Below are 59,675 nucleotides of genomic sequence, written 5' to 3' on the forward strand. Positions count from 1 at the left end.
TTACTGCAGGGGTGTTTCATAAATGTACGTTCCAGGCGATTAGAGATAAACATGAACTTTTCTAGTTCTATTTGGAATTATTACAAAATAATTTAATAAGCGAGACAATCTAGATATTTATTGCCAAAAAAATAGAGGAGATCCAAAAAACAGCTTTGACTTTTGCTCTAATTACATATGCCCGTTCTTCCCAAATAGCTAACTTTGTGTATTTAGTTAAATAAATTTTTATCTTATTTTAAAAGTCCATATTTTGGAACTTAAATCTAGTAAAACGTATTTGCATTTTTTTAGAGGATTTCAGCCAACGTAAATGTCGGTAGGTCAATTCTAATTTGGATTAAATTGTATCCTCCCTATTCTTGCTATTGTATAACTTCCTCCGTATTAAAAGATTTGTCTGTTTTCGTAAATACTGTGAAAATATGATGATAAGTATTTCTTCTCACCCCTACTAAAGATTAAATATTTTCACTCAGACACTTACCTACGTCTTACTCTTATATCATAGGCTTGGAATTTTTATGAATCAAATTATTACGTTTCTAACAATCATGTTTCTAACAATCATGTTTCTAACGATCATGTTTCTAACAATCACGTTTCTAACAATCATGTTTTTAACAATCATGTTTCTAACGATCATGTTTCTAACAATCATGTTTCTAACGATCATGTTTCTAACAATCACGTTTCTAACAATCATGTTTCTAACAATCATGTTTCTAACAATCATGTTTCGAGTATTCGTATCTGCAGCGCGAAAAGTCCATTATATTCTGTATATTGTCCATATGATGAACGATCTCTTTGAGTTGCCCAAGCATCATAATATAATTGTTTTAAACAATATTTTCGTCTTGATGATATTAATAGGAAATATCATAAAGTAAGAAAATCTAATTGTTTATTTTATTGCGTCATTGGCTTTCAACTAGTTAAATTGAGATTATACTTAATGTTCATCGATTACTCATACAGTGCCTTACGCACAACTAAGTTATTTTGCTTTGATTCTGAAAAAGTTTTCAGATTATAATTGTTTTTTAAAATTTTTTACTTACTTTTTATTTTGTCATGAAAAAAGGTAAAAATTGGAGTGGTTAAAATGTACAAATTAATTTTTAACAATTGATCTCGATATCCAATACAGGCACTTTTAAGGATAAATGCTTGATCCCTAGAAAAAAGTGTAAAACGGCCATTTTGTTGTACTGTTTCCATACTGCAGGTGTACTTCACATATTAATACTATATAACATGTTGGGCCCTGGAATATCATTATATAGAAAATCTAAAATTATTGTTAAAAAGAAAACCAAATTATGAAATAGGCTGGTTTCATAATTGACCAATGATCATTTTACATAGACTCTATGCCTTTCACTTTACAAATGATGATTTTCTGTTATAACTATAAATCAAATGATGTTTTTATTCACCTAATTCATGTAATATATTCTGTATCAAGTATAATGCTATCTATGTTATCTGTAAATATCTTAATTATCTGTATGTTGACCCTGCCGGGATAGCCCGGTCAGTTTATTCACCTGTATATAAATAAAGTTAGTTCAATAGAATTCTTTGATTTATACAGACGTATATAGAGCCTAGAGTTTGGCTGAGAATAGAGAGCCTTGAGTTTTGGCTAGAGATAGAAATAAGTGTGTTCTTTATTAGACTTTGAGTATAGTAATCGCGTCTAGATTTGTTACAAAAGTGGTGGCAGCGGTGGGATTAAATAGAATCCCGAATCTAGATGCCCGAGACCCCGAAATTATTTCGGAAGAAGAGTAAANTTCAGGTCAAGACTCCAGCCCCAATGGAGGTATCAAGTTCCTATAAACCCTCCGAAACCTTCACAACGTTGTACACCATGGAGAAGTTAAAAAACTGGGAGAACTATCAGCAACTTCCATCCTATGAAAAATCTCAACATCAGCGTCTGTTGAATGTGCTCTGCAGCGAAGAATCTTGTAGCTACAGAGGTCAGGGTGCGCTGTCCGGTATGAACCTCGAGGATTTCAAGAAACATATTCAAGAGGGAAGCGAGGCGATGCTCGCCTCCCTGAATCCTTTTGGTGCACTCGTGCGAGAGATTGAACACATGAAGACATTTTTGAATACCATGCTACTGATAGAGTACAGTGTTTTGACAGTATCTGTTGTGACAAGTACTTTCCTCTACGGAGCCACAGCAAAGTTAGGAGCTCTGATCACAAGGATGACCCTGAACTGGGCTTTGCTCAAAAGCCACAAGGTGCAGAGAGTTATAGATCCCATCCAAATGGAACGTTTAGTCTCAAATGTTGGAAACCTGTAAGTGTCTAAATATCATTGGATCAAGAACAAACGATAGTTTGCGACACTCCCCGCCGGGGGATTTTGTAATATATTCTGTATCAAGTATAATGCTATCTATGTTATCTGTAAATATCTTAATTATCTGTATGTTGACCCTGCCGGGATAGCCCGGTCAGTTTATTCACCTGTATATAAATAAAGTTAGTTCAATAGAATTCTTTGATTTATACAGACGTATATAGAGCCTAGAGTTTGACTGAAAATAGAGAGCCTTGAGTTTTGGCTAGAGATAGAAATAAGTGTGTTCTTTATTAGACTTTGAGTAGAGTAATCGCGTCTAGATTTGTTACATTCATTATAAAGTTTATTTAACAGTTTAAAAAATTCGAAATTGAAATGGATAGTCTAGGGAACATACTGTATTAATGTACTCTACTGCATATAATTTGTAAACATTTACATGATTTGTACACTTTGAACTCCCTTTCAGGCTGAAAGGGACTGAAAAAATTCATACCGAGAGATTCTTTTAATTCCTCTCTATATATTCTATTCTCTATGCCTGTATAAGATAATGATCAATGTTTTGATCTCAAGTTTTACAAAAGTTCTGGCTTCTGAGCTGGGAACTTTTGAACTGGATAATCCCAATCGATTAATCTCAATATCCAATGTGGACACTTTTGATTTCCTGCTTAATCCACTCTTTCTCAATCTTTTTATCTTTCCTTACCAGATTCCGACCCATGAGAGTTATCTCATTAAATGGTTCGTAACATTTTACACACTTTCCAGGATACAAAATAAAGATCAATAAAAAGAGGAAATCAATCATTCATCTCAATATCCACAATTCTAAAGTTTTCAGATCAGAAGTCTAAAATTTTTATGTATCTCTGTAAGGTATGACCACCATGGGATGTTCCAGAGAAATTCAATTAATCTTTAGAGCTGCACAAGATCAAAGCTTGAGCCCGAAATTCACAACTCAACCTCAATATGTGTATTTCAATATCAATAGTTCTCATTGAGATATATACTATAACTAAATACATATATTACATACATGTGAATATCTAGATAATAGTGTGAATACTTCTCTGTCAATTATAATTATGCTTCTGGGGTGTTAAAAAACAACCATTAAAATTAAGAATCTTAATTTAAATAGATATTTTAAGAAATTCTAAAAGAATGATACAAATTAATATCCCATTCACCCTTTTATACATAAATTCACTTTTGAGAACCTTGGTCCGTAGCTAGGAATAAATTTCTGAATTTTCTACTTAGGAATCAATTATTTTAAAAAACCTAATTTACAAAGCAAATAAATATTTGACAAACCCGTTCCTAGGATCCCTAGCTACCCTTATCTGCAGCTAGAGACTGGAGTCCCTAAAGGTTAAAAAATTAACAAAATTACGATTAGAAACGTGTAAAAGGGCCGCCTCACGGAAAACAAACAGAAATGGCATTTTATCTTTAAACAATATGAATAGCGGCACATCAACTGAAAAAACAATCAAACCTTTATATTTGAATTTATGTATTTCGTTGCTTATTGCATAGTTTTGATCGATGTATAATTGAAATATGTTTATCAACCCAATCTCAACGTAATGTAGAGGTTAATCTTACATAGATTTACTTTTGTAACCCATCTAGCTATCATTTAATTGATTGACTTCATTTAAAAATCTTACATTTCGATTTAGAAATAAATATTTATTCACTATTAGCAAGGATTACTTTACTAGGCCAGAATTTACTTTTCTATTTATTTTTGGTGCTTTCACGCTTGAAAAAGGAGAGAAAAATGCGGAAAAGGTAATTCTAATTGAAAATATGCAAAATAGAATTCACTTTGAACTTTAGTTGAATCTTGTATATTTAATATTTATATAAACCAGAGCGTCAAAATTGTCTTTGTGTATGTATGTTACAACGCCGGCCAAACCATAACTCAGAAACATGTAAGAAAAACACTATGATTTGCCCTCCTGGTCCCTTGGGTAACACGAGATAGATGCGCGCAGAATATCCATTTTTTATCCTTATGGTGCAAAAGCTCACTTTTTGTCTAGTGTTGGATGATTTTGAAATTATACGGGCAACGCCTCACCAGGTACTTCAGCTAGAGCTGACATAAGTCTATGTTTTTCTCATGTTTAAACTTTTTATGATAGTTTAAATCTTTATATCTCTTGCAAATCCCTAATACAATATCTTACTAAACCTTAGATAAACTAATATTTAATATTTGTGATAATACTTCGTAATAACGGTTCCCAGAAAATACTAATTAATTTATGTAAACATTACTTTGTGTAAACATGGATATTATTGTTTTTACAATCCCTGGGACTGAATCTAATGAATTTGAGCTACGTCGCTGAACCATCAACTGCCAGTTCAAATTTGAACCACCGATTCAAAGTTGAAGATTAAAGAAGGATTTGAATCGGCGGTGATTCAAATTTTAACCGTCGGTAGGCAGCTCAACGACTATGCAAATTCAGTAAATATGGTCACTGGTTGCATCAAGCCATGGTTTAAAAAGAAGATTTTTTAATTTTAATAATTGCTAACAACATCTTTATATTTCGGTCACTGTGAGTCAAAAAGCCCGATCTTCATTATTTATTTGAACTTGATCCGAGTACATGCCGGGATTGTCTTTAGAGCCCTATAGATAGGGTTGTTTGATTCGTTTAAAAAAAAAAACTTTTAATAAAATATTTCAAAACTTTTTTTCTGTGAGAGGTTTCCTTTCATTAAACTTTGCACTAAAGAAAAAACTATTTATTATCAATTAGGACAATTATGATGCTTTCACATGTAATTTGTGATGCTTTGTGTAACCTAACATAGCCCAAGCTGTGGAAAGCTCTAAAATATCATTAAGCTGTAGGAAAGCATCAAAAATGTTCCTTGTTGAAAATACTGAAGCATAAAAACTGTCACTTTAGGATATAATGGCCACAAAATCCAGATCAAGTTACTTTAAGTCCCAATTCTAACTCAAACCCATGTCTAGGTCATGGTAAGTCATATTTCAAATCACAGTTCTAGTCACGGTGACCTCAACGTCATACTTTTGAGACCAAATTATGTCAAAGACACTATCTAGTCACACATCTAAGTCAAAATTATGTCTAAAACACTTTCGAAGCCACAAACATGCATTAGACACATTTAAAACACTTTCTAAGTAACACTTGTTTCTGAGACACATTCTGAGGTTCAATTTTAACTCAAAACTAGGTCTAAATCATGTTTTTTAGGATTTATTGTGTTGAAGACCCATTCTAAGTCACATTCTAAGTGTTAATTATGTCTGAAACGCCGTTTCAATCACACTTATGTCTAATTCACAGTTGTCTAACTTAATTATATTCAAGGCCCATTTTAAGTCACAGTTCTAAGTCACAATCATTTCAAAGTCTTACTTTTCAGACCAATTTGTGACTAAGACACTTTCTAAGTCAAAATGCTAAGTCACAGCTTTGTCTAAGACACTTTCTGAGTCCCATTTTTGGCTTAATTATGTATAAGACACATTGTTTGTCACAGTTACCGCAATTACCTCACAGCCATACATTTCACGCCCAATAATGTCTAAGGCACTTTCAAAACTAAAACTCTTGAGACAAAACTATTCCTAAGTCATGTTTTGCAATGCTTAATTATGTCTAACACAAATTTTCAGTCACAAACAAAAGTCACAAATATGTCTAAACATGTTTTTTGGAGACAAAATTATGACTAAGACACTTTCTAAGTCTCAAATTAGAAGTCGCATTAAGTTCTAAATAACATTTTTCTTGTTCTATTTTGTTTAAGAGTTTGATAATGTTCAAGATAGATTCTAAGTCACGATGTTTGTTGCTTAGTCAAAAAAATGACAAAATAAGCATTCCTTATCAATGTTTTTTTTTGTGTTAAAAGTAAGATTTAAATTTCCGTCAATATTTTTTGTAGAACAGCCTTAGGAAAGTGACTTAGAGTCCATTAACTTCTAATTTGAGGCCAATTAACTATTTGCTTTTTCCAGCAAACTGTTCAGAAGTTTGGCAGTCTGTATATCCTGAGCCATTTTGTTCCAAAAATGATAGAGGGGGTGGGGGAGGGTAATGCATCTTCTTCCTCTCTTGCCAAACTTGCCCTTTCTAGGGTTTTTTCTGAAAAGCATCAAAAATGATTTTTAACCAGAGAATGAAGGATTTCTATCATCTTGTTTTACAGCCGAATGAGGAAATATTTGTGGTGTGTTAATAAATCTATCCGAAAAGTCTTAGTTCATTAAGTCATAATTTTACTGGAAAGTTAATATTTTCTCAAAAAAGAGTGAGTTCAGGGTCATACTAAATGTCGGCTTCCTTATTCTTCATTTTTAACTGATCACATGGTTTTTTTTATTAAATTTATGGAATTAGAAAAAGATCTCATATTCCACGATTAACATAGATCAGATAATTGTTAATAACGAGGATCTAAGATACCTAAAACACCTAAATACCTAAAACTCTAATTATTAATAAACCACGTCAATCATAGTGCGCTTAGTGGTTTATTTTCATAAAAAACCAGGTTTTTCGAGTATTATTTATTTCATATTTGGCGTTAAAGCTTGGAGATAATCTAATAGATATGAGACGCTCTGTATATATATATACTGTTCCTAGGGCGAACACTGGTGCACCCCCCACCCGCCCCCCTGCCCTTTCCGATTCCAAGTATTGAATAAATGACTGGAGGAGGGAGGATAAATGCAGAACTCCGATTATCCAAAAGAAAAATATTGTGAATACAAACCTTGCGAAGGATATGAGAGGGTTCATCTTGCTACCTCACTAAATAAGTAACATGATATAAACAAGTTAAAACTTAAACTTGTCATCAAATAGCAAATCCGTAACTAACTAGACTAGCTAGTTGGAAGCCAAATTTCGAAACTAACTTTTTGTGCATATATACACGTATATCCATCTACCTATCAACCTGTCTGATAAACTATCTATCTATGCATATTGTTTATGTGTATTGAATATATGTTTATCTTTCTATCAAGCTGTCTGATTATGTAACCATCTAACTAACCATGTATATTGTATATATTTTTATCTATCTATCAAACTGTCTGATTATATAACTATCTAACTAACCATGTATATTGCATATGTTTATATATCTTTCAAGCTGTCTGATTATGTAACTATCTAACTAACCATGTATATTGTATATATGTTTATCTATCTATCAACCTGTCTGATTATGTAACTATCTAACTAACCATGTATATTGTATATGTGTTTATCTATCTATCAACCTGTCTGATTATCTCTAATCCTGGACCTAATAAACACTCTATCCCGTGTATACTGTATACCCCCCCCCCCTCGTCATGCCCAATACTATTACATAAATAAATATTTCAACTACGTGAAGTTGAATAAACATAATTAAAGATAAATCTCTTCAAATTTAAATAGTTTTACTATTTGCTTTTACGCAGTACAGGGTAAAACTTAAGTGTATAGTTTGTTCAAATATTGTTTAAATTATCTGAAACTAAATGTGATAATATATATGTATATCTAAATACACCCATATTTACGGGAAAAACCATCAAATTAAATTGTTAACTCGTCAATCAATCAATCAATTATCTATTAGTATGCCCACGAAGTATTTATTAGATAAGTATTGAATATTAATGAATTGATATGAATATGCATGCATGAGTAAACACGTGTGAACCAAACCAAATAGATATTTTAACAAAAACATGAAAATTAACTCATCGTTATTTTCTAATCCTAGCAAGCTGCCACTTTCAATTCATAAAAATTGTACTTTTCTCTTTCTTTTTGATATTTATATGCAAATAGAAAATTTAAAGATTTTACTTAGATTACTAAGAACATTATTAAAAAGAACGGGCTGCAATACCCTTACTTCTTTCTGTTTCTCCATCAATTCTCCCCCCTCATCCCCCCTCATCCCCTACATATTCATTAAGTCATCAATCTTTATGCCTAATGTATCGGAGAGAGAGCTCTTAGTCTTACAGTAACTTAAAAACCAGGTAAATCATCAAGAAGAGATATTGAACCATTTACATTATACAATGTGTGCACTTTGTACATCCACTGTTGATTGTACATTGTACATATCAAACCGTAGTTACTGTTATAATCTCCTCCCTGTTGTAAAAAAAAATAGCCAAAAAGACGAAGTTTTACGCTCCTGCAAAGTATTACCAATGATGCAAGTTTTATATGTCTTTTATACCTGTCAAACAGAATTGGATTTTTTTATATTTTCTATATTATGTAAGTGGATACTTAAATTGAACATACACTTACATAGTGATGGTATATTCTTTCGTTCTGGAGGTTTTATTGAGTTTAAATAAAGGCACCATATAAGAATGTTGAAACATTTCAAAAATGCTTTCTGTAAAAGTTTGCTTTTATCAAAATAGAATTAAAAACAAATCAGAAACGAACCTATTAAAACTATCGTTTTTGGTATCTTTTAGCTTATATTTTCTCTCAGGGGGGGTTCAAACTGTGACTTAGTGAAAGAGGAGCAACTGTTTGAAATAAATAATTTTGAAATATGTAAAACTTCTCATATTATGATGGAACCTTTTGAAAGTCAAAAAAACTTTTCAAATGTTAAAACGAACCAAGTTATGTCCCATTACCACATACACACACTCTGTCACACGAACAACCTTCCTGACCGTAGACTCAATACTAGGTTTCTTCAAACTGTTTAACCCTGACCATCCTTTCCCTCTTTTTATACCATTCTTCTCGACATATTCTATTCTTGTTTTTATTGATGGATTGGTACACCATCGTCCCACCTCATTCATTCATAGATACATTCATGGCTTTCATACTTATATTCATTCATGGCTTTTATACTTATATTCATTCATGGCTTTCATACTTATATTCATTCGTGGCTTTCATACTTATATTCATTCATGGCTTTCATACTTATATTCATTCATGGATTTTATACTTATATTCATTCATGGCTTTCATACTTATATTCATCCATGGCTTTCATACCTATATTTATTCATGGTTTTTATACTAATATTCATCCATGGCTTTCATACTTATATTCATTCATGGTTTTTATACTAATATTCATTCGTGGCTTTCATACTTATATTCATTTCTGGCTTTCATACTTATATTCATTCATGGCTTTCATACTTATATTCATTCATGGCTTTCATACTTATATTCATTCATGGCTTTCATACTTATATTCATTCATGGCTTTCATACTTATTTTCATTCATGGTTTTTATACTTATATTCATTCATGGATTTTATACTTATATTCATTCCTGGCTTTTCATACTTTGATTCATTCATGTCTTTCATACTTTTATTCATTCATGGTTTTTATACTTATATTCATTCGTGGCTTTCATACTTATATTCATTCATGGCTTTCAGACTTATATTCATTCATGGCTTTCATACTTATATTCATTTATGGCTTTCATACTTATATTCATTCGTGGCTTTCATACTTATTTTCATTCATGGTTTTTATACTTATATTCATTCATGGATTTTATACTTATATTCATTCATGGCTTTCATACTTATATTCATTTCTGGCTTTTCATACTTATATTCATTCGTGGCTTTCATACTTATATTCATTCGTGGCTTTCATACGAATATTCATTCCTGGCTTTTCATGCTTATATTCATTCATGACTTTTATACTTATATTCATTCATGGCTTTTCATACCTATATTCATTCGTGGCTTTCATACTTATATTCATTCGTGGCTTTCATACTTATATTCATTCATGGTTTTTATACTTATATTCATTCGTGGTTTGTATACTTATATTCATTCATGGCTTTCATACTTATATTCATTCGTGGCTTTCATACTTATATTCAATAAACCCGGTCAATCACCGGTTTTTCAGTTTTCTAAAGAACCCTGAGAATATGAATATGAATAGCAGATCAAAATATATTTTACAGGATTCAAAAGATGAAAATAAATGACCACTAAAAGTTTCTGTAGAGCACATGCAAAATAGTAACGATCCAAAAGTCTACTCTTTCCCTTTTTACTTATGTGATTACTTAATTCAACTCAAATTTTTTTTGACGTTTTCGATAAAGAAACTTTTTATTGCTCCAAAGTCTGATTTTTAAATTTTGCAGCCATATGTCGACGATCTTTGATATTTGAAATTATGAATTCTGTTAGATCATAAAGTCTAGGTTTGAAATATTAAAGGTTAACACCAACAGGTTACCCAGATTTAGGGATTTCCTTTATCTCTTAAAATATCTATGAAAGTCGTTTTCCTTAAAAATTCACTTTAAAAACCTCTTTGAATGCGTATATAAAAATTCAATCCTAAATGACTTGGGAATACCAAACTTTAAATACATTTTAAAAAATATCCCTGCAGTATAAATATACACTATACAGTTTAAAACCCACCCCTGAAAATAAATGTCGCTCATTTTGTCGTGAATTGTTTTTTATCTATTCTATCCTACTGCACTACTCCTCCCTCTACCAACGATTTAGTAATAAAAGGGCGTTTCTTAATCAAGGATGTAGATTGTAGAATTGTAGACTAGAAACAAATTTATTGATTGGAAGAGGGAATGTACGGAAGGTGAGAGGGGGGTTAATCAGGTTGGGGAGGGGGAGGGGGGAAGGGAGGGCGTGAAAACGATGATTGTAAATCTAAAATATCTTCTTAATTAATCAATTAATTAAGACCAACAATACTTTTTATTTCAATTTAGACTAAAAATCGTAAAAATGTTAAACTTAAAAAGTTGTTTTAGCAATGATTTTTTATCAGTTAAAATAAAAACAGGGTTGGATTAAATTAATTTCAGATCAAATGATTTTGATCTATGATTCAATCCCTCGACTAAGTTTTGATTTAAACCTATTGGAAATAATAGAAAATATTAACAGGTAAGGAGAAATATTTTGTTAAAAAAACTAAACCTGGTTGCAGCAAAGCTCCACCCCCCACTCCCTAACTGAAGCCAGTGGTGGCTTAAGGGGGGAAAGTTTAGACGTCCCCTTCCCTGAAAAAATGGTGGGGTGTCGCAGGCACCTTCTAATCCTTTTGACTTTTAAGAATATATTCTTTCCCCCCTTCCACCCTTAGCTGGGCATGGTTTTCACATAAAAATGACCATATTCTCTGTAAAACAATTCCAGAGGAATAACACAAATTTCGGCGCGCTTCGTCCGCAATAATTCAGTTATCCAACCCCAACCCCGCCCCGCTGGAAAATATTGTGAGCCGCCCCTAACCGAAGCCCTTAATATGCGGCTATGAATTGAGCTTAAATAAACTTGGTATGACCAAGGTATCACCTGTTCTCTGAAGAGCAATATAAAGATATTGCTGACATCTAATATACCACTAACTTCGTGTTATATCTTAATACTGTCGCACATGGTTCCACATCTGCTGTTCTTCGGGTTCAATATCTGTAGTTTATTAAATTTTTTCTTGCTAACCAACCAAGTTGGGGGAGGAGGGGGGGGGAGGAAGATAGGGCCGGTTGGTTAAAAATGTGATGGGTAAAGTGGGTTTACAGAATCTTTTATTCGTTCCTGAATTCGAATACATTTTAAATATATATTTTTTCTCATTATTCTTTTCATTCTTTTGGTGATTAAGGGGACTGTAAGGGAAAAATGAAAGGGGGTATAGGCTGAAAGCTATTCAATTTAGCTCTTGATCGCGACCCATGAAAGTTATATCTGATGTTCATGTCTTGAGAAATTGATATAAAACTGAGTCAAATTTCTGCGAAAATTCATATATATACAATTTTGTAAAGAAATAGAAGGTTTAACCCGATCATATTCAGCAAATATGCAACCAATCTGAAATCGAAGATATCCCAGAGAAATCTAATTGTAACTATACTGCACTATCATTGGTGGGAGTTCTGGTGACGTAATATGGACTTATTAATAATAATTAATCATCAATATTATCTGGGATGAGGATTAAGGATGAATATGGGATATATATATACAAGATGAACCGAAGGATGAGGATTAAGGAAGAATTTGGGATAGATAGATACATGATGAACCGAGGGATGAGGATTAAGGATGATTAAAGGATAGATAGATACACGATGAAACCTAGGGATGGGGATTAAGGATTAATATGGGATAGATAGATACAAGATGAAATTAGGATGAGTATTAAGGATGAATATGGGATAGATAGATACAAAATGAATCCTGGGACGAGGATTAAGGATGAATATGGGATAGATAGATACAAGATGAATCCTGGGATGAGGATTAAGGATGAATATGGGATAGATAGATACATGATAAATCCTGGGATGAAGATTAAGGATGATTAAAGGATAGATAGATACAAGATGAATCCTTAAATGAGGATTAAGGATGAATATGGGATAGATAGTTGCAAGATGAATCCTGGGATGAGGATTAAGGATGAATATGGGATAGATATATGCAAGATGAATCCTGGGCTAAGAATTAAGGATGATATATAGATACAAGATGAATACCGGGATGAGAATTAAGGATGATAGATAGATACAAGATGAATACCGGTATGAGTATTGAGGAAGAAACTGAGAGATTTTCAAGTTAAAGTTTCAGTCGGACAGTAACTGCAGAGCAGAACACAGTAAAATACGCGGGTAAAATATATTAAATCATAAGAATAAAATTGAACTGTACAGTGAGTTATTAGTTAGCATAAACATTACATTGTTACACATAATAAATAGATACTATATTTTATTTTATGAAAATCCGCAATCGTTCTGCGGAATAATGTATCAGATAATTTATTAAACATGATTAAATGATCGGGCTTTTTATGAAGTTATTCCCGTATTTAAGATGTACAATGTACATGTATAAATATGTGAAATATTCCCGTATTTAATATGTACAACTGCAATGAGCGTGTATAAATATATGAAATATTCCCTATTTAAGATGTACAATGTACGTGTATAAATATGTGAAATATTCCCGTATTTAAGATGTACAATCTACGTGTGTATAAATATGTTAAATATTCCCGTATTTAAGATGTACAATGTACGTGTATAAATATATGAAATATTCCCGTATTTAATATGTACAATGTACGTGTATAAATATGTGAAATATTCCTGTATTTAAGATGTACAATGTACGTGAATAAATATGTGAAATATTCCCGTATTTAATATGTGTAATGTACGTGTATAAATATATGAAATATTCCCGTATTTAATATGTACAACGTACGTGTATAAATATTTGAAATATTCCTGTATTTAAGATGCACAATGTACGTGTATAAATATATGAAATATTCCCGTATTTAATATGTCAACTGCAATGAGCGTGTATAAATATATGAAATATTCCCTATTTAAGATGTACAACGTACGTGTATAAATATTTGAAATATTCCTGTATTTAAGATGCACAATGTACGTGTATAAATATATGAAATATTCCCGTATTTAATATGTGTAATGTACGTGTACAAATATGAGAAATATTCCCGTATTTAATATGTACAACGTACGTGTATAAATATGTGAAATATGCCCGTATTTAATATGTGTAATGTACGTGTATAAATATGAGAAATATTCCCGTATTTAATATGTACAACGTATAAATATGTGAAATATGCCCGTATTTAATATGTGTAATGTACGTGTATAAATATGAGAAATATTCCCGTATTTAATATGTACAACGTACGTGTATAAATATGTGAAATATTCCTGTATTTAAGATGTACAATGTACGTGTATAAATATGAGAAATATTCCCGTATTTAAGATGTACAATGTACGTGTATAAATATATGAAATATTCCCGTATTTAATATATGTAATGTACGTGTATAAATATGAGAAATATTCCCGTATTTAATATGTACAACGTACGTGTATAAATATGTGAAATATTCCCGTATTTAAGATGTACAATGTACGTGTATAAATATATGAAATATTCCCGTATTTAATATGTGTAATGTACGTGTATAAATATGTGAAATGAAATTTATATTTAAGAATTAGAAGAGCCAGAATTTTTGAGAAAATAGATGGGTACTTAGAATGATAAGAATATTCTTAATATACTTATCTCAAATTTCATTGAGCATATTTAAAAGTTAAGAGAAAAAATACAAATGTTTTGTGTTATTGCAAATATTTTATTAAAATCTAGGTTTTGTGTTATTGCAAATATTTTATTAAAATCTAGGTTTTGTGTTATTTTAAATATTAGATAAAAAATTTTAGGTATTATACGTTCATGAAATTATTTTGATAAAAAGTGCGGACAATCTTTAGAAAACTATTTCATTAAGATGAAAATAATTAAACTTAAAAACTTTAAATAAATTTGTCGTAAAAGTTTGAAATTTTACGTAAAGCAATTAAACTTGTACAAAACATATTCAACGCATTCAATATTCTTAAAAAAAAGTTAATGGTAAATATGGCTATAATAGTTTCTATATTCCAGAAATTCTTTCATCTTAATGTGTGCAAGATTATAAATGTAATTAAATCAAACCCCAGTGTCATTTTATTTTTCTATTCGAAGCCGGAGGCCCCCCCCCCCCACAATTTTTAACAATCTTTTCACAGACGCGTGAAAGACACTTTTCTACAATTTCTATATATGTGTTTATCTATCTATCAACCTGTCTGATTATGTAACTATCTAACTAACCATGTATATTGTATATGTGTTTATCTATCTATCAACCTGTCTGATTAATTATTATTTTATAAAACTACGAAAGCATGAAATCCAAGTTGTTATGCATATGCCTCCCAATGACAAAATTCGATTAATAGTTTTTTTTAACTTAGAACAGTTTTGATTTTTTAGCAACATTTCTCTTATTTTTTAATTGACATATTTTCTGAATTTTTAGATGAAGAATGATCGGTTGAGCGCAATCTGAGAAATCTTAAATGTGAAAATACCTGAGATATTTGCCTTCGCCTGGGAATATGTTCACAGTTCGCACATTCATCATCAAAACTCAGAATAATTTGTTTAAATGAACAGTTTACAGTAAACACTGTAGATTAGGGTTTACTACCCTAATCTTGAAAGTTTATAAGTGTGGAAACGAAAATAAATAATAATTCAATTAACAACGTGGAGCTGAAAAAAAACTTTGTGACGAAATATCAATGCTAGAAAAATATAAAAGTTTATATGAGAAGATTGAGTTGATGTTGAACCAGCTGTAGGATAATGATTGAGATACTTAAACTATATTCTCTACTGGTTCTAATCTCCAGGGTAGAATTAGGTAAACTACGTAGAATCATCAGCAATCATGATTATGTTAATATCACTCAAATAAACTATATTCTCTACTGGTTCTAATCTCCAGGGCAGAATTAGGTAAACTACGTAGAATCATCAGCAATCATGATTATGCTAATATCAATCAAATATTTGTCACTTTTTTGTCAAAAATTAAGATTTGAATGTTATTAAACAAAAATAAGTTTGTCAAAAATTTTTTTTAATTAAAATTTAATGCATATCGAGAAAAGAATATATCGGTTCACAAAAACAAATCTTACAGAAAAGGACGATCGACTCCCTGGAGCCTAAACCTTCTGTGTGAAATATTTTGTAGTGACGACTTTTGATCTCCTCTAGAAACGGTTAGACGGCAGCTCTGGAGAGTTTTGAAGGGATCAGGGGGTTTTAAAATTTAAAATGTTCAAAACAGACAAATAGCAAACAATTTTTCAAATTTTTTTAAAATCCCATCCATCCACCCTCATAAATCCTGAGATATGCTACTCCATCCTTCTAAACCCTGAGATCTGCCACTCCACCCTTCTAAATCCTGAGATCTGCCACTCCATCCTCCTAAACCCTGAGATCTGCCACTCCACCCTCCTAAATCCTGAGATTTGCCACTCCACCTTTTTAAAACCTGAGATCTGCAACTCCACCCTTCTAAACCCTGAGAGCTGCCACTCCACCCTCCAAAATCCTGAGATCTGCCACTCAACCCTTCTAGATCCCGAGATATGCCACTCCATCCTCCTAAACCCTGAGATCTGCCACTCCACTCTCCTAAATCATGAGATCTGCCACTCCACCCTTCTAAATCCTGAGATCTGCCACTCCACCCTTCTAAACCCTGAGATCTGCCACTCCACCCTTCTAAACTATTATATTTAGGCTTGAGTTATGAGTTCTATGATGACCTGTATTACGATCAGAATGGCTCGAACACACTAGAAGAGGGGCATGGAGGGAGGAGAGGGGACAAAGAACACCAGGATCCCGAACTTCACGTCGCCGTCCTTAGATATAGTTGCAAACCCTGGAGAGACAGTTAGATTCCCATGCACAGTGGACAAACTTCAGGTACAGGTGTATGTTCAAGTCAGATTACCCTGCAGTGGACAAACTTCAGGTATAGGTGTATGTTCAAGTCAGATTACCCTGCACAGTGGACAAACTTCAGGTATAGGTGTATATTCAAGTCAGATTATCCGTCACAATGGACCAACTTCAGGTATAGGTGTATATTCAAGTCAGATTCCACTGCACAGTGGACAAACTTCAGGTATAGGTGTATATTCAAGTCAGATTACCCTGCACAGTGGACAAACTTCAGGTATAGGTGTAAATTCAAGTCAGATTATTCAGCACAGTAGACCAACNTAAACATATACTAATATAAAACTGTTCACTCTCACGCGAGAAATCTTGCGCCTGTGTAGTCAGTCTGTAAACAGCTTCCAAAACTAGTTTTTCACATTACGTTCTGTACAGATCCGCAGGGAGAACTCAGAAACTCACAGGGGCATCAACTAGACTTTATACACGGAGCATGGCTCGCGTAACAAGGTGTATATTCAAGTCAGATTCCACTGCACAGTGAACAAACTTCAGGTATAGGTGTATATTCAATTCAGATTACCCTGCACAGTGAACAAACTTCAGGTATAGGTGTATATTCAAGTCAGATTACCCTGCACAGTGGACAAACTTCAGGTAAAGGTGTATATTCAAGTCAGATTATCCTGCACAGTGAACAAAATTCAAGTAAAGATGTATATTTAAGTCAGATTTCACTTTACAGTGGACAAACTTCAGGTAAAGGTGTATATTCAAGTCAGATTCCACTGCACAGTGAACAAACTTCAGGTAAAGATGTATATTAAAGTCAGATTGACCTCAGAGGCGTAAACCCCCCCCCCCCCAAAAAAAAAAATTAAATCTAATTTTCTTTACAGTTGACAAACTTAAGATAAAGGTGTGTATACATATATTTTTCCAATGTTAGATGACAAAATTTGTAAAGACAATTATAGAAAATTTAACTAGAGACATTCAGTATACCTTTATATATTATATATTCTCTAGTCTCAACATTCCTCTCAAATATCTTTCCACGCAGGTTTGAACGAATTCATTTGAGGAAAATTTACTTTTAAAGTGAAACAATATCATTAGAAATATTTTTAATAATCTAAATTACTAAATGCAATGAAAATAAAAAGGTTTAACGGCAAAATAAAAATAATGTTAACGTATTTTAATGATTTCTCTCATGTTTTGCAGTTAAAGTTTTTAAATTTTAATATTTTAATTTTTGGAATTAATAAAATGCATCTAAGTAAATTTGGCCGCTCAAAAATGTTTCTGAGTCCAAAAACGAAAACTACTTTTAGCAAAATTTTTATCTGGTTTTGATAAATCAATATGAAAGACTCTTATTCGTCGTTTATTTTTTGGAGATAGAGCAATACTTAAAAAAGGAACGATAGGTTTTTTTATATGTAGGGATGAAGGGTGGTAGGGGGGGGTGGGAGATTCTGGCGAAAGGGGAGAGGGGGGAGACAGATGAAATTTTGAATCATTTATTTGAAAGTTTAAATATTTCCCCCAAAGCTAAGTTTAATCTTTTTTTGATGAAACATCTATCTTCGTCTTTCCCCCGATCAATTTTCAGGTTTTATACATGCTTTATATATTCTAGCATTAAATCTTATAGAAAAACCCTCATTTCTTTTTTGTTAGATTTTCAAAACTTATTTTTAAAGATGCGACCAAACAAGATTGGCTGTTTGCAAAAAGTAAACAAAACTTTTCCAATAGATTTGCGTCATTTACATACCAACCTTTTCCAATAGATTTGCGTCATTTACATACCAACCTTTTCCAATAGATTTGCGTCATTTACATACCAACCTTTTCCAATAGATTTGCGTAATTTACATACCAACCTTTTGCTCAAACTCTGTACTTCATTAATATTAAAAATAATCTTTATTTTTTTTTAAATATTTTTTTCTTCTAAATGAAATTATCTTTTAAAGTTAAATTAAGATTTTTTACAGACAGTTAAAATATATAGAATACAGATGGGACGGATTTAGGACATATTCTGACTTTCTATTTATTTTTCTTCTTTCACACTTTGTTTATTATCATGTAAATCATATTCTAAACTAATATACAATACATAAGGAATATTGGCTATTATCATGTCCATCATATTCTAAACTAATATACAATACATAAGGAATATTGGCTATTATCGTGTCCATCATATTCTAAACTAATATACAATACATAAGGAATATTGGCTATTATCGTGTCCATCATATTCTAAACTAATATACAATACATAAGGAATATTGGCTATTATCGTGTCCATCATATTCTAAACTAATANGTCCATAATATTCTAAACTAAAATACAATAAATAATATTAGGATATTAACATGTCCATAATATGCTAAACTTAAATACAATAAATAATATTAGAATATTAACATGTCCATAATATTCTAAACTAAAATACAATAAATAATATTAGGATATTAACATGTCCATAATATGCTAAACTTAAATACAATAAATAATATTAGAATATTAACATGTCCATAATATTCTAAACTAAAATACAATAAATAATATTAGGATATTAACATGTCCATAATATGCTAAACTTAAATACAATAAATAATATTAGAATATTAACATGTCCATAATATTCTAAACTAAAATACAATAAATAATATTAGGATATTAACATGTCCATAATATGCTAAACTTAAATACAATAAATAATATTAGAATATTAACATGTCCATAATATTCTAAACTAAAATACAATAAATAATATTAGGATATTAACATGTCCATAATATGCTAAACTTAAATACAATAAATAATATTAGAATATTAACATGTCCATAATATTCTAAACTAAAATACAATAAATAATATTAGGATATTAACATGTCCATAATATGCTAAACTTAAATACAATAAATAATATTAGAATATTAACATGTCCATAATATTCTAAACTAAAATACAATAAATAATATTAGAATATTAACATTTCCATAATATGCTAAACTAAAATACAATTGATAATATTAGAATATTAACATGTTCTTATTATTCTACACTGAAATACAATAAATAATATTAGGATATTAACATCTCAATCATATTCTAAACTGAAATACAATTAATAATATAAGGATACTTTTTTAATTAAAATACAATATAGAATATTAGGATATTAACGTCTTATATATTTTAAACTAACAAACACCATATCGAAGAAGTTGTGTTTTTGATACATACTCTGATTTTCTAATCCTTATATCTTTGCAACCTAATGTCGTAAACCTAGTAGATATTTGAGTTTGTGGCAAACACTCAATTCCTTTGATAAATTGTAGTAGTTTTAGCTCAAAAGTACTTTTTTGAATAATAAATCTTTTTGAAATTTTAATATAATTATATAAATTTGTGTTATGTTAGGGACTACGTATTTACATACAAGAAACAAGTAACAACAGGCAATTGTAAGTTTAAAGCTTAAGTTTCAAATATTTCAGAAAAATATATTTGAAAAAGAAAACTAGAAACTAATATAGTGACAGCTAACAGACTGATAATGTAACCTGTGCTTTTTTACCTCAATAGTACTGTGATAGATATATACAACTTCACACGTTTAATTGTTGAAATACAGATAGATAATTTATAGAATTAATTATATATTTGATTATCATTTAATCTTTGTTATTTCCTATTAGTTCATACTAACTCAAAGTTATCCATTACATGTATCCCCCTTTCTTCTATGTGGTATCCATGTATCCCATGTTCTATGTGGTATCCATGTATCCTATGTTCTATGTGGTATCCATGTATCCTATGTTCTATGTGNTCCAATGTTCTATGGTGTATCAAGTGTATCTGTTGTTTTATTTCCCAGAAAACGAAACCTCTGAATAATATGTTGTAGGAACTAATTAAATGTATTCAGGGATTTGTGTTAATCTGGAAGAAAGGAGAAGATATAATCTGCCTTGGATCAACCCTTATCAATCATGTTAGTTCTTCAAATCTAAAGTTTTAGACCGATAAATGAATTGATTCTTTGCCACAAACTCTGATTTTATAATCCCTATATCTTTGCAACCCCATGTAGTAGATTGAATATGTTCCCCACTCTTTTTCGTAGTAAGAAAGCTAACTTTAAATTTATCCGAAAACCTTAAAAACTACCCAGGTTGGAGAGGAATTGATTCTTTGCCACAAACTCTTATTTTTTAATCCCTACATCTGGGCAACTGAATGTTGTGGACCTTAGATGTTTCAAACTATGAATTCTGTTAGATAAATAATATATGTTTGAAGTATCAAAGGTTTACATCACCAGTTTGAAAAGATAAAGGATGAGAAAATTTAAGTTTGTGGCAAAACTCAATTCCTTTATATTAAAAGAACTGCAGATTACTCGTTACTAGCTATAATTATTCTTATAATATTGCAATTTGATGTCGGGGAACTTTTTTTCATACTACTTTAGTTCTCCTAGATCTAATTTACACAGTTTGAAATATCAAAGGATTAAAAATAATATATCATATTGTAAATATATAGAATTAGACAATTTGAGTTTGCGATGAGCAATCAGTTTCTTTTTAAAAATAACTAGGACTTTAATACCTTCTGCTGCAAATAACCCAGTTCAATTTCAAAGGATTCAATTTTCTAATTTTTTCAGGCTGGAACTCATTATCTTATTGAAGTAGAAGAAGAAGGAATCAGTTTAGGAAATTTTAGCAAAGTCAAAATTTGGTTAAATGCTTATCAATCTCAAATTCTGTAAACTGCATCAAATGCCTAAACGGATGAGTTATTTAAAGAATGCTGCTCCCAAATCGTTTAATCCTATTTAACCTAACCTGTCCTAACCCGTCCTAGCTCGTCCTAACCCGTCCTAATCCTTCCTATCCGTTCTTTTAACCGAATATAACCTGTCCTAATCTGTTATATATATATATCTTGATCAACAAATAAACTGATGATCTAGATTTATCCTAGCGGTAATACTCACTGCTTTTCTTTATCATATTCTATACCATTATAACCCCCCCTCCCTTCCCTACATCCCCTTGTACAACCCCTTCTTCCCCTCCCCTCCCCCGTCCTAATACTGATATATGTTTAGCTTTAGAAAGGAATGCAATGTAATACAATGTATAAACCTCATCAGGTTCCTCCTTATAATCATCTATAATGCTGTTTCTGTGTACATATATATATATATATATATATAGATATATGTACATATACATATTTATTATGTAAAGGTGTAATGTATATGTATACTCCCCTTGGATACTGTATATATCATAAAGATTGAGACAATCAAGGTTCTAATGCAAGGAAAGTTGTTTCAAGGTGTACGCATCTGTTGTACTGCAGTAAACTGTCTCTGGGCGGTAATGTAAAAACAAGACGGATGTCGAAGTCTGACATGGGATCCATCTTTCACATAAAAAATCAATGAAATATTCTGGTCATAGGAATCTATTATGTGAATTATCAAAATTTAATGCTTTTAACTTCCTCGGATACTAAACGAACACTGATGCATCTATTCTTGTTTACAAATTCTGCCCAGAGAGAACTGGTTTTAATATATACGCAGAGTATAGCCCTAGACATGTACAACGGAATCGTTTATAGGTTCAGTTTGCAACGAGTGATTCTGATCAAACTTTACGTGAGAGCGTTAATAGTTTTAAGTATGTATTAAACTAGTTTTAATATACAACGCATTCAATAGTGTTTTGGAAAAAAAGAAAGAGTTCGTATTCAATGGACGGTGGTATTAGTTGCTGATAGGCTTAAGTTTTAGTCATTTATATCTATCTATTGAAATTTGAGCTAATTATTGAATAGATATTTCGAATATCTTAGAATGTGCTTTTTAAAATTAACATGTTGCCAATTATAGAATATGTTTTTCTATCTAATCTATTGATGTACTGACATTGAAAAAAACATTAACAATCCCTCCAGCCAAAAAAAATGGGCATTCTGTTAATTCCAAATAAACTGAATAAATAACATTTCTAAAATATTGATTGAATAGTTCTCCGTGGAGTATCGGAGAGGGATCAAGGAGAATATGTTTGCCAGGTAAATATTTGGAGTTATAAAACGAAACGCCCAATTACAAAACGCCCAATGCAACAAAAATCCCAATGAAACAAAATGCCTATTGCAAAACGCCCAATTACAAAACACCCAATTTTAAACGACGCCCAATGCAACAAAACGTCCAATGTTTCAAAATGTTTAATGTTACAAAAAGTCCACATTTTTTCAAGAAAATGGCAACTTTTCTGTTAAAGTTCCTTAAAGTCAGTTTTCTGGAGGTTCGCGCTGCGGCTATAGGTTCAAATTCATTTCATTTTGACGTGCATTTACAAGAGAATTCAGTGTTCAAGTTACATCTAAGAGTTATGAAAATAAATATCTTCACTTCGATTTGGGAATTCTAAAAATATTTTTTTTGTCTATAGCAATTGTTGAACACTGGAGAAACGACTATATTGGCATGGAAAACTTATAAGAAAAATAATACACACAAAATCTTCTCGACTTTTTTATTTCTATCGTTCTTCGGAATTTGGACGTTTTTTTGGATTTGGGGTCTTTTTTCACATTAAGCGTTTTGTAACATTGAGCGTTTGTAATTCTTCTGTTTTGTTATTGGGCGTTTTGTACCCACTCCAAATATTTCGATGCAAAAAAATCTGTGTAGGATTTAATATAATGTTCTAAATATTTTAGGTTTCTGCATATAAACCATCATTGATGAAGCATAAGCTTACAATTAGAACAAAACCAGTTATTCAGACAATACCTCAAGGCTCTGTAATAGTTAAGGTAGGTATCTGGTATTCTGTATCCTCTGTCCGGTATCCTGTATCCTGTATCATGTTTCCTGTATCCTGTATTTTGTATTCTGTATCCTGTATTTTGTATTCTGTATCCTGTATTTTGTATTCTGTATCCTGTATCAATTATCGTATATTCTGTATTCTATGTTTTGAGTTCTGAATTCTGTATTTTGAATACTGTATCCTGTATTATGTATCCTGCTTCCTTTTCCTTGTATCCTGTATCTTGTATCTTGTATCCTAGGAAGGAACTAATGTATCCCTACTGTGTACTGTACTATCTGGATCTCCGTACCCTAGTCTAACCTGGAGAAAGAAAGGAGATGAAACCCACCTGGAAACTGAGGTAAAAAACAACAAATATTAAAACTGAGTTCAAACTTTAGTTTTTTCAATCTCTGGATCAAGTAATAATCCGTATCTTTTGGTGTACAAGGATCAAATTTATTAGTTTCTGAAATCTTGTGGCTTCAGAACACATGGAAGCGATAACAAAAATTGATCAAGGACATTATCCAGAAAATAAAAGATGTCACAGTGGATCTCGAGAATATAGTACCATTTCACACAAAAGTTTTAACCTATAAACAGTTTATCTACATTTTACTTTATCTATATCTATATAAAGTTGTAATCTCTGTTTGTTTGTATGTCCAATCATAACAAAACTTAAAAGTGATACAAGTATTGCGTATAACTACTATTTGCGTACGAATATTTTCACAAAGAAACAAAGAATGCAAAGTCGTTATTTTTTTTTGAAACATTACCTATATATATATAAAGAAGTAGACTCTGTTTTTATTGTCCAATCATAACTCATGAACCCTTTCGTCGATTATCCTTACATTTTGATTAGGAAACTAGGTAAAACTATAAAAAGAGTAGGTTCCAGGCAAAGCTGGGTCCCCAAGCTAGTATGTTATAAAATTTTAACACTAAGTTAGCCCAACAGTTCAGGAAAGGATTTTGTTTAATCATTTAAACATAAAAAATGTTGATGAAAATTATTATTCCTAGAGAATGATGAAGATGGATATTTGTTTGTTTAGAATGTTGGTGAGCTGGTGCTGAGGATGGTGTCCCGGCATGATAAAGGATTGTACACATGTACAGCTTCAAACGGATACTCTGGAGACCCTGTTGTACAATCTGTAGAGCTTTATGTACAATGTAAGTTTTGGTCTTGAAAAAATACAAAATGAAAAGAACGTTTTCAGTTGTATTTCAAGATTCTTTTCAACAAAATTTACAGGATCTAATACTTCAATAATAACCTAAACTTTATAATTTCTAATATCATAAATTAAATTCCGGCACTAAGAATTTATATTTAAATCTAAATTTTCCTTTATTGAATTAATTAAACAATAAAATAATCTGTTTCATGTGTATTTTCATTTTGCAACAAAGCAGAGCAAAGTGCATCAACTGTAAATAGTTTAAACTTTCAGGAGACGCTTGAAACATTAAATGTGTCATTGTTGACTTTTATCAGTGCTTAACTCTACATTTGTCCTGGCCTGAACATCTAATATTTAAAACTTTATTATATGTATATTAAAATGTTTTAGAACCAGTTAGACTACAGGCTTGTTGTGTAAAAACATATTGTTCAAAGTTTTGCCTTTCTTGTTTTTGAGATTTGAATAAAGGTTCTAAGACAAGAGTAAAGACACAGTAAAAGATTAAATACTTAATTTCATATTGTTACAGCTCCATTTTTTCTTTACATTTTACTGAGATTATTTTCATTTATAGTTGCTTGAAAAAGGCATAATCTTTTAACATAAACAAACCAAACCAAATGCATTATCTATGATTTGTATTCAACTGTACGTCACTAGAATGTCGTCGTTGAAAACATTAGTTACAAATAAGCATATAATTTGGAAACCCTTTGTTTAGACGCTCCAGAGCTATCCATTGATGAGATTCATATGCCAGCTAGTGAACGGGATGATGTAGTAGAAGGAGAAGAAGGAGAAGACAGGGAAGAGGGTGAAGAAGATGATATAAGGATAGAACTAGTCTGTCGTGTCTCATCCTTTCCGTCTGCCATTGTTACCTGGAGTAAACTAACCAGCCAGCAACCCGAGATAATACCTGCATACAGTCAGAGTATAGGATCTATAGATAGGTTTGTATATCCAGTATACAGTCAGAGTATAGGATCTATAGATAGGTTTGTATATCCAGTATATAGTCAGAGTATAGATCTTTAGATAGGTTTGTATATCCAGTATATAGTCAAAGTATGGAATGGATAAACTCTACAAGTACTTTTTTCTTGGGTATAATACTAAAAACCTGGATAGAAACCTTATGGGAACCTAACTCTTGTATCCTAGGTATACTATATACCTTAATATCAACTCTATGGGAACCTAACCCTTGTATCCTAGGTATACTATATACCTGGATATCAACTCTATGGGAACCTAACCCTTGTATCCTAGGTATACTATATACCTGGATATCAACTCTATGGGAACCTATGCCTGTCAAGCAACAAATGAAGTTGGTTCAACTCAAAAACAAATTCTTCTTGCAGGTACAATATCAGATTTGTTATTTTTATATCATAATTAGTTGAAAAAAGACCAAATAAGTTTATTATCAGCTTTATTTGTTTTAATTTGAATTTAGAATTTGCCTTGAGCGAGAAACCAATAGAACTGGATTCCAATCCAAGAAAAGAGAAACATGATTATGCAGGACGTCATGGAGGCGGTCGAAGGGTTGGACCAGGAGGTCGTCATCGAGGTGCTGGGCATCCAGAGGGTGGGGAGGCAAGTCATGCAGGAAGCCATTCAAGGATAAACTCCGGTTGGATTATTGATACTCACAGAAAAAGGATCACCGTAACATCAGTTTCAGGTAATCCATACAGAGGGACCATATTAAAAAATATGCTCAAAAATGCTAATTTTTGGCAATGTTTTTCTGGAAATAGCGAGCACTTGCACTTTATGCAATTGTCACCTGGTTCCCTAAGGCACACAATTTTTAGCTAGAATTATAAGGATATCTCCATCTGCATCCCTAAATCAGTTTTCATCGAAATGTTTTATTTTTTATAATTTCTGATCTTCTGAAATACTATAAAATCAATTTAAAAATCATTTTATACAATTTTTAAAAATTTTTAAAGCATGAATAGATAAGCTGATCACAATAATGATCAATAAATTCTTTGATGCGTGATACATAGTTTGTTTTCAAATATCTAAAAATTTCTAATCAAAAAATGGCACTATAGAAAAAAGGAACTTAAACTTTAAACTTAAATATAGAATATATCATCGTTTTTCCAGCTGAAAATGTATTTAAATCTGACAACATGTTTTATGGTTGCAGCAGAAATGTACAGACCGCTTAAAGGGACTGTAAAGGAAAAATGAAAGGGGGTATAGGCTGAAAGCGAATCACTTTAGCTCTTGATCGCGACCCATGAAAGTTTTATCTGATGTTCCTGTCTCGAGAAATTGATTTTAAACTGTGTTAAAATTATACGAAAGTTCATATATGTAAAATTTAGAAAATCTTAAACTTAAATCACGTGACCAGAACTATCACCAATTGCAGAGCAGTATACTGATCACGTGTCTCCGCCTGTATCACGTGACCACTTTACTGCACTGCCATTGGTGGAACTTCTGGTCAAGTAATACGGAAGTATAAATAATATTATGAATTAAATCTATTAAAAATAGAAATAACAAATATGAAATTAGAATTGGAGTACACCTAAGTTACAATTAGCTTTCTCTGGGATATCATAGTTTTCAGATTGGTTGCATATTTGCTGAATTTGATCTATTTAAACCCTCTACTTTTATACAAAATTGTATATATATTAATTTTCGTATAAATTTAACACAGTTGTATATCATTTTCTCGAGATAGGAACATCAGATATAACTTTCATGGGTCGCGATCAAGAGCTAAAGTGACTAGCTTTCAGCCTATACCCCCTTTCATTTTTCCTTTACAGTCCCTTTAATAAAGAAACCAGAATTAAAAATAATCAATTTTCATAGAGAAAGTTATCCACATCCCATGCATGCTTAATCGGACAAGACTTTAAAACGTGCCGATGTGAATCTATCATGCTATTTTATAAATGGAGAGATACTTGAAATAACGTGAAATGAATCACAATATCTTTATGAATGTTTTCAATTATGATTCTATTTTATTTCTAGAAGGTGTGCTGGATGATACCAATGTTCCCTTGTATAGTGGCGGCCCTCCTGGAAAATATGAGTTTAATATAACCTACTCTACCCTCTGTATGATTCTATTTTATTACTAGAAGGTGTGCTGGATGATACCAATGTTCCTTTGTATAGCGGCGGTACTCCTGGAAAATATGAGTTTAATATAACCTACTCTACCCTCTTTATGATTCTATTTTATTACTAGAAGGTGGGCTAGATGATTCCAATGTTCCTTTGTATAGCGGCGGCCCTCCTGGAAAATATGAGTTTAATTTAACCTACTCTACCCTCTGTATGATTCTATTTTATTACTAGAAGGTGTGCTGGATGATACCAATGTTCCTTTGTATAGCGGCGGCCCTCCTGCAAAATATGAGTTTATTTTAACCTACTCTACCCTCTGTATGATTCTATTTTATTACTAGAAGGTGTGCTGGATGATACCAATGTTCCCTCGTATAGTGGCGGCCCTCCTGGAAAATATGAGTTTAATATAACCTACTCTACCCTCTGTATGATTCTATTTTATTTCTAGAAGGTGTGCTGGATGATACCAATGTTCCCTTGTATAGTGGCGGCCCTCCTGGAAAATATGAGTTTAATTTAACCTACTCTACCCTCTGTATGATTATTCTCTTGTGTTGTGTAGTTTAATCTTCTTCAATTGTATTCATGGTATTATAATAATTCAGCCTGAACAGAAACCATTGTATTTATGTGTTTACAGTATATACAGTATACACACACTAAACATAAATTGTAATTTTGAAATATTAATAAAAAGAATCTCAATCCTTTAAAACTAAATAATTGTTAGTCTATTGTTATTGTGTGCAACTACATATAACATGTTATAATACTTATCCAGGGTGTCCCAAGAGGGAGGGGATGCAGGGCCGCCATGAGCCTCGTAAAATTAACTCCGGAGCCTCCGATACGCCGAATGTCCTTTAAGCCCGGCAAAACTGTCTCCGCGTTTCTCTCTACCTCGCCAAGCCTCCGACATTCTGTCTCCGTGCCTAGCATTTTGGTCTCCAATAATAGATATTTGGCTTTTACGTGCACAAAAAAAAATTTCGAATAATCTCAACATGATAAAATAGTTTCTAATGGTAAATAAACAATTTGTTTTGAAAAATATATTTAATTGAGATTAAGACTTTTATTAAATTTCGCAAATTCCTTAACTTGTGAATAACTATTACAGTTTTATAGAAAGATAGATTTATATTATTTTACAGATGTATCTTTTGCGAATCAAACTATATTAGCACCTATTCACAAACAAAATGTTTTTGAACTTGTACTTTAATTTTATGCTTTTTGTAAAGTTTAAAAAAAAACTTAAGATTTATTGTATAAATTAATATTTGAACTTTGTGGATTAAACGATTCTTTAAACTATTGTGGATTCTACAATATAGAGATGAATTCTGATTTTTGGCATGGTTAAGCCATAAAAGGTAAATCTAAAATAAATACAGCAGACGGAGATCAAATACGGAGGCCTGGAGACGTAGCAAGAGGCATGAAAACGGTTTTGCGGGGCTTGGAGGTGATTCTGCTACACCCCCTCCCTCGTTCCAAAAACATAGGAATTGAGTAACGCCGTTGAGTTTTAATTCACATTTGTACGCTTAAACATTGTATGTTAAAGGGAGTGACTGGCTAGTTTGGTAACTGAACTGAGAGGGCAGTAGTGTAGAATAAATATAAGGATTCATTTAATACCTATAGAATGTTTTATTATTACTACATAATCATGGGACTGGATAATTTTGAGGTTTGCTTTTATAGATTCGATTTTTTTAAAATTATTTAACAACGCGGCTGAAAAAAGGAACAATAATTTTGCTATAAACTAATCTCAAGTTTATAGAAACAGGTTGAGAAAACTGTTGCTTTCGATCACAATTGGACCCTATTAATCATAATCGTTTCGTATTTTCTCTTTTTTACTTTTTTTGTCTGCATATGCATGTTTTAAGCGAAATAAAATATAAAAAGACATCTTCGTTATTTTAAAGATAGTTGAATCAATTGATTGGATTCAAATAGAAGCAACCGAATGCATCTCGAACTGGTTTGTTCGAGGTAAGTCATCTGTTTCTGTAATATTCGATTCTTATCAAAAACGTTTTCCATAGATTTCCTTGATTGCAAAGACTTCATTTGATGAGTTGGCGAAAAAATTCATAGAAAATATTGATATATAAGATAATTATAGTAAATTATCCAGCTTCGCGATTTTTTAAGTACGAGTTTTTGGTTTAAAGAATGTAAAACTGTTTTATAGATATCTAATGAATCCTGATATTTTTATATAATTAAGCTCTTCGCTCATATATATTTGTTTGTATTTAGCTTATAGCTGGCCAAACGGCTGGACCGAATGCACTGACATTTTTTTAGGGAACCCATGGGTGCCCGGGAAGGAACAGGTGCTACACCGCAACGGGATCTTCAGCTAGTTTTATATAATACTGCACTCGGAGTTCAATTACCATACTAAGCAGTAGCTTCAGTCACCTAAAAGAGTTTTATTTGGGAAATCTTTATTTATGTTTTTCTATTGGAAATTTTCAACATATTTCCAGAAGCCACTCATTGATTTCGATTTGTTTAGAAAAATACGAACCGGAAACAAAATGTACTAATAATTACCAAGCGAGCGTTGCTTTAAAACGGAATAACACTTTTTCATTCCTAAGGTCGCATTAGATTACAATTTTGAATCATGAATTTAGAGAAATCTGAGAATTTAAAGAATTTGAGACTCGACATAAATTTGAGACGCAGCGTATATATGATTGTTTCCACTTAAAATTGTATTCAATGTTTCAAGATTTAAGCCGCAGCGCTCAATTGAAAAAGGTTTTTAGTGGATTTGAGACACGGCTTAAATTCAATAAATTCGGTCTCTCCTGTATAACAGTACCGGTATCAAGTCACTTTGGGACCAGACCTTGACTGGTTTTCTTTATTCAAAACATTTTCCTAGTTGAAAGCTCATAACCAAATGAGTTGCGTTTGAAAAAATACAAGATTTTTCATGAATATAAATTCACATATTACTGTTAACATAAACTCATGTTGTATAGATAACGTTAAAAACCAAATGTTGTATGAGTATGCGAAAAGTGTGATGTTTAAAAGGTTGACACATATTTCCGTCTAATATTGTAAACTAATTAGCAAAGCTTTGAGTTTTGACATTTAGAAAACATTTGTATAAACATTTAAGATTGCGCATACAAAATTATTTTTAAATTGAATTATGTTTACAGATCTTATTCATTGACAAAGCTTTATTATTTCTCGCAATTAATCCCGCGGTAGTAAATGAGAAATAATATTGAAGTATCAAACAATCAAACATTTCATCGTCGTTATTTTGGTCTTGAAATAAAAAAAAAATATTATAAAAATTTGATAATTCTATTCCGTAAAAAGTTTTCAGATAAAAATTATCACTTTATGTTTTTTTTACGGAGTTTGTTCTTCAGAAGCTTGTATTTCACTTTCAGAGATATGCTTTTATGTTTTTTGTCTTTCTGCGGTTTTTCTTTTGGAGCTTATCTTTCTGTAGCTTATCTTTCTGGAGCTTATCTTTCTGTCTGTAGCTTATCTTTCTGGAGCTTATCTTTCTGGAGCTTATCTTTCTGGAGCTTATCTTTCTGGAGCTTATCTTTCTGGAGCTTATCTTTCTGTAGCTTATCTTTCTGTAGCTTATCTTTCTGGAGCCTATCTTTCTGGAGCCTAGCTTTCTGTAGCTTATCTTTTTGGAGCCTAGCTTTCTGTAGCTTATCTTTCTGTAGCTTATCTTTTTGGAGCTTATCTTTCTGTAGCTTATCTTTCTGGAGCTTATCTTTCTGGAGATTTATTTTCCTGGTTTGGTTTTATCCAAGAAAAAATTAAGTGAAAATTCGGAATCATATAAAAGGATTAGAAAATTTGAGTTTGTGACAAAATTAGTTTGTTTCATAAAATAAGAAATTTTAAATTACATTCCAATAGCGATATTCTAAAATCAAAATTCTCTAATATTAAAAAAACGTTCCGGTCATTTAATGTGGGGCTATAAGGGATAAGGCTGGAATAAAAGGGGAGCCCCCCCCCCCCCCCCGACCCTTATCTTATGATGAACATGACCGGAAAGTTTTTGACCGGAGCTCCGGTATAAAATCAGATGAAATTGATCAGGATCAATCAGTTTAGAATTAAGTTTACTCTGGAAACATATTAAACATGATCCTCCTCCTACTCATCCTACTTCTCCAACCTGTCTCAGGGAAAGCCGAACAACTTGAAGATCTGCTTCAGGACACAGTTCTTCTTCAGAAATGTCCGCTTGTGTGCAGAGATCTTGGAGGGAGAGATTTTACCGAATGCATGAACACATGTGTCCTGGGTGACAAATATCTGTGTGGACTGGAGAACTGTGGATTAGGTTGTTTGACAGCTTGCTTCTCTAGTCCCCAGACGGAGTCTTATATTTACAGGTTGGATATCCACGATTGTTTTGTATCCTGGGAAACAACCGGAGACAGTGATTGTATCCTTGTCGGAGAAGATGTCCAGGGAACATACAATATCCTTTATCAAGGAGATATAAAGAACTATTTGTTTCAAGACAACAACGAAGAGAAATGGAGAAGTATTATCTTGTTTCTAGTTGGAAAAACAGGGTTGGAAGATAAACGAACTATTCAGTTCAAGCATCCGTTGAACTGCAATTCAGAGATGAATGAGCAGACATCTTTGCTGCTTACACAAGAAAAGCAGCCAATCAGAAGCATCCGTCTACAAGGATTACTGCTTACTTCAGTAATCTGTATTATTATCATCTCTATGATTTCTATAATATTGGTTTGGATTAGAGCATCACTCATAGCACAACAACAACAAGTGCGAAATCGCCAAGTGCCAACTCAGGACCTACGTGCACCAACTCAATCTAAAATTCCACCCAAACTCCATCCTATTCCATCGTTATCTGATCGAGTAAACTGTTGTCAACATCTTTCGATATTAGTGGATCCAGTCACAATTTTGATTCCAGGACCAGCTCTTGGACCAGCTCCAGTTTCAGCTCCAGGACCAGCCCCAGAAGCAGTTCTACGTTCAGCTCCAGGATCAGGCCGCCCAGGTTCAGCTCCAAAAACATCCCTAGGTTCAGCTCCAGGATCAGGCCCTGTTTCAGCTCCAGGATCAGGCCCAGGTTCAGCTCAAGGTTCAGCTCAAATTTCGATTTCATCACAGGAAAAAAAGAAGCCCTCTGTATCCACAGTATTCACTTATATACGGATTGAAGATATTAAAATATACGAGGATTTTAGTTTGACAAAATATAATAATCTTTGTTCACAATTTGATTCAGTTTCTGAATAAATTTCAAGAAATAATTTCGATTCTGTTTTTCATAAATCTGTAATAATACAAACGATGTTAGGTACTTTTCCAAAGAATTTTTCCCAAGTGGCTACTTCCAAAGGGTATTTCCCGAAGTGGCTACTTCCCAATTGTGCAATTTCCCAAACGGTGACTTTTCAAATATGCCCTAGCCGCAGCGCTTCCCCCCCCCCCAGCCTTTTCTAGCAACGGCGCTCCGCCCCCTAGCCCATCCTGGCATCAGCGCTTGACCCCATTGCAGCCTGAGGCGCCTCAGAGGGCCTAACCTAACCCTTGGGAAGTTGCCACTTGGGAAATTGTTAACTGGGAAGTCGCCCTTGGGAAAATACCTAACACCGTACAAACCTTATCTACAATAATGTTGATACAGAGAAAATATAGAACAAAGAGTTAGAAGTACGAACATTTGTTTTATATTACTATGCAATTCATCAAAAGCAAATTACTAAGGTATAAAAATAAACATCAACTATTGGGAGCAGACCCACCTTGCAGTGTCGCTAAGCTATACCCCTTGTTATAATTTTAGTAATGAACAGTTTTTTTGACGTAATACCATTTTTTTGTTAGCTAGGTTTTGCAATAAACCGAGATATGCAATGAAGATGGTTCTTTTTCAAATAAGAAAATTCTTGATAGAATTCTAGATTCAAGCTGCTAAAGAAATTGAGTCTCCGCCACAAACTCAAATAATCTAATCCCAATATTTTAGCTACCTGATGGTTAAACTATTTATATTTCAAACTTAGATTATTTGATAAAGCAAAACTCATAGTTTGATTTATCTAAGGTTACAACCAAATTAGAGTTAGTGACTCAATTGCTAAACTCGTTTTCATTCAATAGGCCGAAACTAGTACTATTTTGTTCTATATCTGGATATATCCTCAGTTTTAAATATCTATTTATTAATTTGGCTTGACTGTATGTTATAAACGTCAAAACGTCTGGAAGGACAGATCGGGTTCAAGATATTTGTTAAAACTCTCATGACCCCAGCGAAGGTTTTGGGACGGTCAAATTTGAAAATTGGAAGGAGAAAAAGATACTTTTGAGGTTGAAATGATAGAAAGATACACTGAGGTTGGAATGATAGATAGATAGATACACTGAGGTTGAAACGATAGATAGATAGATACACTGAGGTTGAAACGATAGATAGATAGATACACTGACGTTGGAAGACAGATAGATAGATACACTGAAGTTGGAAGGATAGATAGATAAATACACTGAGGTTGGAAGGATAGACAGATACACTGAGGTTAAAACGATAGATAAATACACTGAGGTTGGAATGATATATAGATACACTGAGGTTGGAAGGATAGAAAGAAAGATACACTCAGGTTGGAAGGATAGAAAGAAAGATACACTGAGGTTGGAAAATAGATAGATACACTGAGGTTGGAATGATATATAGATACACTGAGGTTGGAAGATAGATAGATACACTCAGGTTGGAATGATATATAAATACACTGAGGTTGGAAGGACATATAGATACACTGAGGTTGGAAGGATATATAGATACACTGAGGTTGGAAGGATATATAGATACACTGAGGTTGGAAGGATATATAGATACACTGAGGTTGGAAGATATATAGATACACTGAGGTTGGAAGGATATATAGATTCACTGAGGTTGGAATGATATATAGATACACTGAGGTTGGAAGGATATATAGATACACTGAGGTTGGAAGATATATAGATACACTGAGGTTGGAAGGATATATAGATTCACTGAGGTTGGAATGATATATAGATACACTGAGGTTGGAAGGATAGATAGATACACTGAGGTTGGAAGGATAGAAAGAAAGATACACTGAGGTTGGAAGGATAGATAGACACACTCAGGTTGGAAGATAGATAGATACACTCAGGTTGGAAGGATAGAAAGAAAGATACACTGAGGTTGGAAGGATAGATAGACACACTGAGGTTTGAAGGATAGAAAGATACACTGAAGTTGGAATAATAGATAGATACACTGACGTTGGAAGGATATACAGATACACTGAGGTTGAAAGGATAGATAGATACACTGAGGTTGGAAGGATATACAGATACACTGAGGTTGGAAGGATAGATAGATACACTGAGGTTGAAAGGATAGATAGATACACTGAGGTTGGAAGGATAAATAGATATGCTCAGGTTGAAATGATAGATAGATCCACTGAGGTTAAAAGCATAGATAGATAGATACACTCAGGTTGGAAGATAGATAGATACACTCAGGTTGAAAGATATTGATACACTGAGGTTGGAAGATAGATAGATACACTGAGGTTGGAATGATAGAAAGATACCGGAGGATCTAAGATTAAAACCAGCTGCTACCAGCTGAACAGTTTATAAAATTAATACTCAAGAAAACAGTGTACACTATAAACTGAAAAAAACATCCCCCTACCTTGAACCCATGACAAATATTAATCATGGCCGAATATGATATTCAATCAGAATTTATCATCTCCAGGCTTTTCTCAGAGGTAATGTTAATTATATTTTAACTTTAGTTTAATAATATTCAATTAAATAAATACCATATGATTATTTGTTAAAACATGCCGGTCTATAATAGAGAATTTTGAACAGGGGCAGTACGCGCATGTACTGCAGCGAATATTTATGTACCTGGACGGTACAAGTCTTCACTCTGCTGGACTTGTAAGCAAAGGCTGGAGAGAATTCATCAAACAGGAGGTGTGGAAAATATGTATATATTAAAGAAATATTATATTTTTAACTTAATTTAAAGTTTTTTCGTTTTTCATTTAAAAGGTTACCCTTTATCTCAATATAGCAACAATGAGAAGGATTATTTAACTCATTTAAAGAAAGAAAAAATCTGTCAATTTTCATTCTTTTCTGTGCAAGTCACATTGATTTAAATTTCACAATTGTAAATTTTCGTTCGAAACAAACAATTAAGGAAATCTCTATTGCTATTTTGCTCAGCTAAAACCGGTTTTGAACGCAGTTGACATCCCTTTAAATGATTGTCCAATTCTGGACAGAAGCCAAAAGGAGTTATGCGCATGCCCCGTTGAATTACAAGACATTGAGAGAACCTGTTCTAGCCGCGGCGCTCGGCCCCCTAGCCTGTCTTAGTCATAACGCTCGGACTTCTAGACTGTCCTAGCCGCAGCGCTCCGACTATAAAGTGTATTAAGCTAACCTAACGCTAAATATATACTAATCTCCCTTTTTCCTTTAATTCAACGCGACAAGCGCGCGTAACTTCTTGAGGCAACTTTTAATTCTAACTAATTCCATTTCCTAATCTTCTTTAGGTGTGGGGTTCAGCGTATGCCCGGAAATGGTTCTGGAAAGGATGGAGATTAGGTGTTCCTGCAACTCGACGCCTGGAGCTCGGAACAGAATCCTGTACAATGATCGCGGATCCAGAAACAATAGTCTGCGGACTTTCAGATGGAAGAGTTGATGTTTATAGTCGGAATACTCTCACGAGGTCATCGTTAATCAAGCAACATTTTTAACATTACTTTTAAAAACTAATTAAAAAATATATATTCTAGAATATCTCTACTGTCTGGGCATGTAGACTGTATAACTACTCTTAGTATGGATACAAGGTAAATGTAGAGATATGTATCGTTTTTGTGAACGAACAAATTTTGTGAACGAAGGTCTCGTTCAGAAAAGAAAAAGTAAACGATGGACATATCACTTAGATCGTTAAGGGAAAGGATAAAAAAATCATTGTTTGAAAATGAAAGATCTTGAAAAACTGTCTTTTTTTACTGACCGAACGAATTTTGAAAAAAAGGATTTTATTTCCGGAACGAACGATTTTACTTAACGAACGTTAAGTGAGAAATCGAACCAAATGGATGGAAAAGTTATGATTTTATATAGTTCAATTAACAAGTAACATCTTTACTAAAGTTCTTTTCCTGTTCCACCGTTTAATGGGTCCCACTGTAATAAAAATAACAAAAATTAATTTCCGCAAAGGTTAGTTAATTAATAATAATGGCTTAAAACATTTTTATTAAAAGTGAATATTTGCAAATTATATTTTTTCCATCCCATAATCTGAGTTCGTTTCCCTTATGTCCATTTGACAGCCCAAATTTTTATTTTGAATTATCTTTTTTGTTTGTTTATTTTCTTGGGATTTTTAACAAAATTTTTTTATTTTCTTTTATCGATTTTGATGGTTATTATATCTGTATAACTAACGAGGGTCAACCCAGACCGAAATACATTTTTAATAAATGTGGAACTAACATCTACTTTTTTTACTCTACAGAGGTTTGGTCCATCACCATCACCGAATTTTAAAATAAATTATAAGGGTATTTTCTTTTACTGTATTTGATTCCTGGCTCTTTTTTCAATTAGCATGTTTTATGAGAATAAGAATATAGTTTGTGTTGCCTAATAAATCAAGGTGTGAGCTGAATAGAATTAAAATGGGACGACAAATTAAACAGAACCTTGACATAACTCCTTGATTTCAGGTTGATTGTGAGCGGATCCTGGGATGGGAAAATCAAGATCTGGTGTAGAGTCAGCTCAGAGTGTCTCTTTACAATACCAAGCGGGGTAAGTAACCAACTAGATTTTTTTAATGGAGAGGTTGGTTGGTTTTGAAAAACAGGAAAATGTTTAAACGTTAAAAGAAAACTCGTTATTTGATAATACATAAATAAAAATTCCAAGCAAATGATTTTAGTCTTTGTCACAAACTTAAATTTTCTAATCTTTGCAACCCGATGATGTAAACCATTGATATTTAAAGCTCCAATTATTTGATCTAACAGAATTCATGGTCTGAAATATCTAAGGTCTGCGAAATTAAGTTTAAAAGATACAGGGATTGGAAAATCGGAACTTGTGGCAAAGACTCATGCTTCCTGCTTTAAAGAAAAACTTGAAATCATATTTTTAACAATATACTATTTTTTGGGACAAATCTTCGCATATGATGTACTTGCTTTGAAATAATCATATCGATTTTTATTTTTAGAAGGGTTGTAAGATATGCAAGGTACACTTGGATAGTCCCCTGGATCAAGGAGCTGGACTTATCAGACAACTACTCTACGTTACAACCAGGTATACTTGGATAGTCCACAGGATCAAGGAACTGGACTTATCAGACAACTACTCTACGTTACAAACAGGTATACTTGGATAGTCCCCTGGATCAAGGAGCTGGACTTATCAGACAACTACTCTACATTACAACCAGGTATACGTGGATATTCCCCTGGATCAAGGAGCTGGACTTATACCTGGATTCTTATGTTTTAATGAATTTTCTCGGAAGTGACAATCTAGGTCTTTTTCGTCAAAAGTGTATTTAATGTCTGATCGCAAAAGTAAAATCGTAATAAAAAGCAAGAGTTTACTTTATACTGCATTTTGCTTGTTCAACAAACAACGCCATCTTTCCGAAAATAAAAGGGAATTGGAAAAATTATTTTAAATTGTAACCAAGGTTTTAGATTCTTGATTTAGGAATGGTAAAGTGATGAGGTACGCCCTGCTTGCTTCTCAACCTACAAAAAACGATCCAAGTATCAAGGTAGGCTCCTGTACTGCACAATGTAAACTGCAGTGTACTGTACTGTACTGTACTGTACTGTACTGTACTGTACTGTACTGTACTGTACTGTACTGTACTGTACTGTACTGTACTGTACTGTACTTACTGTATTGTACTGTACTGTACTGTTCTGTACTGTACTGTACTGTAATGTATTGTACTGTACTGTACTGTACTGTACTGTACTGTACTGTACTGTACTGTACACTACTGTACTGTAATGTACTGTACTGTACTGTACTGTACTGTACTGTAATGTATTGTACTGTACTGTACTGTACTGTACTGTACTGTACTGTACTGTACTGTACACTACTGTACTGTAATGTACTGTACTGTACTTTAATGTACTGTACTGTACTGTAATGTACTGTACTGTAATGTACTGTACTGTAATGTACTTCACTGTACTTTACTGTAATGTACTGTACTGTACTTCACTGTACTTTACTGTATTGTACTGTATTGTATTTGCTGTTGTGCAGTGTACTTTACTTTAATATACTGCTCGAGCACTGTATTCTGTATATTTCACCCCAAACTAAGCTTTCGTTGCCTACTGCAGTGATATGCAGTACACTGACCGAAGAAGTATTGTTTTTAATTTTTAGTTGGAGTGATTTATCTCCAATAGAATAGAACTAGAAATGGATTTTTCATGTTTTCAATATTTTTTCGTTTTTATCATAAAACCCAATTTTTTAGTTAATCCGCGAACCACAGGTTGAGAGTTTTAAACTAGAACATGATGATCCTGTCAGCTGTTGTGAAGTTGGTGTAAACCATATTCTAGTTGGATCAACCAATTCTATGGTAAGTATTCAGAATAATTTCATTTAGCCTTTTTTTTGATCATTTACAAATTTATACTCAAGGTTTTTAGGAGTAGAATAAATAAAAAAGTGTTTCCGTTGCAATACAGTGAGAACCAGTTGAATAGCAAGACGACATTTAATCAATAATTAAGTGCATTCCAGGGTGTTACAAAGTAAATAGTTTTACAAGTAACTTTTCCCATCACTCATTAATTAAAATTGGTCTGTTTACACTGCACAACTGCTGTGTCTTACGTTCAATGGAATATTAAAAGTCATAACTTGAGTCAAAAAGTCGTCTTTCTATTCCAAAGTTTTATAGTTAGTACTGTATAAACAATATGGAAGAAACTCAATTTATGCTCCATCATCATCCATTAAAGAGTAATAAAACATACTTGTTTAACTAACTACTTAAAGGGAGTGACCGGCAATGTATGGTAGTTGAACTTTTGTTCGCAGATTTCTTCAAATTCTCAAAATGTCGTCTTTTCGATAAAAATTGCAGGAAATCTACGAAAAATGTTTGTGAAAAATGAGACATTACAGAAGCTAATAACTGAATAAGATTAGTTGTTTTCGATAATAAGAGTTAAATTTTATTTTCTCAATTTGTACCTAAACCTATTAGTTTACTGTTAAATTTTTTTTACATTTTTATGTGATCGTCATTGAATCTTTTAAAAAAAAAATTAGGTTTTTTAAGATTGAATTTGCACTCTTGCTGAACTAATATGCACCGTAAAAACGTCTGATAGGTCTCAAATTAATCATAAAAAATTACTCCACAATACTACATTCTCAGTTCAACTACCATACATCTTTAAACAGATTTCAAAACTGATTCCGTAGCAATTCTTTCTTCGGAAAATTTTCAAATTAAAGTAAAAAAATCTAATATTACATGCTGCATAGAAGTACCAGGATTGAGACAAAATTGCAATACTAAAACTAGTTGAAGTTTGGTTTGAAATATAGATTTTTATATTTGTTTAGATCTATCTATGGGATAAACGTCGGGAGGCAAAACTGAAAACCTTGAAGAGACATAAGGTACATTTAAGATCATGGAGGTCAGAACTTGTGGAATTTTTCGCCAATCTACATCTTTTCATCTCGATATTCACAGTTGAAACTTTTGAATTGGAAGGTTAAGTGCGTGATGTCTTTTAATTGGATCAAGAGCTAAAGTGATTAGCTTTCAGCCTATACCCCCTTTCATTTTTCCTTTACAGTCCCTTTAAGTCTTATAATTCAATTTATGATTAAATCAATCATATGGACAACAAAAGATTCGATTAACTGCTTGATTAAGTTTAACAATTCAAAAGTTTTAACCCCAGATTATCATGAGTTTATAGTAAACATATAAAATACCATAAAAAGAAATTCAGAGTGCTTCGTACTTCTCTTTCTTGCCACCTTTTGAAAATACTGATTTTATTGTTGTTATTTTCTTCGTACATCAATTGTACTTTTTAAAATCTCTTCATTCACTCCCCCTCCCCCACCCTCTCTACCTTTAATTTATCTCTGGGTCACGACAGGTTCAAAATTTTATTTAGAGATCTTAACATATTTAATTTTAATAATAGAGAATGTTTAAAATTAGAATGCAATCCGTTGTCTCCATCTTGCCTACCCCCTAGCACTCTCAGGCTCAAAAGATAAAACAGCGATTCTTTGGGACCTAGATACAGGTATTATTATTATTATCATTATCATTATTATTGTTATTGTTATTTTCATAATTATTCTGATTATTGTTATTATTATTATTATTATCATTATCATTGTTATTATAGTTACAATTATTCTTATTATTATTATTATTATTATTATTATCATTATCATTGTTATTNCTTGCATGAAAACCAAGCTTGGAAACCTAGCTTGGAAACCTAGCTTTGAAACCAAGCTTGGATACCAAGCTTGGAAACCTGGCTTGGAAACCTTGCATGAAAACCAAGCTTGGAAACCTAGCTTGGAAACCTAGCTTTGAAACCAAGCTTGGATACCAAGCTTGGAAACCTGGCTTGGAAACCTTGCATGAAAACCAAGCTTGGAAACCTAGCTTGGAAACCTAGCTTTGAAACCAAGCTTGGATACCAAGCTTGGAAACCTGGCTTGGAAACCTTGCATGAAAACCAAGCTTGGAAACCTAGCTTGGAAACCTAGCTTTGAAACCAAGCTTGGATACCAAGCTTGGAAACCTGGCTTGGAAACCTTGCATGAAAACCAAGCTTGGAAACCTAGCTTGGAAACCTAGCTTTGAAACCAAGCTTGGATACCAAGCTTGGAAACTTAGCTTGGAAACCTTGCATGAAAACCAAGCTTGGAAACCTGGCTTGGAAACCTTGCATGAAAACCAAGCTTGGAAACCTAGCTTGGAAACCTAGCTTTGAAACCAAGCTTGGATACCAAGCTTGGAAACCTGGCTTGGAAACCTTGCATGAAAACCAAGCTTGGAAACTTAGCTTGGAAACCTAGCTTTGTCTTTAACTAAGTTTTCCCTTTAAAAGTTAACTCACTCAATTTTGAATTTTTAAACCAAACAAAGAACATTTCCGTGTTTCTAACTAGTTCTTCAATCAAAATTTGAGATCAATCGGTAAAGGGACTTCTTAGTTATGATCGGACTTACAAACAAACAAACACCCAAACAGATACAAAGCTCACTACTATATAAAGATTTTTTTTCTAAATATATTTCTTTGCATTTAAACGATTAAATTCTATCGCAGTAATTATTGATTTATTCAAACTCAACAAATGAACCAAAAAAATCTTATTTCTTTCTTTCAAATTTATTTTTGGCTTTAGGTATTATGTATTATCATATTTACGTTACCATATGTAACATTTATACAAAATAAACATTATTTTTTTGATTTAAAAAAGATATTCTAATTTCAGATCATCATAACCACTGATCATTACAAAGATATCTATCTGTGGGATTTAGAAAAACCCCATTCCAGGTAACCTTTAGGAATCGTTTACGTTCTACATATGTATTGATCATCTAAATAAAGTGCAATTTTTCATACAAACCTTGTACTGGGAAACATTTGGTTAAACATGTAATTTTATAAGTTGAAATGGAATTATAATAACTGAAACTGGAATATAGCAGAAATTATTCTTTCGTAATCAATAATTATTTCATAAAAGATAAAAATTTAGATTAAATGTTCTTACAAATGTCCTGATGACACCTAGTCCAAAATTGCTCACTATTATTTTTTATAAATCGTTCTTTGAAATGCTTTCTAGATGTTATGCTGTCATGTATTCTATATATATATATATATATATATATATATATATATATATATATATATGTATTCTCCTAAATATCTATATCTAGAAAGGAAAGCTGTATCAGATTACTCCCAAATATCTATATTTAGGAAGGACAACTGTATCAGGGTACTTCCAAATATCTATATCTAGGAAGGAAAGCTTTATCAGGGTACTTCTAAATATCTATTATAGGAAGAAAAGCTGATCAGATTACTCCTAAATATCTATATCTAGGAAGGAAAGCTGCATCAGGGTACTTCTAAATATCTATATCTAGGAAGGAAAGCTGTATCAGATTACTCCTAAATAGATCTATATTTAGGAAGAAAGCTGTATTAGAGTACTGCTAAATATCTATATCTAGGAAGGAAAGCTGTATTTGAGTACTCTTAAAAAGCTCTATATCTAGGAAAGAAAGCTGCATTTGAGTACTGCTACATATCTATATCTAGGAAAGAAAGCTGTATTTGAGTACTGCTAAATATCTATATCTAGGAAAGAAAGCTGTATTTGAGTACTGCTAAATATCTATATCTAGGAAGGAAAACTGTATTTGAGTACTGCTAAATATCTATATCTAGGAAAGAAAGCTGTATAAGAGCTTTAACCGGGCATAATGGACCGGTACATTCCTTGCACTGTGAACAAGGTTTATATTTTTCTTAATTTAAGATTTTCCAAGAAAATTTTAACATTTTGCACAAGTAATTTAATAGTTTAAAATTGATCAAATCAATTGAAAATGAAAATTATTTTTAAATGCATTAATGATACCAACCGACAAGGGATCAAAAATATTACGATTTTATTTAACATAAATCAGACGAAAAAGAATGATCAAAAGAGAGTTTCTTCAAAACCAAAATTTCTTTTAAAAATTTTATAAATTTCTTAGGTGTTCTTATATCCTGCGATGTAACTGGAGTGCTTCTAGAGAAGGTATTGAACTAAACACCAAACTTAGAAATTTAAAAAATTATTTTATAAAAACCAGAGTTCAAACTTTTCTGTTAACTGACGCTTGATCTTGATATCTACAGTAGCAACTTTAAAATCAGAGGATAAAGGCTTGATCCATCAATTTTTGTTATCCCTGCAGGTGACGACCACCACGAAATATTTAAGATGATTTCACAAGATACGGAAAATTAATCCCCAGATCCACAACTCAAAAGTTTTAAACTCGGATTAAATATATTCTAGGATTTCTGGAGTTGTGTAGAAGATGGACCAGGGATGAGAATATTAAGATGTACAGATGGAATCAACTGTATGGTGTGTGATAACACACAGGTTGGGCTAGCCAAACATTTTTGCAAATTTTCTGATAAAAATTGTAAAATTTTAAACTTTTTCATTTTTTTTAAAATTTGTTTTAAGATCGTATATGAAGTATTGTGTTTGTGAATAATGCATTTCAATTGAAACCAATTTAATAAACTCTTTACAGGCAAACATGTTTTAAAATTGATCCTACAATGATTTCCGATCTTTATTATCTTCAGGATTTTAATATAATCCTTCTTCAGATTGTTGTTGGTCTCGTGAACAAGAATATCGAGGTGTATGATAGGAAGAGTCTTCATCTAGTTCGTCTTCTTGCAGGACATGAAGACCATGTTTGGTCCGTTGATATGAATACAGAATACGTTGTTAGTGGGTCCTGGGACAGCAGGTATATATTATTGGGTCCTGGGACAGCAGGTAAATATTAGTGGGTCCTGGGACAGCAGGTAAATATTAGTAGGTCCTGGGACAGCAGGTATATATTAGTGGGTCCTGGGACAGCAGGTATATATTAGTGGGTCCTGGGACAGCAGGTATATATAAGTGGGTCCTGGGACAGCAAGTATATATTAGTGGGTCCGGGGACAGCAGGTATATATTTGTGGGTCCTGGGACAGCAAGAATATATTTCAAACAGTGTTAAATATCTTTCCCAAAGGCATTTTTCAATGACAACTTGCCAAGGGTCAAATTCCAATTTATTTTCCAAAATGTGCATTTTTTCCAAAGAAATTTTTCCAAAAATACTGCAGTCTATGATATACGGTTTATGGTTAAGGATAAATTATGGTTGAATTTTATATGATAAATGTGTGGAAATTTTTAGAAAACCCAAAAAATTGTCCATTTTGGAAATCGCCACTTAGGAAATTTTAAAGAAATTGAGTCTTAACCACAAACTCTGATATTTACAAATTAGGACGTACAAAGATACCAGACTAACAAAGATTACAACTTTGTAAATATATATACGGTACATTAATAATGAATATGCATTTTAATGTATGCATGTAAAATATTCAAATAAGAGTGAAAAAAGTGATTTTCTCCCTATTTACTGAGTTTAAAGAGGTGAAACTGGAGGTCAATGACCTTCAATCTCAAATTCATGTATTTTAAATTGTCGAATTTCCCCCACCCTTAATAAAAAATAATTTTTCATCTTCTTTATCTTTGCATCTAAGAAATCAAGTAAAAAGTTTAATTTTACGAATATTGAAGATAAAACTTTGATGAAAATGAAAAATTTAATTTTAAAAGTTTAAATTTATTTTTCCCTTTTAAACTTACTTCATTGAATTAGTTGAATAAAATGTTAATATTAAAAATCTTTATAATAATGCCCTATAAAGTATTATTTTGAAAATAAAGATAAAACAGAATTTTGATAAACTTTTAAGAACATTTTACATTTTCTTAAGAGGAACCCTCATTAAAAGATTTGCATGCAGATATTATACTTATTTTTGATCATTAAAATGAAATCATAATCATTTCTAATAATAAACATGATATTATACTTATGTGTGCTCATTTACATGATATTATATATACTCTTTTTTTACTCATTTACATTGTACTAATTTGAGCTAATTAACAAGTTATTATACTCATTTATACTAATTAACATAATATTCATTCTTATTATGACCCATTTAAATAAAAGCATATTTATTGGAGCTAAAAGGTGTACATAAAGAAGGTTCCCACTTATATTTTAAATTCTAGAGCTCTCAATATTTGCAATAAAATCTTGTGAGTTCATATTTACCTAATATTGTTTAGAATGAAACTAGTCCATGTAAATAAATCGGATTTGAAAATGATTTAGTTATAGTTGTTTTTGGACATTTGCAACCCAGTCACCCGGCGCTGAAAATTGCAGATGCCAGCTAGCTGGACAGTAGCTTATAGTGACACTATCAACCTTCTAAACTCTACAAAGGTTCTTATTTGTGTCCATCTACTTCTTTTTCTCTTCAGGGTTGGGAGGGCAAGGATTATACTGTTCTCTTTATCTAGTTTGCTTTTTTATGAAACCAGCTATTCAAGTTCCTTGATACAGAGGTTTCAGTCATTTAGGAAATGTACAGCTGATCTTATACAGAGCTTATTACCCTATTTTTGCTGTGAGCATTAAAAGCTTTTTATTTCCGTATTTATGATAAGGATTTTCGGCATGCTTCCTTTAAATATCGTTATCACTTAATTTGGACACCTGAACATGAGAGGAAACAATTCTTGATTTGTTAGGATTTTCCCTTGGATTGGACCTGAAATATCTGAAGTAAGCTTCCTTCCAATCCCTTCCAAATGCTTAGACAAATAGCTCCATTAATAAAAACTTATTCTTTTGGCGAATACATACTTATTAAAGATTCTTATGATAATGATTTTACAACCTGGCAATCTGTATCCGGCTTGAAACACGTTACTGATACTTTCAGCATGCTGGCAAATGGAAACTTCTGAACGAAGTCACCTCTTGGACTTTTTAAGCCACTTTTTATTACAGGATTCATCTTAGGTCATTTCTTCCTAATGTGTATGTTTATGATTTAGAAATTTTTCAGCTATATATTCGTAGATTTACATTGATTAGAGAAGAACTGGTAGGTGGAAACCTTTTTAATGTACACCCTTTAATTAATATGATATTATACTCATTTATACTAATTAACATGATATTTACTCATTTTAACTCATTTACATGATATTGTACTTATTTTAGCTAATTAACAAGATAAAATACTCCTTTAATACTAATTAACATGATATTTACCAATTTGACCTCAACATTTTATTTTGAGCTAATTAACAAGATATTATAATTTATTATTTAAACTAATTAACATGAATTTATGCTCACTTGTAATAAATAACATGATATTGTACTAATTTAAGCTAACTAACATGATGTAATAATCATTTATACTCATTGAAAGTGTACTCATTTGTACCCAATAAAATGCTATCATACTAATTTGTACTCGCTGACATGAAATTATAATCATTTGTACTAATTAGCATGATATTTATACTCATTTTAACTCATTTAAATCTATATACTCATTATACTAATTATACTCAGTAATACTTCATTAACATGAAATTATGTTCATTTGTACACTAATTAACATGATATATGTGCTCATTATATATGCTCATGTACATGAAATTGTACTAATTTGATCTGATTGTACTCAACATGAGCAGATATACTTTTTAAACTGAAATTGTAATTATTTATACTCACAGATTTAAACAAAAAGAATTGTGTCTTTTCCACAAACTCATATTTTGTAAGCCCTATATCTTTGCAACCTGATGGTGTAAACTTTTGGTAGTTCAAACTTTGACTAGTTGATCTAACAGAATTCATAGTTAGAAATATCCAAAGTATTCGACATTAGGTTGCATTGCAAGGATACAGGGATAAGAAAGTCAGAGTTTGTTGCAAAGACTAAATTCCTCTAATACAATATGTAGCAAAATGGGAACGACAGACATCTCTTTAATGTAATTATTCTCATATTGCCCTATCTGTAAAATCTATGTTCAATTATTGATTTAGTGTCAGGATATGGAGTAGAGAAAACGGAAGGATTCTATTTATCTATGTTCATCCACACGGCAGGTATACACAATCAATCATTCAAAAATCAATTAATGATAGAAATTTAAGGGAGAGACCAGCTAGACATGGTAGTTGAGCTGAAATGTAGAGAAAAACTTAAGGATTCATTTAATACCAGTGAGACATTTTTACGGTATACAATTTTTAAATATAAGAGCGTAAAGTCGTTTCACGTTATGTAATATTAGAAATATAAGTCAAGAATTCCAATTAATCGTCGCCGATAATTTACATGTGGATCTCTAATTGATTATAAGATTTGAATAGACAGATGGGTAGATAGATCTTTCCACCTTTGCCATTCTATTGGTCCTGAGTCTGACCAAGCACGTTTATTGACGTGTGGAACTGTCTGTGACGGGGTGTTTCAGTCAGCTGCAGCAGAAGAAACGTTTTTTACAATTATTTAATAACCCGAACAAAACATAAACTAATTTTCTGTTTAGGAACATATTTCTTAAAATGAATTATCGATGAAAGCCATAGTAGAACCTTAGAATCGATTATTTCATCATCATTATTACCTTTGCTGTTTCTAAAATTTTATTCGCAGATTTCTTCAAATTGTCACAATTAAAATAAATGAAAACCTCCAACAAGCAACCCTAGCTGAAAGAATTTGCATAAACCTGCGTGATTTTCAATAGAATTTTAATTACTTATTTTCAATGATATAAATTCATTATTTTTCTCAACCTGTTTGAATACATGCAACTAGTTGTTACAAATTATGTCCATGCTAATTAAGAATTGTAAAAAATGTTTCTTCTGCTGACTGAAACAACTGTGATATTATCACAAACGAGTTTACGGTCTTATTTAAAAAGTGAACACTATAAAAATGTCTCATTGTAATGAAATGAATCCTAAAGTTTTTCTCTACAATACTGCAATTTCAGCTCAACCCATGCAGTGTAGCCGGTCTTTATAAAGGATGAGATCAAAGATTTGAAAAATGTACATTGAAAGTTTTGAAGTTTTCTGAAAAAAAAACTATAAATAGAATTAATAAAGATAAAATTTAAATTTTGACAAACTTTATCGATTAAAGGAAGCTAATCCCTTGACAGATATATTATTGTTTAGAGAGATTTCTGGAGTTAAAATACTGAGAAACCAAATTCTTGTGACGAGCCTGGCTGGCAGCCTTAATATCATAGGAATAAAGTGCTGTACAGTCAAGTTTGATACTATTAATAAGAACACAGTGGTTCTTTTCTCAAATTTTCTGTCTGGAGAAATATTTTCCACAAAAAAAATTTCCTTGACATAAGACTCTAATGTGCTTTAGTAATGTAAATCTTTCCATATTTTTTACCCAAGCATAATTATATTTTTTTAATTATTAAAAAGCATGTTTTGACAAAAGTATATTCAAAACTTCAACCATTTATAATTAGAATGTGTGAATGAAACAAGTTTTAGAATCACAAATTTCTTCCCTGGTAGCCCGGTAAGTTATTGAAATTTAGTTTAACCATTTTCTTCTGGACCTGGTCGCCCTGAAAGTAGGGTTTCCAACGCAAGTGGATTTTACTTGCGCGCAATTGCGAGCCCTTGCGCGCAATTCCGTAATAATTGCGCGCAAATAAACGCAACAAAATTGCACGCAATTTCGTCCAACTTTCTTGCGTTGTGTTTCAATTTTCTAATGAAATTCAATTTAAACCTTATGGCACGCAATAAATGCAATTAATTATTTCGCAATTCCTTTCAACAACAAAATATTCAATTTAAACTTTGGCAGTGGCATACCATAAACTGAACTTCACTAACCTTTCAGTCTCAAATGCTAAGAAAATTGAATTTAAACTTAATATTTTGTTTTATAATATTCATTTGCAGCATGATAACCAGAAAAATCTGACATAGGAAGACGACAGTTTAGACTCAAGCAGACCCTTGTACCTGGACAAGTGATTTAATAAGTTACTAATTAATTTTCTTTGACTTGTAACGATAACGTTAAATACACTGTGATGTTGTCTTTCTGTTCCATAGTTTTCTGGTTCTCACTGTAGCAAAATATCTAATTTTGATTAACGGAACCTTACAATTTTAACCAAAAAACCAATTTTAACGTTTATCCAATGTTAACAAACGAAAAATGTATCATATTAAATTGTTAATTAGTAGCTTAACCACAAGAAACTTTAAAATTTGAAAACTGTTGAAATAAGTGACACTCGGGCCTCGATTATTTTAAAATCAACAGAGATATTTAATTCCATTCTTGTATCTGCTGCATAAATTTGTAAGTCGAATATTAAAAATTATTGAATTTTAGATATGAAACCAATTCCGATGCACGCAATTCCGCGAATATTTAATTGCTTCCTTTTTTGCAATTATAGCGCAATTGCGCGCAATAGAAATGGCGCAAGCGGAAGCAACCATTGCGCGCAACAGAATTCAGATTGGAAACCCTACCTGCAAGTTATAGAAATTTAGTTTTCTCTGTTTTCATAATTAGCGAATTTATAAATAATATATATATATAATTTAGATTTTATAACATTAAAATATATGTATATATATTTAGGAGCTAGGGGAAATATATTCTCTATCCTGTGACAGATCTCGTATTCTAACTGGACACACTCTAAACAACAAATCCTTCTTTAAACTATGGAATACAATTGATTTCTCTGTAGAGAAGGTCAGTAAAGAATTTAATTATCTTAGTTATACTTATCAATCAGGGACCAGATTTAATGAATAGCAAGAAGCATTTGAACTGCGTAGACTAAGTTGAACCAAGAAGCATTTGAACTGCGTAGACTAAGTTGAACCAAGAAGTATTTGAACTGCGTAGACTAAGTTGAACCAAGAAGTATTTGAACTGCGTAAACTAAGTTGAACCAAGAAGTATTTGAAGTGCGTAGACTAAGTTGAACCAAGAAGTATTTGAACTGCGTAGACTAAGTTGAACCAAGAAGTATTTGAACTGCGTAGACTAAGTTGAACCAAGAAGTATTTGAACTGCGTAGAATGTGTTTAAAAACTTTTTTGTGTTCGCCGGGTCTAGATGAAAAGAAGTGGTTCAACCTTGTCGACGTTGTTCAACTTTACCTTGTTTTTTATTAAACCTGTTCCATGAATAGCGAGACACACTAGACACGCGTAGATTAGGCTGACCCACTTCTCTTGACTTCTCCCTTAGTTTCAGCTGTAACAAAAAATCAAACAAAGAAACAGATTACTTGTCTAAAACTCAAATTTTCTAGTCCTTATGTCTTGGCAACCTGATGTTCAAACTATGTAAATTATGATGGTTAAATATCAAAGGTTCAGGTTTGTAAAGATATAGAGATTAAAAAATCAAAGGTTTAAGCGAGTAATTATAACAATTCCTTTAAAAAGTAACAAATTGCAGAGGTGTTGTCATCTAAATAATATAAATTCCTAGATAATCACAGAAGATAATAATCCAGCAATTATCTGGAGTGTCCATCTTCAATACCCCATAGCTCTGGTTTGCAGGTACTTTTCATTCCATGACAATATGACAGGTTTAACATTTTCTTGATTCAATTTGATTGTGCTAGTAGTTAGCTATTCTAATTTTGGTTTGCTATTTTTGATGTTCTATTAATATTCATAGATAGATTCTTTGCAATTGCTTTTTACCATACTTTCCCCAGTTTTACGGATTTTATTGCTAAAATATCTTGTTTTACTTTATAAATAAAATTTACGTTTTATTAATTTTTCAAAATATTTGGTCACAATTTATGATATGAGATTGTTTTTCATAGACTATGCAATTTTATGTATTGTTATTAGGGATAATAAACATTTTCCAGAGATAACGAGGTGGTGGATATATACAACCTGGAGAAGGATGAATGTGTCAAATCTCTCCGACATGAATCTAAGGTTTGAATTATGAAATATCTTTGACATGAATGTAGGGTTAGGTTTATATACAATATCCGACATGAGTGTAAGACTGGATTTATAAAATCTCTCCAATATGAATCTAAGGTTCACTATGAAATATCTCTGACATGAATCTAAGATTTAAATTATAAAATCTCTTCGACATGAATCTAAGCTTTAAATTATAAAATCTCTTCGACATGAATCTAAGGTTCATTATGAAATATCTCTGACATGAATCTAAGATTTTAATTATAAAATCTCTTCGACATGAATCTTAGGTTTAAATTATAAAATCTCTTCGACATGAATCAAAGGTTTAAATTATAAAATCTCTTCGAAATGAATCTAAGGTTTAAATTATAAAATCTCTTCGACATGAATCTTAGGTTTAAATTATAAATTCTCTTCGACATGAATCTAAGGTTTTAATAATAGAATATCGTAGAGAATCTAGAGTTATCATAATATGTACAGTGTACACAGGATATGTATCTAAACCCTAAACATGTAAGACTCATCAATTTCATTAATAATGTTGTCAACCTTTCTAAAACCAATGCTTGGCACTATTCCTTTATTTAAAAATATATTTTGCGCGATTTACATAGAAGAAGAAAGATTGCTTGATATATACTATTTCTAGGTACTTTGTGCCACTATATACGAGGGTAAGATCATCTGTGGTTGTCAGTTTGGATTACTGGTTATCTGGAATATTACATCTGTCATGGCCTCAGGTAACAAAATCACAATCCAATATTTTCATGAAAAGAGAATAAAAAGTTGTTTATTGATTTTATCTGTCTTTACATTTTTGTGAAAGGGTGCCTGAAACTTATAAACAAAGCTTCAGAAGAAAACCCAGTATCGAAAACTGCACCAAAAAATTTTTTCCGAGGGACGTCCTCACAATTTTTCAGGGAGGGGGACGTACCAATGAAATCAAATCTACTTGTAATATCTGTATAATGTATTCGCATATTCTAGCCTTTAATAAATCTCTGTACTCTCTTATCTCTGTATCTGCCTATGAAATCAAATCTACTTGTAATATCCGTATTATGTTTATGTTCTATGTCGTTGCACTAAACAAACTAAATATCCTAGACAAGAAGACAGTGTCAATGTCTGGAAGTCAGAGTACACTTTATGAACACAGTGCAGCAATATCCAATATATATGTGGATACTCAGGTATGTCGGATAGTATCCAATATATATGTGGATACTCAGGTATGTCGGATACTATCCAATATATATGTGGATACTCAGGTATGTCAAATAATATCCAATATATACGTGGATACTCAGGTATGTCGGATAATATCCAATATATATGTGGATACTCAGGTATGTCGGATAATATCCAATATATAGGTGGATACTCAGGTATGTCGGATAATATCCAATATATAGGTGGATACTCAGGTATGTCGAATAATATCCAATATATATGTAGATACTTAGGTATGTCGGATAATATCCAATATATATGTGAATACTCAGGTATGTCGGATAATATCCAATATATATGTAGATACTTAGGTAGGTCGGATAATATCCAATATATATGTGAATACTCAGGTATGTCGGATAATATCCAATATATATGTAGATACTTAGGTAGGTCGGATAATATCCAATATATATGTGGATACTCAGGTATGTCAAATAATATTTAATATATACGTGGATACTCATGTATGTCGAATATATTTTCCTCGGAGACCTCCAGATTTTCATTGAAGACCCTTACATTTTCATTGGATATCCCCAAGATTTTCACTGGAGACCTCCAAGATTTTCATTGGAGACTCTCCAGATTCACATTGGAGACCTGCAAGATTTTGAGACTCAAAATTTTTGCTTTAACCCCCCAATTTTCATTGGAGACCTTAAGATTTTCATTAAAGACCCAAAATATTTTCAATAAAGACCCAAACATTTCGTCGGAGACCCCAATATTTTCATTTGGGATCCTATACTTTTTGTTTTAAAACCTCAATTTTCATTGTAGACACAAAGATGTTCATTGGAGAACTCTTAAGTCCCGATTTTTTGTTTTTAAAGCCCAATTTTCAGTGGAGATCCCCATTGAAAATCTTGGGGGTCTCCAATGCAAATCTTGGGGTCTTCAATAAAAATATAGTGGTCTCCAATGAAAACCTTGGGGTCTCTAATGAAAATCTTGGGGTCTCCCGAAAACTTCTGGGGTTCTCCAATTAAAAGTCTGGGGTCACCAAAGAAAATCTGGGGTCTCCAATAAATTTTGCAAAGTCTCCAATAAAAATCTGGGGGTGTGCGACGAAAATATAGGGTCTCAATGTATAACTGGGAGGCTCCAATGATACTCTTGGGGTCTCTTTAAAAGATCTGGGGTCTCCAATGAAAATATGGAAGTCTCCAACGACAATCAGGTGTTTCCAATGAAATTCTTAGGGTTTCCAACAAAAATCTGGATTTAGTTAAATTATACAATATTTCGCTGGCGCTGGATTTTCGAAAATTCCTTGAAAATATGAAAATGTCGTCTTCACTGTCAAAAATCTTCGAAACAGGAATAAATGTTTTCAATGGTAAATATCAGATCATAAAAAAATAAAAATATTATGAAATATTAACTATATATTTACGAATATGTCGAAAAATTTACGATGATTATTGGTTGTAATATCTGAATGATTTGTTTGGAATTATAAATTGATTTTTTACGAACCGGGTTGAATGTACTGCAACTTTCTGAATTTGTATATGGACGTTACGTTCTTCAGCATGAGTCGTTTTTAACAATTATCTCATTATAGAAGTAACAGATAGAAGTATGATTAGTAGCGATCAAAAGCGCTTATTTTTCACCGAAAGCCTATACTCCCTTTCATTTTTCGAGAACACTCCCTTTAGAAAAAACATGATAAAGTCTAACTGTAAAAATTTACTATTAACAGCTATACTTTTTATCCTGTTCATTTGATTAGCAGCTTAATGACTTTGGTTTGATATAGATAATTTACTATTGATAATTATTCCTAGGAATTGATAACACATGACTATGATGGAATTGTGATTCTCAGGTAAAATAATGCTCAACCATGGTTGAAAAAAATATATTTTAATAATAATAAAGCAAATTTCAGCTCTCTCCACGCCGCTTTATTATTATTATTCTTACATAAAGGGACTGAACTGTGAACATAGTTTCACGTGACCATCCATGCAAAGATGGCAATGTCCGATTCATAAAGGTACCTTAACAGGATTGTCTGGTCAAGTATGAATTATAAATCAATGTTTATAATTTTGAAAACAACTGATTATTTTCAATTTTGGTTTGCTCTACAATAGTGCAACTTGCGAATTTCTACTGCAGTAAAACATAAAGGAATTATTAGTCACTTTTGAACCTAAAAAAAACGACAATATCTTCCACATTATTGATGAGATAAAGGTACGTTTCAAAGGCTCTGTTGTGACAATTTTGCATGGAGAGTCACAATTGAGATTACGCTCACATTTTAATATTTCTCATATTCTTGATTTACTTTGTTTAAACTGATGATGAGAAAAAGAATGTCAGTGATAGATATATCTATCATAATTTGTAATGAAAAAGCGCAATTAAAAAAGCTTTTCAGGTTTTAACACCATGAATGATAATTATGGAAAGTTTAAAATTGTGCAATATGCATTTTTGTGAAATATAGTTTTTCGTCTGACATTTATAATTGATAGATCAAGGCGATCTTCAATTTGTCTTTCGATCGTCATGTTTAGGGGGACGACTATATATTTAACGTTGCAATCTCTGGTTGTCTGTCTGTTTGGCTATGTGATCATAACTCATGAACCCCGAGACTGTATTGGTTCGAATTTTTATTGGGGAACTCGGAGGAACCAGGGAAATTTTCTTAGCCTGGATGTTAACATTCTTAATTGAGAGGGTTGACTTTAAAATCCAGACAAAGCTGGGTTCCTTAAGCCCTAGTCCTGCATAAACCAAACCATGAATAGATTATGAGTTGATTGAACTACTATTTAAATTTACAACCCACATCTCTCTTTCAAGATATTCTAAACAATAAAAATTGTCAGGAATTTGCGGCATTACAAGAAGTTCAGCAAAGTATTCCGACGAGCTCCCCAGGTTGATTTTAAGCAGTTGTTTGATGAAATGGAAGAAGAAGATCAACAACAACAATAACAACAACAACAACAACAACAACAACAACAACAACAACTTCTATTGAACCAACAATAACTGTAGATTAGTCCCAGCAGAAACCAAATATTCAAATATTATTAAATGAAGTCGGAAAGGATTGTATGACGTTATTTCAAGTGACTGCATCCGCGTTGTAATACTTGCATCCGGTTCAGAACCATAAACCTGTATCTGAGTATTTGGTTTTCTATCGAATCATATAAAACTTGTTGAATTCTTACAACTTTCTTCGTGTTCTCTGCAGCATAAATCCGCGCGTTACTAATTTATTAAGAAAATATAGAGAGTCACTTAAAATTACGCCTTCAGGATCAGACTCTTTACAGAAGTTATTCATCTAATTGAAAATAAATATTACCGTTTCTTCGTAAAGAACAAAACTAAGCAAATTTTAAAGGGAGTGTTCGAGAAAGATGAAAGGGGGTATAGGCTTAACGCGATAAAAAAGCGATTTTGATCGCTACTAATCTTACTTCTATCTGTTGCGTCTATAAGGAGAAAATTGATAAAGACGTCACATACCGAAGAGCGCCCATACAAATTGAGGAAGTTGGAACATACGACTTGGATCGTAAAAAAATCAAATTAATATCAAACAAATCATTCAGATATTACAACCTATAGTCTTCGATTATCTTTCGCCACATTTGTATATAGTTGATTTTTCATAATATGTTTTAATTGTTATGATCTGAGAGTTACTTATAAAATCTTTATTCCTGTTTCGACGATTTTTGGTAATGAAGACGACATTTTCATGTTTTCCAGGAATGTTCGAAAACAAGTTGTAAGCTAAATATTATTTTAAAAAACAAAATCAAAACTAGTATGAAATATCAAATATATACATATGTGGCGAAAGATAATCGATGACCAAAGGTTGTAATATCTGAATGATTTCTTTGAAATTAAATTGATTTTTTACGGTCTAAGTCGTTTGTTGCAATTTTCTCAATTTGTATGGGCGTCAAGTTATTCGGTATGAGACGTCTTTAACAATTTTCTCCTTATAGACGCAACAGATAGAAGTAAAATTAGTAGCGATCAAAAGCGCTTTTGTATCGCATTTAGCCTATACCCCATTTCATTTTTCGCGAACACTCCCTTTAAGATGTTCCTTAGAACAAGAATATAGCTGATACTTTCTAACAAAATAAATATCTCATCAGTAACTAGTAAAAAAAGATCCCATGTAAATATCAAAATTTCGTGGAATCAATAAATATTACAGTATTTTGGACTTCTCAATAAATACTAGAGGTGCATTGGTGTTGGTGATGGTTAGTTTGCCAGAAAGCATCAACTCATTCCTGTACCTTATAGCTTCAGGGACATCTTTGAGTGGATACGACAAGACGCCATATCATATTTCATAATTAGTTGTGTTCCACATTCCAAAATTGTGGTATTATTCGAATTTTTTTACCCTATGTGAATTAGTATATTATTTAAATATTGATCAGTGATAACCAGAAAACTTAGGATTAGGAAGTCTACTTTTAGACTCATTTATGACTTTTAGACTCATTTATGACTTTTAGACTCATTTATGACTTTTAGACTCATTTATGAATTCAAATAGATTAATGAACATGAAGCACTGTAATATATGCAATGTAAACAGACACATTTCACTTATATCAAGTCAGTTAATAACTTATTAGTAAAGCTATATTGTTATGAAACAATTCAAATCCACTTAAAGGGAGTGACCGGCTATGTAAGGTAGTTGAACTGAGTATGCAGAGTTGTGGAAAACTTCTTTCGGATTCGTTTGAGACATATTAAACTTTTTAAAGATTTGTAAATCCTGAGTTTGAGTGCAAATTCGACGTTCAAAACTCCTACTTTGGGCCGGGGGGCCCAGGGGCGTACGAGGGCTTTTGTTTAAGGGGGGGCACAATTAGCGCGCGTAAGCGCGCAAAAAAAATTTTTTGGTCCCCCCCCTAGGCAACTTTGGTCCCCCCCCTTAAAAACCCCTTTTTTGAAAAAATATTAATACCATTTTTTAAATTTTTTTTGCCCCCCCTCTCCCACCTGGACTTATTTTGTTCACCATAAAAGACTACTTTTTTGGGGGTTACTAACCTTAGAGTCTAAAAATTATTCCTTTCCTTGAAAAACTAACTTTTTGACTTTATAAATTTATCACTTAACTCCATCACAGCTAACTAAATCAATAATCACAGCATCATTAAAAATTATATTTTTATGAATAAACGAAATTTCTTCTGAAATTTTTAGATAGAATTTACTCAATCTAAATTTTAACCAAATCTTTTAAGCTACAATTTTCTGGGATTTGCTTGCACAAACATTTCAATGATTTTTTTCAGTAGAGAGCTCAGACAGCCTTATAGGGTGTAAAGCTATAAGCTTGCAAGATCGTTAAGTCTGTTCTTCGTCATAGTACACTGTTAGAAATGCCATTTTGTAAATTTTCAATATCATCATATTTCAGGCCAATATAACCAGTATATAGAAGACATTCATTGATATATCGTTTGAAATTTGATGTTTTCTGGTCAGAATGATTTTACTTGAATTAGCCTAAACACTAGTTGATATAAGTAAAATTAGAATCACATCAAATTTTTAAATGAGAATTGAGAGAAAGCAATGTCAGTATTATTTAAGATGCTTTAGATGCATACATTATTGATCTCTCTTAGAATTTACTTCAAGAGAGTCAAATTTTAATTGAAGTAAGCAGAATTCTAGTTAATGCAGAATCCAAGTAGTATTCTGATTGAATTGAGTGCCGGTACTGTCTGAACGCCGGATCACTGTAATTAAAGTAAGCAGGATTATGCTTGCTTCGATTTATGATGATTGAAGTAAGTAGAATTCAAGTGAATGTAATTAGAATTTAGCGTACAGGCCGTAAATTTATATCAAGCAGAATTATCGTTGATATATTACAACGGATCTTCATGGCTTGGTGCGTGAACTGAATACTGTTGATTGTAAGCGGGTTTTTCTAACAGTGTACATCTTGTGTAAAGAAGTATTCTCTTTAGAAGGCTAAAACTTTTCTCTCCTTGTATTAACAGTGAATTTAGACAAATCCTTAGTCTTTGTCATTGTCAGGTGTTACTTTCTAAGCGTAGTTTCCTTTTAATTTTGTATTTTTGGAACTCCCAGGGGGGCAAGAGAACTACTGCCCCCCCTAGGTACACCACTGTGCCTGACCTGAGGAAGGGAATGCAAGCAGATGTAATATTAAAAGAGCCTCCCCCATGGACGCCCCCCCTCAGCCTCTCAGGGGGGGCACGCGTAGAGGGGGGCGGGGGGCGCGGCCCCCCCCCTCGTACGCCCCTGCCGGGGGCGGATACGTTTTCAGAATTTTTTTTTTCAAATCGAAAATCTGTGAAAATCTTTGTGAATAATGAGAAAATAGAAACAAATAATTGAACAAGATTACCTTTTTTCGATGATAAGATTAATTTTTAATTTCTCAACATGTTCCGAAATATATTTTCAATAAATGTGGAACTAACATCTACTTTTTTACTCTACACCATCACCATCACCATCGGTCCATCACCTCCACCGAATTTTAAATGTTCCATATATACATGACGTCTGTATTTTATTGTAAAACTTTTTTTACATTTTATGCCGTCGTTATTTAATAATTTCAAAAAAACT

General features: G+C 32.2%; 2 protein-coding genes and 1 long non-coding RNA gene across 3 annotated transcripts; all 3 read left to right on the forward strand.

Annotated features, from left to right (window-relative positions):
• The first annotated feature begins 13,008 nt into the window (after window positions 1-13,008).
• Window positions 13,009-16,666, forward strand: LOC111703723 (uncharacterized). The gene is made up of 3 exons (XR_002765675.1): window positions 13,009-13,045; window positions 15,307-15,693; window positions 16,587-16,666. It is a non-coding gene; the product is annotated as an uncharacterized LOC111703723 (long non-coding RNA).
• Window positions 16,667-16,670: 4 nt separating this feature from the next.
• On the forward strand, window positions 16,671-27,966 carry LOC111703711 (lachesin). The gene is made up of 11 exons (XM_023475739.1): window positions 16,671-16,775; window positions 20,714-20,779; window positions 21,458-21,506; window positions 22,835-22,881; window positions 23,539-23,634; window positions 23,893-23,994; window positions 24,701-24,821; window positions 25,557-25,833; window positions 26,108-26,202; window positions 26,298-26,528; window positions 27,857-27,966. Exons 5-11 carry the CDS (start codon window positions 23,563-23,565, stop codon window positions 27,964-27,966), a joined length of 1,008 nt encoding a protein of 335 aa, XP_023331507.1. The 5' UTR covers window positions 16,671-16,775; window positions 20,714-20,779; window positions 21,458-21,506; window positions 22,835-22,881; window positions 23,539-23,562.
• Window positions 27,967-35,666: 7,700 nt separating this feature from the next.
• On the forward strand, window positions 35,667-56,475 carry LOC111703712 (F-box/WD repeat-containing protein 11). Its single transcript, XM_023475740.1, has 26 exons — window positions 35,667-35,787; window positions 35,894-36,001; window positions 36,592-36,770; window positions 36,838-36,894; window positions 37,786-37,870; window positions 38,295-38,383; window positions 38,789-38,855; window positions 39,582-39,689; window positions 40,688-40,744; window positions 41,304-41,391; window positions 42,295-42,302; window positions 42,608-42,672; window positions 43,579-43,646; window positions 43,893-43,936; window positions 44,201-44,290; window positions 44,527-44,672; window positions 47,859-47,921; window positions 49,008-49,081; window positions 49,322-49,374; window positions 50,464-50,580; window positions 51,331-51,404; window positions 51,728-51,800; window positions 52,450-52,543; window positions 52,914-52,999; window positions 54,836-54,876; window positions 55,895-56,475. Exons 1-26 carry the CDS (start codon window positions 35,734-35,736, stop codon window positions 56,001-56,003), a joined length of 2,097 nt encoding a protein of 698 aa, XP_023331508.1. The 5' UTR covers window positions 35,667-35,733; the 3' UTR covers window positions 56,004-56,475.
• The last annotated feature ends 3,200 nt before the right edge of the window (window positions 56,476-59,675 follow it).

The sequence above is a fragment of the Eurytemora carolleeae genome, unplaced genomic scaffold (assembly GCF_000591075.1).
Source record: "Eurytemora carolleeae unplaced genomic scaffold, Eaff_2.0 scaffold481, whole genome shotgun sequence".
NCBI lineage: Eukaryota > Metazoa > Arthropoda > Copepoda > Calanoida > Temoridae > Eurytemora > Eurytemora carolleeae.

Bases quoted from the DNA above. Each gene is read 5' to 3' on its own strand.
- LOC111703712 (XM_023475740.1), top strand. From the start codon at position 35,734: ATGGCCGAATATGATATTCAATCAGAATTTATCATCTCCAGGCTTTTC. The intron at 42,673-43,578 runs GTAACCTTTAGG...ATCTATATCTAG, and splicing joins TTAGAAAAACCCCATTCCAG to GAAAGAAAGCTGTATAAGAG. The intron at 51,801-52,449 runs GTTTGAATTATG...TACTATTTCTAG, and splicing joins CTCTCCGACATGAATCTAAG to GTACTTTGTGCCACTATATA.
- LOC111703711 (XM_023475739.1), top strand. From the start codon at position 23,563: ATGAAGCATAAGCTTACAATTAGAACAAAACCAGTTATTCAGACAATA. The intron at 26,203-26,297 runs GTACAATATCAG...ATTTGAATTTAG, and splicing joins AAAACAAATTCTTCTTGCAG to AATTTGCCTTGAGCGAGAAA. The intron at 26,529-27,856 runs GTAATCCATACA...TTTTATTTCTAG, and splicing joins CACCGTAACATCAGTTTCAG to AAGGTGTGCTGGATGATACC.